This window comes from Bidens hawaiensis, unplaced genomic scaffold (assembly GCF_021521415.1).
Source record: "Bidens hawaiensis isolate Kalapana, Puna unplaced genomic scaffold, B.hawaiensis_p1.1 tig00001758_1, whole genome shotgun sequence".
NCBI lineage: Eukaryota > Viridiplantae > Streptophyta > Magnoliopsida > Asterales > Asteraceae > Bidens > Bidens hawaiensis.
In genome coordinates, this window is record NW_027491099.1 from 71454 (window position 1) to 143542 (window position 72089).

At 36.6% G+C, this 72089-nt stretch overlaps 1 pseudogene across 1 annotated transcript; it reads left to right on the plus strand.

The window, feature by feature from the left end:
- The first annotated feature begins 36302 nt into the window (after positions 1-36302).
- On the plus strand, positions 36303-43197 carry LOC143596799 (calcium-transporting ATPase 2, plasma membrane-type-like; annotated as a pseudogene). The gene is made up of 6 exons (XR_013146781.1): positions 36303-36485; positions 37160-39231; positions 39987-40145; positions 40227-40398; positions 41111-41409; positions 42919-43197. The product of XR_013146781.1 is annotated as a calcium-transporting ATPase 2, plasma membrane-type-like (transcript).
- The last annotated feature ends 28892 nt before the right edge of the window (positions 43198-72089 follow it).

A 72089-nucleotide genomic window follows, 5' to 3' on the forward strand; every position in this document is an offset into this window, starting at 1 on the left:
TGTCCGTCTTAGGAGGTGTGCCCTAAATTATTCCTTTTATAGGCTTGACACCCCCTTTACAGCTTTCATTAATTCTAGAAACCCTAAATAATAAAACATATTCAAAACTATCCTAAGTGTAAAACAAGTCTTCCGGGTAGGCCTTGTAGCAGTATTAACTTTTCCGAGTAGACTGTGTGCTCTGCCTTCCTTTAGTACTTGGTAACCTAGAGGTGTGCCCGGAAACAGTTTCCTGGTAGGCTTTACTTCACCAAGCAAACTTCAATCCTCTTGATTATATTAGACTTTGTCCGACATAATCTTACGAGCAACCTTGTTCTTCAATGGTCCCTTCAACTCATTGCTAGAAAATATCTTATTTAGCAAAGTGTGCTCAGTAGCACTTGTACCCTGCTTGAGTTGGACCCTGCCCGATGTTACTTAGAGATATTTCATTACTCATCAAGCTTACTCGGACCACTAGTTTTATTAATGAATACCTTGCCCGATATTCCAATCACTTGGCTTCATGAGGTTGGTTAGCCAAGAGCCTACTCTTAAGTAAACCTTACTCGGCTATTGTAACACCCCGTAACCGCAGCGGAAACGTAACCGGGGCGCCACAGACACCTCTGATATCAACCACATTGTTTATAAAGAAAACTGAATACATTAATATACTTCAATTTACATTATTTCAGATTTCATTACCGTCTAGGTGATACACACATCATACAATACAATACATAATTCTATCTATTATAATGTATCATAACATTCCGCACGCAAATATTACACACAACAAGCACTTAGCACGTAAGCTATCACTTCATCTTAATCGTACCCGAAAAGCATGTGAGAAAACGGGTCAACTACGAATAGTTGGTGAGTTTCACTAATTTAAACAACTGTGACAAATCATTATAATAATCATAAATTAGCGATGCAATTATGCTGAGCCCACAAGTGAAACCTCTGTTAACCCAGTACTGTACCCGTTCCGGGGGCAATGTTAACCCAGAAACACTTCTAGGGACATCTGGGGACACTGTTAACCCAGTACAGTACCCATTCCGGGGGCAATGTTAACCCAGAAACACTTCTAGGGACATCTGGGGACACTGTTAACCCAGTCCAGTACCCATTCCGGGGACAATGTTAACCCAGAAACACTTCTAAGGACATCTGGGGACACTGTTAACCCAGTACAGTACCCATTCCGGGGGCAATGTTAACCCAGAAACACTTCTAGGGACATCTGGGGACACTGTTAACCCAGTCCAGTACCCATTCCGGGGACAATGTTAACCCAGAAACACTTCTAAGGACATCTGGGGACACTGTTAACCCAGTACAGTACCCATTCCGGGGGCAATGTTAACCCAGAAACACTTCTAGGGACATCTGGGGACACTGTTAACCCAGTACTGTACCCATTCCGTACGATTCCCGTATAATCAAATATTTATAAATACACGCAAATCCATGCGTTCAGTATGTACTTAAACATTTCAATAGTAACATGCTTTCCGCCCCGAGAAAATATTTAAAAACAATTCAGAAAAAGGGGCTCGTGAAACTCACCTTAGCACATGCAAGCAGGTAACAACAATCATTATCAATTAACACGTCCAATCTGTAATATGATCCCTACGATCGTTATTATACAATTATAGTTTATATAATCTTTAACCGTGTTAACCAGTACATCTGGGGACACTGTTAACCCAGTACTGTACCCATTCCGGGGGCAATGTTAACCCAGAAACACTTCTCCGGACTCAGATTGTGATATTGTTTAGAGTTCAATAGTCAAAATTACTACTAGTTTGTTTTCCCCGTTTTGCGTGCCTAGCACAGATATCTGATTTTACGTTTCAAAATGAGTTTGGTCACACACGACCCGAAAATAGTTGTTGACTGATAATTTAATTAAAGTTGTGAAATTAGAACTCGGTTTAGAAGTCCCGATTGGCCGCGGGACCCGTTTCCGTCTTTAGTGCACCGGAAACTGTTTTATCGGATAAAATTACCCAAATCATCCGAATTACTTTCAGATGATTTATTTTTACTTGTTTAACTCAGTTATATGAAAATAGTTCATTTTTAGGGTTTTTATACACCAGTCAGCTCGTTTAGGCGAGCTTTACCGGTTTACGCGTTTTAAGCTTTAAAAGTTTGTTTTTATTTTCTTTTTAGCACAAATAATTATCCATTTAGTCTCGGATCTTGAAATTTTGCACAAATCACTTTTTGACAGTGGGGAATTTTATAAAAATATTTTCAGAATTAATTTTTATATTTAAAATTTATTTATTTATTTTTAAACACCATTTAAACACTAAATATGTCGTAAATACCAAACGACCTTAGAAAAATCCCAAATTTTTCCTGGATGACCCCTGCCATCCACATAGTCCCCTGTAATTTTTCCAGAACCAAAATCTCTTTTTACATGCCTTTTTCACTAAACCGAGCTAGAAAACCCTAGAACTCGTTTAACCGAAAAGCCTACTTAGACTTCTCCAACTGACCTAAAACCTGGATGACCTCATACTTATATAAAAACCGAATATACCTTTCGATCTCCGCCACTACAAGCTACAAACTCGTTTTTCCGCCTTATCTACCACTAAATACAGAACCTACAACCAACATACCACAATACCAAGTAAGTTACACTCACATTCAAGCCTCTTACACTATAGTTTCGGTTATTGTTTCAAAACTAAAGTTTAAACCGTAAAAATTCGTTTTTGGTTCGTTTAACTCCTTTCTTAGACCAAGATCCCTTGTATAACCCGTATACATCACTTGATCATGCAAGAATCGGTTTTCATCTTTGAAACCTCATTTTCTTGCAAATAAACTCAAGAAACGAAGATGAACACGTACATAACTCGATTTTTACCTCGGTTTTCTTGCTAAAAATCTCGGGTTTTAGATCATGAAGTTGAGAGAAGAAGAAGATCTTGAAGGTTTGATGTAAAAAAAAATGAAAGGCAAGGGGGATAACCCCCAAGTCCGATCGGAAATATGAGGGGGTGGGGTGGGACCCACCTTTTCATTCTTAGCCACATGTTTGGATTCTTGAAATCCGGATAATGTTTTGGATAATCTGGTTCAGTTCGTTTTTCGGTTAAATGTTTAATTCGGCTTAAAACGAGGCTAAAACGGTCGTTTTCGGCTTAAAAAATGAAATTTATATAAAACCGACTTAAAAAAACTTTAAAAACTTAAACCATGGCATTTATTATCTTAGAACATCATATTATTAATAGTTGCGCATCTTTTTCGGCTAGATCGATCGTCTCTTGCTCGGTTTGGTATTAAAGGTTTCGTTTAATGTACCGACGTACCATTAAATCGAAATTCTTTTTCTGTGCCGTACTTTACTTATCCCGAAGCATTAATGCTCCGTAAAATCACTAAATATTATAGATATCGTCTATAATTGAACCCTCGATTCGTTCGGGTTTCAATAACTATCGATCGATTAATCGCATATTCAATACGATGAATTATATATTCACGTACAATCAATACAGTGAACCATGTATTCTCGTATAATTACTATGGTAATTCATGTACCCGACATTAAATATAACGTAACTATTGTCCACCGGTTAGGGTATACCGGGTTTCGTCGGAATCGTTACATTCTCCCCCCGTTAAGAAATTTCGTCCTCGAAATTTTACACGCCCACTATCCCCTTCCGAGAGAAAGGTGGGGGTTTTTCCTCTAGAATTCACCCTCGCGTTACCAGGTATAATCTGGTCCTCGCTGTGAATTCCACTTAATCTTAATCAATAAAGCTTGGTGTGTCCAAACTGATTAGTTTTCCCGTCTACTATCTCTACGGAATTATTTATGATATCAAGCATGTCTTCTATGAGTACCTCCATTACTGGTACTTTCGTTGCCTCATCGCCTAGGTACTTTTCAATCCGTATACATGGCAAAACGTCACGTATAGTACTTAGCCCCTTGAGTACTTTAATCGATAAACTAAATGACCAATCATGGAGATAGTCTCATGAGGTCCAATATATTAAGGAGCTATTTTCGGTTTTGCCAAACCTCATATCACCTCTCTAAGGTGATGCCTTAAAAATGCCTTGTCACCTCTTTCCAGTGACAATGGCTTCCTTTGTATGTTGGCATAAATCCTTTGCCAATCTCGCGCTGATTTCAACTTATCTTAAATATTATAAATCCGATTGGTTGTTTCTCGAATCAATTCAAATCTTATGGCTTGATTGACGCCCATTTTCAATTTAACAAATTGGTGATAATTACTTCACCCATAGAGCTCTCGATGCTTACTTCCCCGCCTTCCAGTAATGGAAGTAGGATGACTATTTCGATCTATGTGCTTCGTCCATGATTAAATCACGAAGGTCATGGAGGGTCGGGATCCAAACCCGATTTTTGAAATAGAGAATTTCGTCCACGCGCTGTTCGAAATTCTTCTCATCGCCGTAAAGTCCCTCCTTCTCCAGTTGTTCCTCTTTTAACGCCTCACGTTGAGCGACTCGAATCAGGTCCGAAAGGTTCGACTGGACTATCATCCCCAACGCCCGCACTTGCAATGGCTTAACCCGATCTTTCCTACTCAAGGCATCGGCTACGACGTTAGCCTTGCCGGGGTGATAACGGATGTCACAGTCATAATCGCTTAACAATTCGACCCATCATCGTTGCCACATATTCAGTTCTTTCTGATCGAATATGTGCTGCAAACTTTTATGATCGGTGAAGATGGTGCACTTCGTACCGTAGAGATAATGTCTCTAGATTTTAAGTGCGAAGATAACCGCTCCCAGTTCTAAGTCGTGAGTAGTGTAATTTTTCTCGTGTACTTTTAACTGTCGAGAAGCATAGGCTATAACCTTATTATTCTGCGTCAACACGCATCCTAACCCTCTACGCGATGCGTCACAATACGCAACAAAACCATCGTCTCCATCGGGGAGACTTAAAATCGGCGCTTGGCACAATTTTTGCTTTAACGTTTGAAACGCCGTTTCCTGCTCTTCTCCCCATTCATACTTTCGATCCTTTTGAGTCAGGAGAGTTAAAGGTTGGGCGATGCTGGAAAAGTTCTCTATAAATCGACGATAATATCCAGCTAAGCCTAAGAATTGGCGGATTTCCTTTGGCGATTTAGGCGCTTGCCAATTCTTAATTGCTTCAACCTTACTCGGATCAACGTGTATTCCTTGATGGTTTACAACGTGACCGAGGAATTGCACTTCTTGCAACCAGAAGTTACACTTAGAGAATTTTGCATACTACTTCTCCTGATTCAGAAGCTCTAAAATTATTCTTAAGTGTTGCTCGTGCTCTTCTTTACTTTTCGAGTAAATCAAAATATCGTTAATAAACACGATGACGAATTTGTCGAGGTAGGGTTTACAGACTCAATTCAGGAGGTCCATGAACACTGCCGGCGCATTTGTTAGTCGAAAGGCGTAACTATGAACTCGTAATGGCCGTAACGAGTCCGAAACGCTGTTGTTGCAACGTCCTCCTCTTGGATTTTTCATTTGGTGATAACTATATCTAAGATCAATTTTCTAAAAATAAATCGCCCCTTGCAGTTGGTTAAACAGATCATTTACTTCGAAGAAGTGAATATCTATTCTTGATCGTCACTTTATTCAATTCTCCCTAATCAATACATATCCTAACACTTCCGTCCTTCATTTCCCAAATAACACTGGTGCACCCCATGGTGACTAACTAGGTCGTATAAAACCTTATCCAATAATTCTTGCATTTCAGTTGGTGCAAGTCGGTAAGATGCTTTAGCAACAGGGCCAGCTTGAGGTATTAAATCGATTCTGAATTCGACCTGTCGGGTTGGCGGTAATCCAGGAAGTTCCTCCGGGAAAACTTCTGGATATTTACGTATCACCGAAACATCTTCTATATGTTTTCTTTTAAATACTTTTCTCTGTATCTAATCGCTTCATCGTCCGAAAGAGAGCTTCTAATCATCTTCTTTTCATATTTGATTTCAGCTTCATGTTGAGTTAGCCAACCCATGTTAACTATTACGTCAAAACTTCTTAACTTTACTGGTCGTAGATCAATAAGGAAAGGTTAATCGTTCAGAATAATAGGACAATTCCGAAAAATTTAGTTAACCATTAGGGATTTACCGTTAGCGATTCTACAGTATAGGGTTCTATAGTTTCACTAATCGGTATCTTTCCAAATGGTAGGAGGTTAACAGGAACTAACCCCTATCGGCAACCGTAAAAATATCACTGAAGCCTATTGATTTAAAACTACAACATATTTAATACCACCTTTGGATCATGACGTGCTTTATTCGAACTACTCACAAAAGCACAGCTTCTTGCTTGATCAGAGGTTGATGCTTGTCATGAGGTTCGTCTTCCAACGACAACTTGGTTCAACTTTGGGCAATTTCTCTGGGAACGTTCTGTACTGCCACATTCATAGCAAGTAAAACTGTTTGGCAAAATTTTTTTTTCTTTGGATGGATTGTTATTGAAGCTGTTGGGTTCGGAGTGGTTGTACACGAATGGGTTGAGGTTGCCGGTTCACATGGCTTCAATTGGTTCTACAATTGGGGCATTACGTCCATCTTTACCACACCTGTGGCCTACTATCACTCGACATTCTTCTTCCTGCCGATAACCATATTTTCCACATTTAGGGAAGGACCCTTCATTCGGTTCATGTTTTCACACCAGAACTAGTCTTAGTATAATTCTGGGTTGTAGGACATACCTACTTATTCAAAAGCCTATCTTGCACTTTACCTTTATCATTTCTCTTCTTTAACACTCGACGTCTCACCTAACGTCCTTCCAGTCCGCTTCCCATAGAGTCAAATATATCAATGCTGGCTTGTGACACAACCCTTCCAAAGGTTGTATATTTTACAGGATTGACTATACTCCTTATCGATGGAGTTAGTCCCCAATATAGCGCTCACTTCGCTTAGTTTCAGGAGTAATTAGCCATGTTACCAGACATGACAATTCCTTCAAACGATTAGCGTGTTCTAAGTGATCAGCACACAACATTTCTATCTTCCATAGCTCAGTTTCCAATCTCTGAACTTAATTACTCGAATAAAAGTGCTCTAGCACAAGAATTTTAAATTCTGACCATATCATCTGAGTAATAATTTTCTAACTATAATTTTGTACCATCGTGTTCCATCACGATACAACATAATCTACCAACATATCTGTAGCATATTTCACTACACAAGGTTCTAGGCTCTTACCAATATCCTTAACCATTTCGATCTTTTCTATCCACTCACTAATCTATTCCTCCCTTTACCCTCAGTAAACTATTAATAATTTCCTTAACACAACCAACAAACATATCCTTCATACCGGATCTAATTCATTATGACTACTATTCATGTTTAGTTTATAATTAATACTTGTAGTCATAATAGTATTCGGTGGGACATTATCACTCTTAGTAATACCACTAAGAATTGAAATATTCATATTCATGTGATTGCTCGATCTATAATTCTGCGATCACATTTGCATCAACACTAGCAGTGATTTGTGATACGACATTCGGTATCATCATCTGCTATCTTTGAGCAATCAACTGAATCATATCAATCTCCATCATTGGAGTTACTCTCTTTATGTCATTCTGCCGTACCCATCCCGTACGCAGTAATCAATACTAATCTCACCGTATAACTCGTTACCAGCTCAATCATAACAGCAGGTACACATACACACCAAATATTATCATACATATTACACATACCAGTATCTAGTATATATATCCCATAAATATAATAACGTATGGACTTAACCTGACATCGGTTAGCGTTTAAATATGTTTCATAACCCTTGTCACCAACTGACATATAGATCTTTCTCAACAAAGATTAATGTTTAATATGCTTGATTTCAATATCCTTCTGCATGTCAGCATAACCGAAACATGCTCACCGTGAGCACCAAACGATTACGTACCACGGAGTTATAATATCCGTGTCTATTTGTATATCCGGCATACACGGTATACCACCTACGAACGAACAACCAACTATGCTATAATGATTCCAACACCTCTTTGTGTATGGGTAATCATTCTATTCGAGTATACATGGATATAGGCATCTAACGGGTGTAAGGATAACATAGGGAGTTGCAAGGTTCAAGGTAATCGCGCAACCCATGTTGCCTTCAAATATTGTCAATTACTATTATGGGAAACTCTATCACTTGCTCAGTCAATGACCTCAGGCGTTCTAGGTTCGCTAAAATCGGTAATTCTCGATCTGGAGGTGGTATGTCTCATATGTTTGAGAGTGTGAAATACACATATATATTTCTATATATTATTTTTATCTGCTCATTTATTATCAAATTTATTATTAATATTATTATTATTTTTTTATTTTATTTTATTTATTTATTTATTTATTTTTTTTACATTAATGGAATAGGAATGGGTTCACGTACAGGTCCGTCCGTACGTGAGGGTCGGCGGTTCGGGTGAACATATGGGGTTATTAGGATATACGGTACCGGTGTTGGTAAGGTAAGGGATTTATCAATTTTGGTTGGGAGTGACGGTTACTAGATATTTCTGGTTAATGTCAAACGGAAGATCTAATTTGGTACTATCATAACTACGGCACGATAAGTCAGACTTATCATCAACCGATGCTCTAGAAATTTCAGCATCCTCGGTACTTTTATTATTTCATCCCCCGGTTCCTTATCGGGGTCCTATTTCTCAATACATGTACCCACGAGATATGTACATATATATATATATACACATTAGCACGTATGAATAATATTATATACTTTACACATATGTTGCCATTTTTACCTAGTAATGTACCCAGTGACTTCCCCTGAATTCCCTCGTGCGGACAAGTCTGTTATTATATTCCGGACCATAATAACTCACTTGTCCATCCAAGTTCATCCAGATCCCGTCACTATATATTATTAGTTGATATTCAGATCCTATAATACTTGAGCTACTGGTTATATTTTAGGTATCTTTTAAAGACATCCTAATTCTTTATAACCAATGGCTCTGATACCAACTTCTGTAACACCCCGTAACAGCAGCGGAAACGTAACCGGGGCGCCACAGACACCTCTGATATCAACCACATTGTTTATAAAGAAAACTGAATACATTAATATACTTCAATTTACATTATTTCAGATTTCATTACCGTCTAGGTGATACACACATCATACAATACAATACATAATTCTATCTATTATAATGTATCATAACATTCCGCACGCAAATCTTACACACAACAAGCACTTAGCACGTAAGCTATCACTTCATCTTAATCGTACCTGAAAAGCATGTGAGAAAACGGGTCAACTACGAATAGTTGGTGAGTTTCACTAATTTAAACAACTGTGACAAATCATTATAATAATCATAAATTAGCGATGTAATTATGCTGAGCCCACAAGTGAAACCTCTGTTAACCCAGTACTGTACCCGTTCCGGGGGCAATGTTAACCCAGAAACACTTCTAGGGACATCTGGGGACACTGTTAACCCAGTACAGTACCCATTCCGGGGGCAATGTTAACCCAGAAACACTTCTAGGGACATCTGGGGACACTGTTAACCCAGTCCAGTACCCATTCCGAGGGCAATGTTAACCCAGAAAAACTTCTAAGGACATCTGGGGACACTGTTAACCCAGTACAGTACCCATTCCGGGGGCAATGTTAACCCAGAAACACTTCTAGGGACATCTGGGGACACTGTTAACCCAGTACTGTACCCATTCCGTACGATTCCCGTACAATCAAATATTTATAAATACACGCAAATCCATGCGTTCAGTATGTACTTAAACATTTCAATAGTAACATGCTTTCGGCCCCGGGAAAATATTTAAAAACAATTCAGAAAAAGGGGCTCGTGAAACTCACCTTAGCACATGCAAGCAGGTAACAACAATCATTATCAATTAACACGTCCAATCTGTAATATGATCCCTACGATCGTTATTATACAATTATAGTTTATATAATCTTTAACCGTGTTAACCAGTACTTCTGGGGACACTGTTAACCCAGTACTGTACCCATTCCGGGGGCAATGTTAACCCAGAAACACTTCTCCGGACTCAGATTGTGATATCGTTTAGAGTTCAATAGTCAAAATTACTACTAGTTTGTTTTCCCCGTTTTGCGTGCCTAGCACGGATATCCGATTTTACGTTTCAAAATGAGTTTGGTCACACACGACCCGAAAATAGTTGTTGACTGATTATTTAATTAAAGTTGTGAAATTAGAACTCGGTTTAGACGCCCCGATTGGCCGCGGGACCCGTTTCCGTCTTCAGTGCACCGGAAACTGTTTTATCGGATAAAATTACCCAAATCATCCGAATTATTTTCGGATGATTTATTTTTACTTGTTTAACTCAGTTATATGAAAATAGTTCATTTTTAGGGTTTTTATACACCAGTCAGCTCGTTTAGGCGAGCTTTACCGGTTTACGCGTTTTAAGCTTTAAAAGTTTGTTTTTATTTTCTTTTTAGCACAAATAATTATCCGTTTAGTCTCGAATCTTGAAATTTTGCACAAATCACTTTTTGACAGTGGGGAATTTTATAAAAATATTTTCAGAATTAATTTTTATATTTAATATTTATTTATCTATTTTTAAACACCATTTAAACAGTAAATATGTCGTAAATACCAAACGACCTTAGAAAAATCCCAAATTTTTCCTGGATGACCTCTGCCATCCACATAGTCCCCTGTAATTTTTCCAGAACCAAAATCTCTTTTTACATGCCTTTTTCACTAAAACCGAGCTAGAAAACCCTAGAACTCGTTTAACCGAAAAGCCTACTTAGACTTCTCCAACTGACCTAAAATTTTGTGTGTGACTTACACATGTTACAAAAAGCCTATCTGGAATTTTCCATAATTTTTCATGATATTTAACTATTTCTCACCATTTTTAGCCAAAACCGAGCATTAAATTCACCAAATATTCATCCTTTGTCCAAAAATTACCAAAATTTCACAGAACTCATATTTTCATGTATTTAACATCTCTGTAAAATTTCATGATCTAACTCTAAACCGTTCACAATCTGTCCAAAAACTCATAACCGAACATAAACCGAATATACCTTTTGTTTTTCGCCACTACAAGCTACACACTCGTCTTTCCGCCTTATCTACCACTAAATACAGAACCTACAACCAACATACCACAATACCAAGCAAGTTACACTCACAATCAAGCCTCTTACACTATAGTTTCGGTTATTGTTTCAAAACTAAAGTTTAAACCGTAAAAATTCGTTTTTGGTTCGTTTAACTCCTTTGTTAGACCAAGATCCCTTGTATAACCCGTATACATCACTTGATCATGCAAGAATCGGTTTTCATCCTTGAAACCTCATTTTCTTGCAAATAAACTCAAGAAACGCAGATGAACACGTACATAACTCGATTTTTACCTCGGTTTTCTTGCTAAAAATCTCGGGTTTTAGATCATGAAGTTGAGAGAAGAAGAAGATCTTGAAGGTTTGATGTAAAAAAAAATGAAAGGCAAGGGGGATAACCCCAAGGCCGATCGGAAATATGAGGGGGTGGGGTGGGACCCACCTTTTCATTCTTAGCCACATGTTTGGATTCTCGAAATCCGGATAATGTTTTGGATAATCTGGTTCAGTTCGTTTTTCGGTTAAATGTTTAATTCGGCTTAAAACGAGGCTAAAACGGTCGTTTTCGGTTTAAAAAATGAAATTTATATAAAACCGATTTAAAAAAAAACTTTAAAAACTTAAACCATGGCATTTATTATCTTAGAACATCATATTATTAATAGTTGCGCATCTTTTTCGGCTTGATCGATCGTCTCTTGCTCGGTTTTTTATTAAAGGTTTCGTTTAATGTACCGACGTACCATTAAATCAAAATTCTTTTTCTGTGCCGTACTTTACTTATCCCGAAGCATTAATGCTCCGTAAAATCACTAAATATTATAGATATCGTCTATAATTGAACCCTCGATTCGTTCGGGTTTCAATAACTATCGATCGATTAATCGCATATTCAATACGATGAATTATATATTCACGTACAATCAATACAGTGAACCATGTATTCTCGTATAATTACTATGGTAATTCATGTACCCGACATTAAATATAACGTAACTATTGTCCACCGGTTAGGGTATACCGGGTTTCGTCGGAATCGTTACAGCTATGAAGAACAAACTTGCTAGATAGTGATCCCGGCTTAGGTATGTACTAACTAGTGTACCTTGCTCGGTTATACACTAATTGGCGAACCCTGCCTGGATACCCACTTAAGAGGAATTCTAGAAGATAACCTTGCCCGGTGGACAAAATATCATGCCCGGCTTAGTAAAATCCTGCTCGGAAGTCTCAGGTGTGCCCCATTCCATACTTGGCGAATTCTGAGGAGGCTGAGAAGATTCCAATCTTTCATATACTTCTCTTAGGTCAAATCTTTGACTCAACAACCTTGGAAGTACCAATTGTTCTTCATAATACGCACGAACCAAGTCTTCATCTGGTTGTTCAGTGGATGGAGTAAACAAATTAAATAAAACATTATAATCAAACATCCAATCGGGACCTTTTCCTTGAGGAGGTGTGGTGTACCTTTGATAATCCACATGGTACCGCTCCTCAACACAACCTGAAGTAAAATTAAATACCTTTTCTTTGGAGATGTGTAACCTAAGAAATAACCCTCAATAGTCTTTTCTTCAAATTTACCCACATCTCTTTTCAACATTGTACAGAGACACCCATATGGTTCCAAGTACTTTAAGTTAGGATTTCGATTGTTCAAAAGCTCATCACTCGTCTATTGGAGTCTCTTAACTGTCAAAACCCGATTAAGTGTATAACAAGCAGTATTTATAGCCTCATTTCAGAAATGGATAGGAAGCTTAGAATCTGCGAGCATAGTTCTAGCTGCTTCAATCAAAGTTCTGTTTTTCCTTTCAGCAACACCATTTTGTTGTGGTACATAAGGGGCACTATATTCTCGATGAATTCCTTTTTGAATTCAAAAGAAATCCAATACCGTGTTTTTGAATTCGGTACCATTATCACTTAGAATTCTCCTCACTTTTTGCTTGTATAGTGATTCGATCTTAGTGATTAGATTTTGAACCAGAACAGGTGTTTGATCTTTTGAACTCATAAATAAAACCCATGAATATCTTGAATAGTCATTGGTGACAACTAAACAATACCAGTGTCCAGCAATACTCGCACAATTCATAGGACCAAACAAATCCATATGAAGTCGTTACAAAGGAGTATCAATGGAATTCAATAACTTGGAAGGATGTGACTTTTTCTTCTGTTTGCCTTTCTTGCAAGCAACACAGTGGTTGGTTAACCTAAAGTTCTTCAAAGAAACACCTTCAACCAAGTCATTTGACATTAATTAATTCATCTTTCGAACATGAATATGACCCATCCTACAACGCCATAGAATAGAATCCTTCTCAGTTGCTTTAGAGACGAAACATGTTTCAATAGATGTAGATACCTTAGAACTCATATTTAAGACATAAATATCATTCGATCGAGGTGATCGCATGACAACCATGTCCTCGGGAATGACGTATCCCGGTTTCAGAATCAGACATTCTTTATCGTTAAACACAGTAGTGTACTTCTTGTCACAAATTTGTGATACACTTAACAAATTATGATCAACTTTATCACACTAGTTGACTTTCTCAAACGTGATATGCCCATTTGAAACTTCACCCTCTTGTGTTATCATACCCCCAGAATTCCCAGCAAAAGCAACATACCCTCCTTGAATATTTCTAACATTTGTTAAGAGGTCGAGATTTCCCGTAATATGAAGAGAACATTAACTATCCATTATCCAGTTTTCACCAAACACGGTCTTGGAGGTACCCTACACACAAATTGAAAGTGATTAGTTCACGTTCTTGCATATTGGCTCAGTTGGAACAAATTTTGATTTTACTTGACCAGATGTTTCATGCACATGAATCACCTTAAGTGGATTCACATTAGAAAACACGATGTGAGTATCATCATCACACGACAAAGGTCGTTTCAGAATCTCCTTTATCACAGGAACCGGTTTCGATTCGTCCTTGACAAACGGATGGAGATTTTGAGACTTCTTCTGTCCATAGTTCCTCATCACGTGACCTTGTTGACCACAAAGAAAACAACTTCTCGTGTCCACACGATCATGTTGAGTTTTGGTAAAAAAAGATGCCACGGAAAGTTGATGACTCACATTTTTAGTAAAACTCTTGGCCAAATCATCAGACGACACCAATTTCTTTTTCAAATAGAAATCAAGATTAGAGCAGTTAGAAAAACTTTGTAATGTGTCATTTCCACTTGATTTCACAAAACGTACTTTCTTAGCAGTTTTTAACAATTGCTTAGCTTTAAACAATGGGTCTGATGTGTTTGATGTTTTGGCACAAGCAAACTTAAGTTCAAGAACTTGTATCTTGGAAGTTTCATTGTGAAAGACACTTTCAATCAATTCTGGTTTGATAATACTAATCAGAATGTCTTTCTCAGTGAACATGGTGTCCAAACCTTTTAACTTAAACACACGTCCAGTAGAAACTGAAGGATTTATGAAACGCAACAAATCCTCATCTGAAATCTTTGGTTTGTCAGATTTCATGGATTTAACCTTAACATGTGTTTTATTTTTCTCTTGAACTGTATTTGAAACATATACAGCTTCCTCAAATTCATGAGGTTCACATAGGATATGATTAGAACTTCGAATGTTCTCATTTTTGTGTATAATTTCGGGTTCAAATACATCTTCAATGATAACTTTATCAGCATTTTCTACAAAAACTTTATTTTTTTCAACATGATGTTTTTGAGTTGATGATTGGACTTTAACATTATCAACTTTTACAGGTTTAGGGTTTTCTGAAACAACAGGTTCATTCACAATCATGTCTTCTTCTTTTCTAGCAAAAGGATTTACCGTATAATCGTTGTAAAACGGTGGTGGTATTTCAACAAAACCTATACCCTTTTTAGAATCTTTTTACTTACCAGATACTTTGATTATCTCATTTAGCAAAAATTATGAGTTTCTAAACTTGCCCAACTTATTTTTCAACCCAAGAACTTCATTCTCAAGCTCGGTTATATTAAAACGATGTTTCAAGATTTCTTGAAATTTTTTATCGTTCATAGTCATTTTGACAGATAACTCAGCTTTGAGATCATGATTACTTATCGACAATGCTTCAATTTTCTCCCTATATATCATTTGAGATTCTAAAGATTTTCAATAAGTATCCTTAAGTGAAGCAATTTCTTTCACTAAACAATCATTATGACTTTTCAATGATTCTAACTTAGGCATGTTTTTCTCATAATCAACACAAGACACAGAAGGAGTAACCTCGTTAATTTTGGCCATGCAAGCAAAAGTAGTCGGTTGCTTCTCACATGAATCATCATAATCAGACTCAGTATCATTGTCAGAAGATAGCTCACTCCCACTTGCATCTTGAAAATTTTCATTTGACCCGAACATAGCCAAATTCGCTTGATTGTTGTGCACACAACAATATTTTTCTCCTCTTGAGAATATTGTGAAATAGCATTAGGAGTAAAACCAATAGTCTCATCTCCAATAATCGGTGCAGTATAAACCTCATCAAGACAATAAGAATAGTCAGGATGAACAGAACCAAGACGAGCACGAAAATGAGGTTCCCATTTAGCAAAGTAACTAAATTTCATAAATCGAGGACACTTGGAATGAGATCCAATTTCAGTATCCAACTATAACATTTGTTGCATGAGTGCGTTTTGAGAAGCTAACGCATAAAAAGCAGCCATCTTGATAGCAAGATTAACGAACTGTGAATAGTAAGTATAACGAACTGTGAATAGTAAGTATAACGAACTAAAATAACGAATCAGTTTTACGAATTGAATGTTATCTGAGTAACGAACAAGGAACAGTATCACACGAATTAGCTTATGACGAATTGGTAACGAATCACTAGCGAACTGAGTCAATGAATCAAGTTAAGTTGATGAATCAGTCTAACGAATTAGATTAACGAATCTAAATTCAATGTAACGAACCAAAGTAACGAATCAAAGTAACGAATCACTAATTCAAGGCGACGAATCAAAGAGTACGAAGTAGCTACAGTTGATAACGAATCAACTACAGTTAGCTAACGAATCAGGTTGTTATAACGGTTATAACAAACTCTGACAAACTTTGCCACGTGGCAAAAGTTTGTTAGATACAAGGCTAATGAATCAGACCACGTGTCTGACGAACTAAATAACACGAATTGAACTTGATGACGAACTAAGTAATGAATTAAGTGATGAATTAATGAGTCTTAACGAACTACAATCAAGAATTTCTTGAAGATATAGCAAATCTTCAACAGATGATGAAGATCTTCAAATCTTCATCATCAAAATCCAGATTTATGGAAATCCGATAAACACCAAAAACCAACACAAATCTGTAATTCTCACTCAATACAAAACCAAATTATGCAAATCATATATCAAATTACTCATAACCTCATCGCGAAACCAACTCGTAACATCTCGTAAACCAATTCAATCAATTCCTAACCAAATCGTACCAAAAACACCTCTCTGTTTCGGACAATTTCGGATCCAAACAAAATCAATACCAAACCAATTCAATTCCCAATTCCACTCAACCACACACTTACAATACCTTACTGATCACAAATCCACCATAATTCAGTTCATAACCAACCAAATCAACACCGAATTTAATTAAGTTCAAACCAAAACTAAATAAAACTAAACTTACACGATTAAACCTTCAATTAACGAATTAAAACACTATATCAAGAGCAATCGAACCCCGAAAGCTTTGATACCACTTGAGAACGTCTCAGATCTGAGATCTAGAACGAATTAATCTTAGATCTAATACGTTAATTGATCTAGTTCATCATTACTCTTAATTAGTATTTCTATGTGTTATATTAGGTGTATTATGTGTATATATATATATTAGTAATAGGTTATATGTATGAAGATTTGATTGAGAGAGAGAATGGACAGAGGTTCAATACGTTAATGTCAAAACTTAAATTAATAGAGGCGGTCACGTCAATATATAGAAGATGGATCTAGTTCGTTACACATTCGGTAACGAACTAGCTTCCACTTCGTTACAATACATTACAGATTAATACCCATAAGGAACTAAGCTCCAATTCGTTAAACATCCTTAACGAAATGGAAGAAACATTAATTTAATCGTCTAGTTCGTTAAACATCCATAACGAACTAGTCCATAATAATAATAACTTTTACATTACATTATAATAATCAAACGATAAATACAAATACTCGAGACGCAAAACCGTGCACTAACAGAAATGTTATTTAATTGAAATAAAAATCGTAATTGTTTTGGGCACAGAAGCACAGCCCCGTGATTTTGGAAGCATGGTACCGTGCTGCATGAAGCAGTCAGTTTTTTTATTTGCTGTTTATTTGTCGAGCTGGTTCATTTTTAACTGATTTTCCTTGAGGATTAAAGTTACGATAGAAACCAAAATTCCTAATCTTCATTAAACATAAAACATAGTTAAACATAGTAGAAAGAAAAGTGCAACAACAATCCCGAATTACGAAACATAATACTAGCAAGAGTAACTCCTTGACAAGAAAAAGTCTGAACTTCTAACGACCACCATTCCCAAACAAGTCTTGAATGTGTGATGGGCCCTTTTAGCTTCCAAGAGCTCGGAAAGCTTTTTTTTGAGCTTCGCGATCTCTTGGTTAAGATAATTGAGTTTGAAATCCACATCTTTTTGTGGCTATCCACAATATGGAAATTCACAAACCGGAGTAGTTCGACTTTGTTGGTCAGCTCGATTAGGAATGCCTTGGTTTGGATGTTACTCTCGACTTGGTCTCTCACGATGCATTGGAGCCTCATGATTTCTTCCTCAAGGTTTGAGGAAGAATCACCATGCTTGCCTCTTCTCAGTGGTTTCCATTCCATTTGTCTTACTTTTCGTTTCAGTAAACTTGTTTTTGGTATGAATGGAATAGTGAGTTTTGCATGCATTATATAGAGACTGGATAGTCGACCACGGCCCCGTGCTTTTTGAAGCATGGCCCCGTGCTGCTAAGGGAATAAATGTTTCTGATTTAGAGAATTTTACAGAGTCATCGCGTATCAAGCTAAAGATTCTAACGTGACCACGTTCTCGTGCTTCAAGAAGCACGGCCCCATGCTTTTTGTCACTTTAATTTTCTTTGATTTTTCAGCCAAACGCAAGAGCTGGAATTTTTAAAATGATGTTTAGCTTGCTATTCCAATAGTTTGACTATTCTAAAATTACTTTTCATTAAAATTAAAAGTCCTATAATAATTATGGGATATGCCCGGTTTTCCTAGAAACGTAAAATTACTCGGGTTAAGCCTAAGAGTCCTAACACAATTTGCCTAGCGCACTTGTTTTACACATGAAAACATAAAGATTAAAGTTCCTAAATTTCACCGAAGGGTTCTCCTCCACCGAATTGTCCTGGTGGTGGAAAGTACGTGAAGCCGAGAACTTGAAACTGGAGTTGTTCATTAATGTCTCGAAACTCCATTTTCATATTCTTCAATGATTCAGTGAGTTGAACGAGACGCTATTCTGCGATGAGATTCATTTCCGTGAGTTCTTTGACTAGTTCTTGGAGTTTCAAAAGAAGCTCGGTTTTGGAGACATTTCGGGTTTCGTTCCTCAGTTGGCGAGGGACAGGGATTGCTTCACTCATCTCAGTAGGCATGTTGTAATTTCAGAGGAGAGTGTTTTGGTTTGGGTTGGTGCAAGGAATGCATTGGCAAAGGGTGCCTTTTATAGCCAACCAGTTTCCAGGCACGGCCCCGTGCTTGTAGAAGCACGACCCCATGTTTTTGGTCTGAAAACTATGTTACAAAACAGTCTGACAGAGATTTTTGCAGCGAAGATTCTGGCCCACACATGGTGGCACGGGGCCGTGCTTCTTGGAGCACGCCGCCGTGTTTTTAGTACTTAATTTTTTTTCAAGTAAAACAAAAATATCTAAAAGACCTAGTTTACCGAGGTCTTGGTCAGACCCTGCTCCTTGTATGTTTATTGAGTTGGTTGGAGGATTATTACCTCCGAAACATCTTCAAATGGCCCATCAATGTATAGTTTTAATCGATGTCCATTAACTTTGAACTTATGGCCATCAGAATTTGAAATCTCGACTGTCCCATTGTCAAAAACTGATTCAACCATGTATGGACCTGTCCATTGAGATTTTAATTTTCCTGCTAAAAGACGTAAACTTGTGTTTTATAACAGTACTCGATCGCCGACTTGAAACTTTTTGTTTCCTTTTAAATGGGCATCGTGTAAACGTTTAGTCTTTTCTTTGTAAGACCAGGAGTTTACATAGGCTAATGTTCTTAGTTCTTCGAGTTCGTGAATTTGATCTTCTCGATTTTTACTGGCGGACATTAGATCAAAGTTCATTGCTCAGAGAGTCTAATAGGCTTTGTGCTTTAGTTCTACGGGTAGATGACATGCTTTTTCATAAACGAGTTTGAAAGGTGTTGTTCCTATGGGGGTTTTGTAGGCTGTCCTAAGGGCCCACAAAGCGTCATCTAACTCTTCCACCCAATTTTTGCGATTCATTCCTATTGTCTTTCTAGAATCCTCTTGATTCCTCGATTCGAGACTTCTACTTACCCACTAGTCTGAGGGTAATATGGTGTTGCCAGTCGGTGGTAAACTTAATATCGTGCTAAGACTTTATCCACTAGAGCGTTACAGAAGTGAGTACATCTGTCGCTGATTAAGGCTTTTGGGGTACCGAATCATGAAAATTACTTTTCCAGAAATCGTACAACTACTCGAGCATCATTAGTGGGAAGAGCTTGTGCTTCTACCCATTTGGACACGTAATCGACTTCTACAAGGATGTACTTGTTTCCGAATGAGTTAGGAAATAGGCCCATGAAATCTATTCCCCATACATCAAATTTGAATGCCTTTTTGAGCGATCTTATTTTTGGGTGAGTTGTTCCCAGCTCTTTGGAAAGCATTGCATGCTTGGATCAAAGTATGTGTGTCTTTATATACGGTGTTCTAGAAGAATCCTGTATCAAACACTTTTCTGACCATGGTGGCGGTACTGTGGTGTCCACCAGTTGTTCCTTCATGGCAGTGTTTGAGGATATACAGGGCTTCCTTTCCTAACACACACCTACGAACAACCTGATCTGCACCTATCCTAAACAAGTATGGATCTTCCCAGAAATAAAACTTAAGGTCTGAAAAGAATTTCTTCCGCTGTTAATGAGTTAGCCCTTTTCTTAAGATTCTACAAGCCAAATAGTTTGTGAAATCGGAAAACCAAGGACTTTCATCTTCCTCTTGCATGACTGCTTGGATATTAATGAGAACTTCATGTGGAAAATATTAGTGATAATTTCCTCATGATGTTCTTATGTAGCTGGGCATTCTAAGCGTGAAAGATGGTCTGTGGCTACATTTTCTGTTCCCTTATAGTCCTTGAATTCTATGTCGAATTCCTAGAGTAAGAGAATCCATTGGATGAGTCTTGGTTTTGCATCCTGCTTGTTGAAGATGTATCATATGGCGGCATGATCGTTGTAAAATATGGTTTTGGAAAGAATAAGGTAAGATCTAATTTTTTCAAAGGCGAAAACTACTGCTAATAACTCTTTTTCTGTTGTGCTGTAATTTTCTTGTGCATCATTAAGAGTTTTCCTAGCATAGTAAATCGGGTGAAAGTGTTTCTCTTTGCGTTGTCCGAGTACGGCTCCAACTACAAAGTCACTTGCATCGCACATAATTTCGAATGGAAGGGTCCAATCGGGTGTAGTCATGATTGGTGCATTGACAAGTTTGTCTTTTAATGTGTTGAACGATTCAACACATTCTTCAGAAAAGACGAACGGTGCGACTTTCTCCAGAAGATTGGTCATAGGTCTACAATTTTGGAAAAGTCATTTATGAAACGACGATGGAGTCCTGCATGACCTAGAAAACTTCTAATGGCTTTGACTGAAGTTGGTGGCGGAAGTTTGGAGATGGTTTCTATTTTTGCTCTATCAACTTCTAATCCTTCTTAAGATATCTTATAACCGAGAACAATGCCCTCTTTAACCATAAAGTGGCATTTTTCCATGATAACTACCAGATTTACTTCTTCACACCTAGCTAACATTTTGTCTAGGTTTTTTAGAAAATGATCGAATGAGTCTCCAAAGACTGAGAAGTCGTCCATGAAGACTTCCATAGAGTGTTCGATCATATCATGAATGATAGCCACCATGCAACGTTGGAAGGTGGCCGGAGCATTACATAGTCCAAATGGCATTCTTCGAAAGGCGAAGGTTCCATACGGACATGTAAAGGTGGGTTTCTCCTGAACTTAAAGAGCAATAGGAATTTGAAAGTTTCTGGAGAATCCATCAAGAAAGGAGTAGAACATTTTTCCAGGTAAACGTTCAAGCATTTGATCGATAAAAGGAAGTGGAAGATGATCTTTTGTTGTGGCGTCATTAAGCTTCCGGTAGTCAAGGCAAACTCGCCAGGCTGTGATGGTCCTCATTGGTATTAGCTCGTCCTTCTCGTTCATTACAACTGGCATTCCCCCTTTCTTGGATACTACTTGAACTAGACTAACCCAAGGTGAATATGAGATTCGGTAGATTAAACTGGCATCAAGGAGTTTCATTACTTCCTTCTTCACCATATCTTGCATGTTGGGATTAAGATGTCTTTGATGTTGGACCACGGGTTTGTATTCTTCCTTCATGAGAATTTTATGAGTACAAAAGGAAGGGCCGATTCCTTTGATATCCATGAACTTTCATGCGATAGCCTTGTTATGGTTTTTAAGAACCTTAAGAAGTTCGTCTTTCTCTTTTTTAGAAAGGTGATATGAAATAATTACTGGGAGTTGAGAGTCTTTTTCTAGAAGGGCATATTCGAGATGGTTTGGGACTTCTTTTAATTCTAAGGCTAGTGGATCTTTGATTGATGATTTTGATTTTTCATTGCATTCGGTGATCTCACATACTACTTCTGATGTTTCTTGATTGTTGCTGATAGTATCGAGATTATCGTGCTATAAAGTGAGTTTAGTGTTTACATCAGTCAAGATTTGTATTTCTAATAAGGTGTTGATGAAAGATTTCCGCACATAGCAACTCATGAGAGAATCGATGATGTCGACATAGTATAATGTGTCATCGTATTGTTGCGGATGTTGCATAGATTTTCCAATGTTAAAAGTGATAGCCTCGTCATTAACCCTGAGAGTGAGTTTCCCGGTGCAAACATCAATGATAGCCTTTGCAGTGGCTAAAGGTCTTCCTAAAATCAGAGGTACACTTTTGTCTTCCTTCATATCTAGAATTATAAAATCTACTGGGAAAACAAATTTGTCGATTTTGACAAGCGTGTTTTCAACAATGCCCCGAGGATATCTAACGGATCGGTCAGCTAACTGAATGCTCATGCGGGTGGGCTTTGGTTCTCATATCTCTAGTTTTGCAAAAACCGCATATGGCATTAAGTTAATACTAGCTCCTAGGTCGGCCAGGTCATTGCTAACAGACAAATTTCCTATGAGACAAGGGATAGTAAAGCTCTCTGGATCGGCCATTTTTGTTGGCAGCTTGTTTTGGAGGACTGCTAAACATTCTTCACTCAGGGTGACATATGATAGTTCCTCCAAGTTCCTCTTGTTTGTCAGCATTTCTTTGAGAAACTTGGCATATTTTGGCATTTGAGCAATGGCTTCGATAAAAGGGATAATGATGTGGAGTTGTTTAAAGAGTTCTAAAAACTTCTCGTATTGTGCTTCCAATCTTTCCTGCTTCAATCTTCCCGGGTACGGTATAGAACATAGGTTCTGACTGGTTCCTTAGGTTGTACGGTGCCTGTTGGAATCAGTACCTCATGTGTTTTGCCAGGGGCTTCCTTCTCCATAACTGGATCTGAAGTTGGTGAGGCACCAGTGGTTGTACCGCTTCTGAGTGTAACAACGTTAGCTGTCGCATTCGGATTGGTGAATGTGTTTCTTGGGAGAGTGTCGGGTGGTCTTTTTGATAAATGTCGGGAAATTTGTTCGATTTGGGTTTCTAGATTCTGTAGTGATGCTTGTTGACTTTTTAGGTCAACTTCATGTTTCAACAATACTCCGCTGATATCAATAGCTCTTGAGTCGACCTTCTTTTCTGCTTCATTTGTTTTGGTCATGATTTGGATTAACATTTCTTCAATTTTCGAGTAGCCCGAATTCTGATGGCTACTGGAACATTGGTCTTGGAATTGTGGTTTAGGCTGGAAGGATTGATTCATCAGTCTCTTTTTGAATCCGAGTAGGGTTTGAGTGTTACCTTAGTCCTTTCAACTGAAATTCGGGTGGTTTCTCCATCCTGGAATGTAGTTGTTGCTGAAAGCGTTGTTTTGACGGGCGATGAAGTCGACTTCTTCCATGGCCATAACGACTTGTTTGTTGTCACTTGTCTTATGAGCTCCTCCACAAGTGTCACAGGTGATCTTGGTTTTTAATATTCCGGCTTCAAGTTGTTCGAATTTCTTAGAAAGGGCTTCAAGTTGTGTGGTGACAAGAGTGTTGGTATCGACGTGGTGCAATCCTTTGTGTGTTGGTGTAGATCTTGGTGGGTTGTAAGCGAAAATTGTAGGTTCCCGCGGGGCGTCGCTGATCGATACGAGATCCTCACGAGGTCTAGGAGTACGGAATCCTCCTAGACTCGTTTAATGGTGTAGAAGACGAAGAACACGATTACACACATACAAACACACGAACAAACACACGAATGGGATAAACACATCTGCAGATCTTTTATATAATAACCGAGACACATTACATACCAAACACGAAAACAAATGACGGCCGACCCGAGGTGAGCTCTACCTCGGGCCGTCCCACACGACTCTCCCTCTCGGTTTCTCTCTAGACAATTAAACTAATCACAAAACACTCTGACTTTCTTTATTACCAAACCTAAACAAGACACACATATATATATAAACAACTTCGCATGCTTGGGCCTGTAGGCGAAGTTGTTATAACTTCGCCTAAGGCGAAGTTGTTCTAACTTCTCCTATGGCAGAAGTTGTTACAACTTCGCCTATGGCGAAGTTGCTAACTTCGTACTTCGTTTCCGCTGAACAGAATTGCGTAGCGACGGTCACAAAATGCACCAACAGACTCCCCTTTGACCGTTGCTCTCAATTCTAACAAACACAAAAGATCATCTGTTACAAAACATGCACCAACAGACTCCCTCTTAACTGATGATCTTCTGTTTGCTCTTCAACCAGCCGTGTCAGAAACTGTCTTGTAGCTTCACAAATCTACCAATCACCCAGTGTCTTCCATATCAGATCTCCCCTTCAGTGTAAGCTTCTCCGACTATATAGATTGAGGTCTTTGAAATGCATGCATCCCCGTGCCTAATTGATCATCTCAACCAATCACGTGGGTCCTTCTGACTTCACCAACACGTGAAGTTCTTCTAACTTCACCAACACGTGAAGTTGGGCTCCCTCCACAACTTCACCAACACGTCGGCATACAATAAGGTTTAATCTTCAACTACTCAACATCAAGTGATAAATTTCATCACAAAACCACCTTGACAGAATCTAACACACATGACCATTAATTAATCCGAAGCATCTTCAATCACCAGGGATAACGATCAAGAACATAAACACTTTAATTCCCGATAAATCCAACTTGTTCCATAATTTTCACTTTAATAAATAAGCATCACGTTTCAGGATCCAATTCTCGAACGCCTTGAAAATAACATAAATAATATGCTCTGACCGCAATCCAGTAATGACGAAAACCTTCAGTTCAATTTGACTTTCTTCAGTTGGTCAACCTCGAACAACAACTATTTCATTTCCCACAAACACCCAAATATGTGTCAATATCCAGTTTCAATCAATATCCCATTCACAACCTCAACTCCATATCCAGAGTTGACACGTATTTGTTCACACGTAAGACCAAGAGATAACAAGTTTCACTCGTTGACGGAACAACGTCTTCGGTCTCACAATAATCGTGTACACCTGGCCGTACAGACGAAAACTCCAAACAAATTTTTTTTTTTTTTTAACTTCGCCTAAAGTCAACTTCGCCAAAAAGTCAACTTCGCCTAAAAGTCAACTTCGCCCCTCCTTAACTTCGCCTGTCCATAACTTCGCCTGTCCATAACTTCGCCTAAACCCTAAAATTTAAGCAACAACTTCGCCTGAACCCCATAACTTCGCCTAGGGCGGCTGTTCGGCCAAAAACGCATCAGAAACGTGCCAGAAACACCAAAACGCAGATCTCGAACCATAGCATAAGAGCCTAAGGCTCTGATACCACTTGTAGGTTCCCGCAAGGCGTCGCTAATCGATACGAGATCCGCACGAGGTCTAGGAGTGCGGAATCATCCTAGACTCGTTTAATGGTGTAGAAGACAAAGAACACGATTACACACATACAAACACACGAACAAACACACGAATGGGATAAACACATCTGCAGATCTTTTATATAATAACCGAAACACATTACATACCAAATACGAAAACAAATGACGGCCGACCCGAGGTGAGCTCTACCTCGGGCCGTCCCACACGACTCTCCCTCTCGGTTTCTCTCTAGACAATTAAACTGATCACAAAACACTCTGACTTTCTTGATTACCAAACCTAAACAAGACACACACACATATATATAAACAACTTCGCGGGCTTGGGCTTGGGCCAGTAGGCGAAGTTGTTATAACTTCGCCTAAGGCGAAGTTGTTCTAACTTCGCCTATGGCAGAAGTTGTTACAACTTCGCCTATGGCGAAGTTGCTAACTTCGTACTTCGTTTCCGCTGAACAGAATTGCATAGCGACGGTCACAAAATGCACCAACAAAAATCCTTTGTTTGTTTTGACTGGATTGTGCATCAAAAAAGGTTTGTACTTGTAACCATACCCTAAGTCCATGATGTGGGCATCTTCTCAAAATACTTTTGTATCTCTCCCAGGCTGCGTGTAGCGACTCATCATCATCGGTTCGGAATCCGGTAATGCTGGCTCGGTATTTGGCAGTTTTATCAGGCGGAAAGTATTTGAGGAGAAATTGTTCCACCATCTGGTCCCAAGTGGTGATGGAGCGAGAGGAAAGAGATTCTATCCATTCTAGGGCTTGGCCCCTTAGAGAGAAAGGAAAGAGTTTGAGTTTGATCTGATCTTCTAAACAGTTTTGAATTTTAAAGGTTCCGCATATTTGTAAGAATCGAGATATATGAGAAAGAGTCGTCGAGGAGACCATGAAACTGAACTGAATTTTCCACCATATGAATGACGCTTGATTTGATTTTGAAATTTTCGGTGATTTCGGTTGGAGCCACTCCATTGCTGTAGCCTTCGAGAGTTGGCTTGGCATACTAGCTCATTTTTTGGTTCATTGTTTTAGGCTGCCATCATTTCTTTGGTTTGGTTTTCTCATGGTGTCGTGGCGTCTACAGACTCGTCTTTGATTGTTTCGGTGGTTTCTGCGGTCCGTTTACGTGCTCGTCGACGAAAGAGTCGTTCCGGTACAGAAGTTGGAGAAACAAGCTCAGGCTCGAATGTAGAGGACATACATGGGAGTAAATCAAAATAAAACTGTTTAAATTAAACTAAAGATTAGTTGAAGTTAAACTAAAAGTTAGGCTAAGCTATTTAAAACTAAACTAATATATAAGTTAATTAAGCTAGGCTAGCCATAAAAATATATAATTTAATTGTTAGTAAAAATACAATTAATTAAAAGTTTAAAAATTTTGTACAGTTATAAACAATGATTAAATTTAAACTTGGATCGTTCTAAGAAACATACCGTGTCCCCGACAACGGCACCAAAAACTTAATGTTTGTCGTGTGTGTGCTTAAAATATAAGAGATTGGGGTTTTAGCTTTTGCACAAGATCGTATTTAAAATTTATAAAAGTGATTTCTACTAAGACTAAACACACAAAAAATAGGCAAGTGTACTGATCGTATATGTAGAAGAGTATTGGTAAGAACCAAGTATCGATCCGTGGACACAAATGTTTCCAATAGTGAATGTTTGTCGTACTTTAATCGGATGGTTTAATCATTTTGAGGTTCATTTATAAACTTTTTATAAAATAGGAATATATAATATATAGGTGACAAGAAGAGAAGTTCTAAATGAATAATTCAACTATATGAAGGTTTACTATCTAATATCAAGAATCCACTCCATTATTCCTTGAAAATCATTAAATAAACACGTGATAAACTTGTCATAATAATATATTATAGAATAGTCCCTCATTTCTAAGTGAACATATTCTATGACATAAAAGAAAGTAACATCCGCATTTTAAATTCCATCCTTTCCTAATGTCATGCTACCACGAGAATGTCAATTTATGTAGACAAGTAGTTTGGTATAGTAGAACGATTAGGATTGACTTTGATTTCTCAAATATCAATCCTAAAAACTTCGAGTGGTTGTAGTTAACTCACACAACCTCCCCTTGGTTGATTTAGTTATATTATAATTCACATTCCATTAACATGTGATTTCTTTAACTAGCATGATAACCTAAGCAATCGTGTTAACAATGTTATTTCAGAAATATCAAAACTAGAGAAATAGATCATAGCTTATATCTCATCATTTCTAAGTACAACATAAGGATCCATGTTTTATCTTGAATAAAGTACCAAAGTATTCTTTTTACCATTTATAGTTTCCAAGAATATGAATGATTTTAAATCATCAACCTTAATGTATTGAATTAAAGTAATAAAACATTTCTTCATCAACGGATAACTGCAAAATAACCATGTACTATACCAAACTAAACCACATGTTTCGCATACTCATCAAGTAAAACAAAGCTTCTTCATAGATTATAGGTGGTAAATGGAGTTTAGCTCATAATGAGCATTGTTATGAACATAAAAAGAGATGATTATAACAAACACATGATTAAACAAGAACAATCTAACAAAATGTGGATGAGTCTCCCTTCTTAATGATGATGGATTATGGTGATGTTGATGATAATGGATGATGATGATAACCTCCAAGCCTTCAAACTCCTCACAAGATCTTCAATATGAGTGTAATATGGGTGTTTTTATAAGAGAAACCCGTTTAGAGATCTTCTTCAAGCATACCAAGTGAGTGCAACTTAAGCTTCTATTTATAGGTTATCTCGAGGGAGGGGCACGGCTCCGTGTCCAGGTGTCCCAGCTGCATGTTGTCAGATCGTACATGATGACTCACCACGGGGGCGTGCTTCTGAAGCACGTCCCCGTGATTTTTATTGACATGTGCTGAATTTTTTTTGTCTTCTTTGAGGTGACCACGGCCCCGTGGTTGAGAAGGCACAGCCCGGTGCTTTTGTCTTTTCTTGTAGATTTTTGGCTTTTCTTGTGTTCAGAAGCATGGGGGCGTGTTTCTTGTTTTTCTTGTGTTTTCTTCCGTTTTTCTTTGTCTTTTCTCTTGTTTCTTCGTTTGAGGCTTGGGTTTACCTAAATTTGCATTTTATTATGATAAGTAGCCTTCTGAGCTATGTTAGTTGTTAGAAGTTATAGTTTTTAGAGATTATTTGATGCTAAAAAGATGTATATTTTTGTGTACATCATGATACAATGGGGTCTACTTCTGCGTCATTCGACCTTTTTGGAATTTAGCTCGTTACTTTGAGTCTGAAAACAAAATTATCGCTGAAGTCAACAAGAAACCGGTTTATAACACATGGGGTAATCGGACGGGTGTTGAGGTTTGTAGACAGCATGGATAATCCGTTTGAGTTTGATAGGTCGTTAATTCGAGGGTTATTTTGACCGATATTCTATGCGGGTGACGTTGAACGTTCCCAGTACAACAAGGCTTACTTGTGTGCCCCGTACAAGTATCTACTTCATGTGCTAATACATTGCCTTGTGGGACGCAAGGGTGGATACGACGAATGTCGAATCATGTTGCAATCAGCATTCGTTGCTGTGATTTTGAACAAACCGTTCAACTTTTCTAAGCCGGTCTTCTATCATCTAAAGGAAAACTGCTTGATCAAGAACCGACACAATAAATTCCTAATGTATCCATAGTTTGTCCAGCTGATCATTAAGGATTTAATTCTTGATTAGGGAATTAATCGGAATTTAGAGAATGATGTGTTGAGGCTGGAGCTCATGAATGCGGACACGATGAAGAGGATGAAGTCGTAAAGGGGTAAGGAACCACAGGATATCCCAAGGACCAAACGTTTGATTGGTCATTTTCCGAATCTGACGTATGAATGTCCTTCTAATGATCGTTGGATCCATAACGATTCGGATTCCGAACGAGAAGAGGGACCAGGTGGGAACGAGGGTAGAGATGATGGAGATGATGGTGGTGATGGTGGAAATGATGGTGATCAACTACGTGCTGAAGTTGAGGCAGCAAGCTCTCAGACTGCTCAACGAAAGCATAAGGGCAAGGCGTTAGCTACAGATCAACCGCCCAAACCTCGTATTTCTCATGGTTCTGGTGTGTCATTTGGTCCCCAAGAACCTAGGTCGTCTGCACTTCAAAGACCGGTTGTGCCGCTTACTACTAGCACCCCGACACTCACACTGACGACTTCCATCACATCTGATCCGAGGCTTGGTGAGATTCCTCGTTCTGCTTTATCTTCTATACCAAGGCATGCTACTGCTGCATCGGTGGTTTCTCCAACACCAAACATCCTATGGACGTTTCCTTTATGAGAATCAATCGTCCACAGGGTCTGGTACAACCTGTTCCGGCATCTTTTCATACTTTACCTCCAACCCATCAAATGAACATGCTCTTGAGTTTGATTCACTTATACGAGAATCAAATGGCGGCCGATCGTCAAGCTCAATAGCAGATGATGCTTAACCAACGTCGTCTAATGGGGTACGTTTCCTACTGCCAAAAGGAAATGAAAGAGCTTCGTGAGATTGTCACGGCTCAGGGGGTGAAGATAAAGGAGCAGGAAGATCTCATCCATCAGTTGACATGCAAATAATATGTTCTAAAGAAGCCGAAGAACGATGATGACGATCCTGATGCTCCAGGTACTTGAGGAAGTGAGCCGAAACAAGCTCACGGTTCATCCTCTGGTGCTGGCACTAGTGGTGGTGAAGGCAATGATAAATAGTTGGTGGTCATTACTCGACAAATGCTTAACCTATCGAGTCAATCAAGGCCAACACCATACTATTTATGGATAATGAGGGGGTGGTGAGAAGCACTGCCAACGCAGACTAGATTGAAGAAGGACAATTTGTTGATCGTGCCCTAACTCGCGAATATCTTTCACTATTATTAGGGCTGAACGATGAAGAATTGGACGCGTTGGAAGCTGAGGAGGATGTTAAGGTTGTGAACGATGAGGTAGTATTACTTGATGCGAGTATTCCACATGGGAATACGTCGTGTATGTATGAAGACGAAGAGATTGAGACAGAGGATGTGACAACAGAGGAATACCTCGATCTATATCAACGTTCAAATGTTGATCAGGGTATTCCCACATTTACTGAAGAATATGTTAAAGCTGCTGAAGACCATCTGGAAAAGATGACAAAGAACAAAGCCAAGATGCCTGAACGAGAATCTGATCCATCTATTGATGATATTGTTGGCTGGTTTAAGGCTCGTACCAAGGCTCAAACCACAAAGATCATCGAAGCCTATCGGTACGTGGATGAAGAACAACAAATGGATGTTGTTACACGAGCTAAAGACAATCAGAAAACATGTTTCAAGCCCGTATATCATTTCTTGGTTATACGACTCTGAGTTGAAAGTTTGTATTATCAAGTGGGAGAACGGTGTTCAGTAGCTTCAAAACATCAATGACGTTCTCTCACTGCCGAGGTGGGATGTCTGCACACTCGCCAACCGGTCGTTTATAAGTCGCGGTAAAAAATCGACTAGCAGAATGGTTTCATCAACATTTGCTTTTCGAGGTTAACCGTGGTTTTAAGTTCTATAAGCTACAAGTCCCAACCCGTAAGTACATTGCTGAGACTGATCCTCGTACGGGTTGGAGGAAACTTGTACTTAAGGTTAAACGCCCAAAACAATGAAACGTGTAGCGGTTAAAACGTTTTCGCATAATCTTAATTTATCGTTTAATAGTTGGTATTACGATAATTGTACAGGCGAGGTAGTCATTGTGCTGGGTAAAGGTTTGAAGACCAGTTTTATACGAGTTATCGATCCGATGTGGCTCGTTAATTTAAATGAAACCGACAATGACGTGCTTTTTTGAGAAAAAGAATTTGATCGAGCGTCGTGAAGATTACGATAGAGCTATGCAATTCCAGCGCGTTGTACATGCGCGTCATGCGTTCGGGATTCATAGTTGTCGAGATTGGAAGACGAAGCGTTTCAAGTAAATTAAAGACAAAGAGCTCAAGACGAGGGGGTGTTTGTTAGTGAACGGTTTTGTCGTCTCGAGTCTTTATAACATATAGTTTGTAATTTTGTTATTATTATAATGTTAAGGGGTATTTATGGAAATATATTCCCATTCGTTATGTAAGACTCATTCGTTAAGGATGTTTAATGAATGAGCCAGTTTGTTATCTTGTACAGTCCATTCATTAAGGGTGCTTAATGAAAGGACTTTAGTTCGTCAAGTATGTAACCCATTCGTCATGGAATGTTGACAAATGGGGGTATAGCGAATGAGTCATTCGCTATACCTTTCGTTTAACTTATGTAATGCTAAAGAATGGAGACCATTCGTTACGGGTTGTGTAACAAATGGGATCTGTCGTCTATATGAGGCAGGTTGTTGCCTTCATAATTTATGTATTGTTTAAGCTATATACCGAACCTCTGTCCATTCTCTCTCTCACTAATATTATTAATATTATACAACTACCTAATTAATAGCATATCATATAACTAGATTTACGTTCTAATCAATATATTACGGATATGTGTTGATTGGATCTAATCGGTGTTCAACAATTAGTTAGTAATTCTCGTGTTCTTATTATTTTAGCTTGTGAGATTCGATCGTTCGGTTTCATATAACGCGCTTATCGTATTATTTTCATGTTTTCATCCAACCTCAAAGGTGAGTTTCTCACACCCCCTTTTTAACGTTTTACACATTGGGGGGGGGGGGGTGGTAACACATATATCATATTCAAACCCATTTGCTTATTTATTCTTATTACAAACTACAATTCACATCATGGACTTGTGTATTTACTTGTTACTTCCTCAAAAATTACGCGCATGGATTTCTTCTATAAGTATGTTCATACGCCCCCCTTTGAACTCATGACCGTGTTTCGAGTGAAAAAGGAACCCCGACCTGAGTACGTTGGTGCACAATTCCAACTAGAAAAGACCTCCATTTATTCTTTACACTTGAGACATTTGATTCGAGTGTAAAGAACCCTTATTTGCTTTTCACAAGTTTTCATGAAATTATATGGTTTTTAGGTAGTATTTAAACTGTGTGAACTCACCAACTATTAAGTTAGTTGACATTATTTTATATATATGTTACAGGTACAATTATTAGAGGATGAAACGTATGAAGACACTAGACCTAGGATATTTTAAATAAGAGTTGAATGTTTCATTTTCATTGTAATTTCTTTATTTTCAACAACTTGTGCACTTGATACCATTGAATGAATTAATGATAATATTGTCACTTAATAGTGTCACATGTGTTTTAAACAATTTGTACGTCACACTCGGGCTTATTCCGCTTTAGCCAAGGTGTTACAAATAAGCATAGAGATTCAATCAAACAAAAGCTTAATCAAAACTTAATCCACATATACAAATAGAAGTCATAAAATTATCTTGAAGTGGTCACAAAGGGTTAGTCTTGCCACTACATCTTGAGTATTGTTTATCAGTTTGAAGGATGAAACCATTGATGTTAGTGAATAGAATGCGTTAAGATGGTAAATCCTTGCTCCAAAGTCATCCTTTGTGGTTGAGGTATGAAGACCTCCCAACCTAGGTTTTAAAACAACTTAAACATGGAAGAAAACCACCAAAAGCCGACTTTCCTCGTCAGGTGTACCGTAAGTTACGGTTGTCCACCGTAGCTTACGGTGGACCCAACCTTCTACCGTTTATGAGCTCTAGTCTATGGTGTTAATTACACCCAGACAGCGCCGTAAGTTACGGTGGCTAGTGTAATTTACGGTGGGGTATGCACACGTTTCTTCGTTTTCCATTTTCTTAGTGCACATGAGTCGTTCCGACCCCCCCTCTCGGTTTATTCCTTTCATCAATAGCTTAATTCTTCATCGTGTTAAATGCTCCAAATTATTTCCTTTAATCTTCGAGCACCTACAATCATAAAACCACTCAAAGTAATCATGTTCGATATATATAATTAACTAAAAACACACGATGTTAGACATTAAAAACACATTTTACCCACGCACCAAGCATGAACTTTTCAAATATACCGAAAAATAACTATATTTTCTCTTCTCCACTCACAACACGCTAAATCACTTCATAAATTATAAAAACCTCACTCACATGTTAGATAACAACATTAAATAATATCACAAACCTCACAAGAGAAAGCAACAATTTCTCCTTGAACTTTGTAAACAATTTCTCCTTGAACTTCTTAGTTGATTAGTTAAGTTGTTATTTGACAAATGAAAGTATATATTTTTTTTAAACTATGTGTATTGATTTAACTAAGAAGTGAATAACGTCACACCATGTCACTATTATGTAGGCATGAGACTCTCACACTAACTTTTCCTTCAAAAACGTGCAACAGTTTAACTAAAAAATAATTAGTTTTTAATATTTTCCTTTTTCTTTTTAAATGTGAGTTAGATTATGTTATCGGTTGGAAAATCATGTGAGCCCATAATATGTGCCCCTTATTTAAACATATAGTAGTCCCGAAAGGGCTGGCAATTTGTGTCTTAACGATTTTAACAAGTTAGAAACGACGTGCTTAATAGAAAGTATCAAACATGAATATGACTCCTTTAACTACTTTATATGTCGTGACTATAAGACGGATTTAAGTTTCATGTACGAATAAGGGGAAATGATAGAGTCTAGCTTACTAATTTTAATAATTTAAGAAAAATAAAAATAATTAACATAGTACATCTTTTTAATTAACATATCTTATCATGTCTTAAACAGATATCTAAATATCAGTCCTGCGGAGTTAACACCACTATTGAAAGCTAAGAAAGTGATGCTGAGAGGATACAATGCCAGTTGGTCTTATCAGACATCACCAAAAATTAAAACCAAGGAATTAATAATAATAATAATAATAATAATAATAATAATAATAATAATAAGGAAAATTGGTTTTTATTGGTCCCAACTATTTCATTTTTATCGGCGTTGGTCGTAACTTTCATTTTGGCTAGCAACGGTCCCAACTTTAACGTTCGTTTCTTCCACCAGTCCGCGACTAGCGGAGTACTAACTCCGTTATGACGTGTCCATCCTACATAAGGTGTTTACAATCAAACTCAATCCAAAATTTTCACCAGTCACACCCAAATCAAAACCCCCCAAACTCTCTCAAGAACCCTCATTACATGTCAATCCTATCGATCTGTTCAAAATCAATTCATTCACTCACTCACATGTCTCATCCCACCTCGACACCTCAGTACTTCCTTTACTAATCACTACCACCACCCGCCATATTTGACCACCGCTACTATAATTCATTCACTCACTAACTCACTCACTCACTCACTCACTCACACATCTCATCAAAATCAATTAACAGTTCTACTTTAATATGTCGAATCTTTTCTAAAAAGTTTGGGAATCGGTGTCTAACCGCACAAATTCAACCAAAAACACTCCAAATACATCGTCTAATTCAACCTACGCAAGTTATTCTATTTCTCACGCAGCCTTATCCGATTAGATTATATATGATGTGTTCATCCTCCACCGACGTTCGATCGGATACCTCTCGATGTGTTTATGCCAATCGTGAAACTGCTTCAACCAATCAACGTCGCTAGATTCACCGCGGTTTGCAAGTTGTGGAGGTTAATTGTTGGTAATCATAGAAGCCACAACAATTGATGATTTACAGGAACGTTAATAACAATAGGAATTGAAAAATAATCTATAGTGAATGGAATTCTATTATGAACGAATTAAGTTTTTACAACAATCAGAGGGTCCTATGTATAGTTGCTAATTCCGTTATATCAGACTTTTTTTATCAAACAACCATCATAAACCATAACTACCTAAACAGGCCTGATTATAATATTTACAGTTCATACCCTTCAACTAAATAATATTTACATGATAAACAATATTAACATATATCCTAAGTATTAATGTGATTAATACTTCATTAATGTGTCGGATAATATGGTTCTTGAAAGAATTGGGGGTTTTGATTTGGGTGTGACAGGTGAAAATTGGGGATTGATTGTGAGTGCAAACACCTTATGTATAAGGTAATATACATGTAGGCAGCAATGTCATGTTTTTTTTTGACATGAAGGATGGACATGTTACCAATTACATAACGAAGTTAGTACTCTGTTAGTCGCGGAGTGGTGGAAGAAACAAATGTTAAAGTTAGGACCGGCCAAAAAGAAAGTTGGAACCGGCGCCGACAAAAATGAAATAGTTTGAACCAATAAAAACCAATTTTCCTAATTAATAATAATAATAATAATAATAATAATAATAAAATACTTAACATGAAAAAATCTCTGGTCATTGTTAATTCCACATATTTCGGTACATTGTCATAATAAAGAAAGAAACCGTTACAAACTAACATCACTCCTCCATAGCTCCTCTCTCTCCGTCAAAACCATTAATTTCAAATCTGCATGTTACAATTTTCTCTTCAATCCGTCATTTCACATATTTTTCAATTTCCACGGTGCATGTAGCTTAACGACCACGTTTAAGTTCGAAGAATTTGCAACCCGCATTAGCGTAAAGTTCATCAATCATCTCTCATTTCGCATATTATTCTTTCCTCAGCATCATGTCCAGAATCTGATTCTTTCTTCCTCATTATTTCTCTTTACATTTCTTTTCCACCAACTTTTCTATATATGTTCACGTATTTCGCGTTTAATATAGCGCGGCTTTGTTTGGAAAACAAGTATCAATTTCGAGATCTGACCGGTTAGTTATTTGCGTGATCAAAATGGGGATGGAGAATTATTTGAATCAGAATTTTCACGCGGTGAAGTCGAAACATTCCTCTGATGAGGTGTTACAGAAATGGAGGAGTCTGTGTCATGTTGTTAAGAACCCTAAGAGACGATTTCGTCACACAGCTAACCTACACAAGCGCAATGAGGCTGCTGCTATGCGACGTACCAATCAGGTAGATAGTTTTGTTTTTTATAATTATCGATTTATTTCTGAAATAAGTGCCTATTTTTGTTGGTGAATAGAATAGATTGTATCGATTAATGTATGAGACATAATGATTGAAGTGCAATTAGGTATACCGCGAGTGTAATATAATGTTTATTTTGAGATGTGATTCTGAATTTCATTCACATTGAAATTTGTTCCTTCTCTCTAGTGTTGTAGCCTTGCAAATAAATAGACTGTGTAGAAAATATTTGGTTAAAGTAGCTGGGCTATCTCAAATTCTTAAGGATCAAGCAGCTTCGAAGATTATCTAGACATCAATGACGTGCCATACGCACCCCCCCCCCCCCCCCCGCACAACTGGCAAAAAGTGGTCAGACGGACTGTATAACACGGCGAAGCGTAATACGTCATACGGGTCATATGATACGACGCTTTATATTTTTACTAGACAAAGAATGACTGCTGTGACCACTAACAAAGCCACACTGGTTATCTTGCCCTAGTATACTTATTGCCCATATGATAGGGCTACAAAGGTTATACAAGCTCATATTTTGTGACATGCAAGCTGGGGTACACTTTTGGGTAGTATACTAATAGCAGGACATTTCTATATTTTACAAATGTTGTTTGCAATTTGAGCTATTTTAATTCACCAGTTTAAAATTGAATTATCAGGAGAAGCTGAGGATTGCAGTTTTGGTGTCAAAGGCTGCATTTCAGTTTATACAAGGCAAGTTCGTCATTCTAATCTAACATCCTCAACCTTCTTTTATTTTTCCATTGTATAATGATTTTGTTTATATTCTACTTTAGGAGCACACAATGGTGATTATGAGGTCCCAGATGAAGTAAAAGAGGCAGGTTTTGACATTTGCGCTGATGAAGCGGCCGCTGTAGTCGAAGGCCATGACCTCAAAAAGCTAAAATTTCATGGTGGCGTGGAGGGCCTTGCAGGAAAGCTTAAAACATCAACCACAAACGGGCTCTCTATCGACAATGAAGGGTTAGCCCGCAGACAAAGAGTGTATGGAATCAACAAGTTTGCCGAAAGCCCACAACGAAGCTTTTGGGTGTTTGTTTGGGAAGCACTTCATGACATGACACTTATGATCCTCGCGATGTGCGCCATTGTTTCATTAGTTGTTGGCATTGCAACCGAAGGGTGGCCCAAAGGAGCTCACGATGGTCTCGGGATTGTTGCAAGTATCTTGCTGGTGGTTTTTGTAACTGCAACGAGTGATTACCGCCAATCTTTACAGTTTCGAGATTTAGATAAAGAGAAGAAGAAAATATCTATTCAAGTTACACGGAGCGGGTACAGACAAAAGTTATCAATATACGAACTTCTTGTTGGTGATATTGTGCATCTTTCAATCGGAGATCAAGTCCCTGCAGACGGTCTTTTCATTTCAGGATTTGCAGTTTCGATAGACGAATCTAGTTTGACCGGTGAGAGTGAACCGGTCATGGTTAGTGCCAAGAACCCTTGGTTAATGTCTGGAACTAAGGTTCAAGACGGTTCGTGCAAAATGTTGGTTACAACTGTCGGGATGCGAACGCAATGGGGAAAACTCATGGCAACTTTAAGTGAGGGTGGAGATGATGAAACACCACTTCAAGTTAAACTGAATGGAGTCGCAACAGTTATTGGAAAGATTGGCCTTTTTTTCGCTGTGGTCACTTTTGCTGTTCTGGTGCAACAACTGGTCTCTAGTAAGATATCAACAGGAACACAATGGAGTTGGTCTGCTGACGAGGCGCTGGAGTTGTTAGAATACTTTGCTATCGCTGTCACCATTGTCGTGGTTGCAGTTCCCGAAGGTTTGCCTCTAGCTGTCACATTAAGCCTCGCTTTTGCGATGAAAAAAATGATGAACGATAAGGCTCTTGTACGCCATCTTGCCGCCTGTGAAACCATGGGGTCCGCCACAACCATCTGCAGTGATAAAACAGGCACACTGACCACAAATAAAATGACCGTCGTCAAGTCATGCTTATGTCTAAACATCATGGATGTATCAAAACAAGGAAACCCTGGCGTCAATGGTAGCGCGTTAAGCATTCTTCTACAATCAATATTCACCAACACAGGCGGAGAAGTAGTGAATAACAAAGAAGGGAAGCGTGAGATTCTTGGAACGCCTACTGAGGCTGCGATACTGGAATATGGATTGTCACTTGGCGGTGACTTCCAATCCGAGCGCCAGTCATCGACAATAATAAGAGTCGAGCCGTTTAACTCGTCCAAGAAGCGGATGGGAGTTGTTCTAAAGCTTCCAGATGGTGGTGTAAGAGCACATTGTAAAGGTGCATCAGAAATAATATTAGCTGCATGTAACAAAATTCTCAATGCAGATGGAGAAGTGGTTGATCTTAAAGAAGGGTCACTTAACCATTTGAAAAGTACAATTGAGCTGTTTGCTAGTGAAGCTCTAAGAACATTGTGTCTTGCATATATAGATTTAGACAAGAGTGTGAATGCTGATACTCCAATTCCATCTTCTGGGTATACTTGTATAGGCGTTGTGGGGATAAAAGATCCCGTCCGTCCAGGTGTTAAGGAATCGGTTTCTCTTTGTCGATCTGCTGGTATAACCGTTCGTATGGTCACTGGTGATAATATAAACACAGCAAAAGCCATAGCTAGAGAATGTGGTATACTTAGAGATGGCGGTATAGCTATTGAAGGTCCAGATTTTCGTGAGAAGAGTTTGGAGGAGTTGGATGAAATTGTTCCCAAGATTCAGGTTTGCATAACTTATTATTAGATGACAGTTGACAACCCGTCACCTAATAGAGTTGAACAAAAATAATGAATTTATACCCAAAACATTGGGACTAAGTTTTTTTTTTATTTTTTTTTTATTTTTTTATTTTTTTGTCATTTGTGATCAGTTATCCTAAATTTGGGCTAAAATAATCTGGTCACAATTTTTTCCAAACTCTTTAAATCACATAAATAACAAAACTAAAAATGAAAATTCATAAATTTGTTTCAGTTTTTTTTGGTTTATATCACATGCATAACCGAAACTAAACCGAAAGTTCAATTCTTTAACAAAATATAAAACTAAAGAGTCGGGTTTTGTTTGGGTTTGTTTTCGTTTTACCACTTGGGTTTGAAATTGTTGGGCTTAAAAAGTAATTGGCAAAAATGAATGTATTTGGACCTAAAACTTTGGGACTAAATTTAGGCTAAAATATTTGGATTACACTGTTTATTAAATTCATATAAATTACATAAATTTCAAGATTTGAAAGTTCATAAATATGGTTCAGTTTATTTTTCATGAAAAATCGAATATGAACTGAACGTTCGGTTTTTGTGAGAACATAGAACTATCGGTTTTTGTTTGGGTTCGGTTTTTTCTGTTACGAATTAGTTTTTTTTTGGATTTATACACACCCCTACCACAGTGCCCTGCTTAACAATGGACTAGTTAAAGCACAGCTTGCATCCGACATATTATAAATTTTAGCCAGGTTTTTATGCGTAATGTAGGTGATGGCGCGGTCTTCACCTTTAGATAAACATACACTGGTAAAACACTTGCGGACCACGTTCGTGGAGGTTGTAGCTGTTACAGGTGATGGAACAAACGATGCACCGGCACTTCATGAAGCAGATATCGGGCTAGCAATGGGCATTGCTGGAACTGAGGCAAGATAGCATGGTTTTAGCATAACTTTATCATTCATATAGATGTGAATTTTTCCTTATGTATGTTTTACCATACTTTAGGTAGCAAAAGAGAGCGCGGATGTTATTATCCTAGATGATAATTTTTCAACAATTGTTACGGTCGCAAAGTGGGGTCGGTCGGTATACGTTAACATTCAAAAGTTTGTACAGTTTCAGCTAACTGTCAACATTGTTGCTTTAATGGTGAACTTCACATCAGCTTGTTTGACAGGTACAGTTATTGTAACACGTTAGGCAAATCCTAGCATGTGTTATGTTGGTCCCAAAAATCACGTCTCAGATGTTCCAACTCAAGTAGGCCTGTAAACAAACCTAACACACACGAACGATCATGTTCGTTTGTTTGACTGAAGAAGCACTAACAATTAAACAAATGTGGTTTTCTTGTTCGTGTTTACTCATTAAGAAAATGAGTGTGTCTGTGCTCGTTTATTTTCGTTTGTTAACAGTAGAAACGAACGGTTCATGAGTGTAAAAGAATAAACATAACTGAACATAAATGAACAAAAATAACTGAGCTAAAACCAATTAGAAGTGAATGTGAATCACAATGTTTTGGGCCTAAAAAGTGAATATAAGTAGACTAAATTGTAATTATGCTAAAGAATTTAAATGACCATATCATTTAACATAGTTCACGAACAAGACGTGTGCTCATATTCATTCGTTTAACTAAGTGAACAAAAAATTATGCTCGTGTCTATTCGTTTATTAAACAAAAAAGCATGAACGAACTACCCGTGAACAATTCTCTCAGTTCGTTTACAGGCATACCGAGTCAGGTGACAAAAAACAAACATTTGAGCTCTTCATGGGCAAAGATTTCAATATTGGTTGATATGAGGGGGCAGATACCTTTGCAACATATAACACGAATCATCTGCTCGTTCTTTTTTTCCTTTTCCTTTTTTGTATTATTATAGGGAGCACTCCCCTAACCGCGGTTCAACTATTATGGGTTAACATGATCATGGACACACTGGGAGCACTGGCACTTGCTACTGAGCCACCAAACAATGCACTAATGAAGCGAACCCCTGTCGGTCGACATGGGAATTTCATCAGCAAGGTTATGTGGAGGAACATCTTTGGACAATCATTGTATCAGTTCATAATAATATGGCTACTTCAAACCAAAGGGAAATCATTTTATGGCCTTCATGGAGACAATTCAGATTTGATCCTCAACACACTTATATTCAACTCATTTGTCTTCTGTCAGGTATTATCTTGTTCATTCATTTAACTTTAACCGAATAAACGACCGAACAAGAACAATTTAATAAATGTGGTTTCCTTGTTCGTATTCGTTCATTAAGCCAATGGACATGTTTGTGTTGGTTTATGTCCATTCACATTCATTCGTAAACAGTATAGACGAAAGGCTCATGAACGAACAAAACTAAACAAATGAACACGAGCAGGTCATGTTCGTGTTCGTTCACTTTTCTTTAACCGAAAAAAACTATTGAATACGAATAACTAAACAATGAGGGCTTCTTGTTCGTGCTCATTCATTAAGAAAATGAGCATGTTCATGTTTGTAAATATTCGTTCGCTAATAGTGTAAATGAACGGTTCACGAACGAACATAACTGAACGTAGATGAAGGAAAATAACTAGCTACAACCAGTTAAAAGTAATGTGAAGAAAAATGTGTTAGGTAGGGGTGTTCATGATCTGGTTATGACGGTTTTTAGGTCAAACCGTAGCCAAAATGTTAGTAACGGTTTGTGGTTATCAAAAACCGAAAAAGCATTATAAGATATAACTAATTATGCCGAAAAAGCATTTGTTGTATCAAAAGAATTCAAACAGGGACTTCGAATGACTCATGTTCTCATAATATTTACTCATTGGCTTAAATGAGCATCCTTCTTCGCACTTCAATTAAACCCATTTGCGTTTAGTTAACCAAATATGATTAGTGTAGTTCACATTATTTATCTAATACGAAGTGTATAACATAAATATATATAATATACTTTACGGTCCGGTCTGGTTTTTTAAGGCCGGTTTACGATACAAACCGCAAACCAAACCGCTCTCTACGGTTTGAAACTTTTGAAACCAACCAACCGAAAGTTAACGAAATAAACCAACCGTGAAACCAAACCAGTGACTGGTATGGGCGGTTTCAAACCGAATCGTGAATACCCCTAGTGCTAGGCCTATAAAGTTGTTAAAACTAGACTAACTTGTAACGGGTCAAAATTTTTAAATGAATATATTAACGAACGTAAATGGACGAACTTAAACAAACGTACACTAACTAACATAACTGAACATAAACGAACTGACATAAACAAATTTAAATATACGAACATAAACGAATGCTCACTAATATATATGAGCGAACGAGACATGTGCTCATTTTCGTTCTTTAATTAAATAAACGTAAAATAGCTAACACAATGAACGTAAAAGAACGGACAAAACGAATTTATACGAATGAACGTAAACCTCATTCACGGACATATATGAGCTATCGAGGCATGTGTTCTTGTTCATTTGTTTAACTAAAACAAAATTTGTGTTCATATTCGTTTGTCTATCAAATAAATGAACTTAAATAAATGTAACCTAACTAACACAAATGAACTGGCATAAAAGGTTGAACGTAAACCTCGTTCATGAACGAGTCGTGTTTACAGGCCAAATGTTATTTCAAAATCGAGAACATACATACATGAATGATGCAATTATAACAGTTTGATTATAACTTGTGCAGCTTTTTAACGAGGTTAACTCTAGAGAAATGGAGAAACTAAACGTGTTCAAGGGGATATTGAAGAACAATGTGTTTGTGGGTGTTTTAAGTGCAACTGTGGTTTTCCAAGTGATAATAATCGAGTTTTTGGGTACTTTTGCAAGTACTTCACCGTTGACCATGAGACAATGGTATTATAGTGTGTTGACCGGGTTTATGAGCATGCCGATTGCTGTGATCTTGAAGATGATCCCTGTTTGAGTCTTCATCAAGCAGCTAGATGAATTCCCATCTCTTCATTAAGACTAGAAGATTATTTCTTTTTAATTTTTTTTATAAATGTACTCATACTATGAAAGTTTTCTTGACTCTCAGATCTACTACCTATGTTTGTTTGCAATGCATGTAGGATTGATGAAATTTGTTTTCCAATTCAATTAAAATATGGGCCTTGAATCAGGTTATGTATAGCAATGGCTTGTTGATTCGTCTAAAGTAGGCGGTTCAATCCCCTGGCGGCCCCGATTTGAGCTTCTTTTTTGTTTTCTTTGTTGGATTGTTAAAGATCAAACAGGAGAACCTAACTCAAAATACCAGTCTAATGGGCGAGTAACCCATTTGGCCTATTAACTGCACACTAGTTGTCTATACAACCGATGTGAGACAAGTCTCATACCTTTCATTGATTTCTGACATTATATTATGGGATAACATTCACTTTTAAAACTCTGGAAACTCAAAAAACATAAAAAAATTTGCATGTTCAGGAACTAAAACATCATCATCGTACTCAGTATATCCCACCAATAGCAAAGCTATGGTAAGGTCTGAGGAGAGTAAGATGTAGGCAACCTTACCTCTACCCCATATGGATAGAGGGGCTGCTTCCGGTGGCTCGATAGTAGTTTTGCATCAAGCCTTGGACATAAGGCACATAGCACTCAATCATCGGGACACCGCCTGATTGGTGCATGTACCCTTGTCTTTCAGCTATCAACGCCACCACATGACGCATGATTAACCTTCTGCCACTTTTAACGTTATTTTCACGAGATTAGTAAAATAACGTCAAAATTAGTGCAATTTCACTTTTACCCACCATAGGGTTAACACATATATACGTTATATGCGCGCACCACAAGCAGAGCGTATCATTAACTAAAACATGTGCTCTTAAAAGCTATTTGTATGACTGTATGCAAATAAGTAAATAACTACATCTCTACTTTCTAACCTCATTCAAAGATCCAAGAAATTCCAACACCTTCTTCAACTAGATTTTTTTAAAACTTGCTTATATTCAAGAGCAAAACTAGAAGGGAAATTGAAGCTTATTTTTGTGCATTTGAAACATAATATTTACCTTGGATATGAACTATTACTATGAAATGTCTTATAACTTGTCATAACTGGTAATGGTGCACTGATTGGGACCCTTGCAGAACCCGCAGTTATTCTATCTTGCATTTGCCCAACTTCCTTGCACACATCATCCAGTATATATGCCCACAAAATCATTTATAATTCAAAGGGTACACTCCCTCTTTCACACTATCACTATGAAAGCACTCTGTTACATCTTTAACCGATGTGAACCCACCCTTTCTTTTCATCAACCTTTTTTTTAAATGACAAATTTCTTTTGAACTTTGTCACATGTTGGACTTGAACTTAAGACCTCATTCTCTCATACCCAAGTGTTTAAAGGCTTTACCTATGCCAAATGGTTACTTTTCATCAATTTAATCGTCTTAAAAGGGTGTCAAGTTAGAAAGCCATCGACTTGTGCCAACATTCATACCCTTTGCTGTTTGATTCAAGGAGTTTTAAGGAATAATATGTAAGAATAATATATAATAATATATTTATATATGACCATTACAATCATTTATATTATAATAGATCAAAATATTAAATATACCTTATTATATATTAGTTTCGAAATTGTTGATGGTCCATATTACCTATAATTAACTAATAAAGGGTTTCCCCTTGGGTGTATATATAGAGAGATAAATATTAACATCATAACCTAATCACACATACATAACAATTTTTGTGTGCCTCCTCTATCATAAAACCGGGTTCCTCTCAAGAACCCTAACACCATCCTTAACTATACATCCTAAAGGGGAACTCGAACAAGCTGACAAACATGTCAACTATCTAATACTCTGCTGCGATTACTATTCTCCATGCTGTAATAGGTTCATAGGTTTAATTTTTATCATGTTTTATATTACTTACATAAAGAACTGATCAACATGTTGCATCAGAATGATATTGATTAATCAGTTTTTCATGTTTTCCCTAAATCTGGAATTGAATCAGAAGACATGGACTAAAACTTGATAAACCCTAATTTTTTTGGTTTCTTATTCATATTCTATTACGAAAACAATATATGAAACTCTTTAAAATCGCTAAAATTCATATTTAATAAACCCTAATATTTTCGAAATCTGTAAAAATCATGTTTAAAGATTTTGATTCCAGTTTTTGAATATGTTTAATAATTAAAATTTTAAACGATGTTCTTCGTGTTCATCATAAATTTTTTGAAAATTATAACATATTTTGGTTCAAATCTGGATAAAAATCTGTTAAAGTTAATTTAGAGATATATTTTTTCAAATCTTGAATTAATTAAAAGTTTTGGTATTTTCTTAAAAGATTTGAATTCCATTAAAATAGGAAATATATATAATTGTTAATCCTTAAAAGATTTGAACCAAATCTTATTATTATCCTTTTAGTTTTCGAAATCTGTTTAGGGATCAACTAGTTTACGGAATTATTTGTATTGGTTTTATTATTATTTTAGTTTTGTGTTTTCAGTTTAATCAGGATAATATTAATTTTTGGATTTTAGAGTTCTCGGATTTTAAATTAAATCGCCTAATACGGGTTTTTTTGGAATGGTTTTCCAATCTTCTTCCCGCAAACACACTAATATTCCAAAAACTCATTACTTTACCCAAAAGCCCATATTACTCGAAAACATATTAACCAAGAACCCATGTCATCCAAAAACTATAATTTACCCGAAAACGTTATTTCTCGAAATCCTTATTTTACCCAGAAAGTTTTTACTATTAACTCATTAAAATGTTTTGTAGATAATTAAATGTTATAAAATTTTACAAAACATAAAGGCTTAACTTGAATGAACTTTTGATGTATCACTTCTGCCCAAAGGTGATGAGTTACATTTACCATATCATTCAAGTCTAACTGAAAGTTTTTGTTAGATTTTGCCTAACATAATATAAATGTCTCACTTCTGCCCAAAGGTGATGTGTTACTTTTTTATTCAGCAAAACTAGCATGTGCATAATTAAAATAATTGTCTCACTTCTGCCCAAAGGTGATGTGTTACAATTATTTTGCACACATACTTAAATAAAATTTAATTCTGCGCAAAGGTGATTTATTTTTTGTTTAAGTAGAACATTTAATTATAGTCTATTAGTTTGATGTTAATAATAGACATATCACATTTCAATAAAATATAATGATCCTCACATTAATGATCATAAATTTTAATATGTATTATCTTAATATCCCATAACATTACTCACTATAATTTTCTTCTATAAATAGCTATCTCATCCAAATCATCCACTCTAATCTCAAAACACAATTGAATTTTGTCTCATAAAGAGTTTTAATAACATTTAGCTATTCTCAATTTTAATTATCCATTAAGACATGATATGAATATCCTACTGCTCTTTCTAATAACAATTATTCCATTGAAAACTAGAGCCTAACAAATGGAATGAGTCAATCATAATGTCTATTACGATAATGATAATCAAGAACTTATATAAATATATGCTATCACTAGAGTTATTATAGATTTAGTTTTTCCTAAGACTAATCAAAATAACTCCCAAGATTCATGCACTCCGTAAAAGTTCTAACTATAAGGTTAGATGGTATTATTGAATATATCATAATGTACAATCGTGACCCATAAATTAAGGGCTTACACATGATATTAAGTAGAATATTCTAGTACATTGCATACTCAAATTTTCAATAGTACAATTTGGTGTCTTAAAAATCAACTATAATACTCAGAAGTACCAAAGAAAAATGAGTGTGCTGATCAGCAACATATGTACAAGAAAAGAAGCATCCGGTACTGGAAAATAAGATTTATTTAACTCAATACCACTAAAACCTAAAAGAGGATTATTCTAAGGTTCATAGACAAAAGACAAGTATTACTTCCAGCTTTAAGTTCTCTAAGGAGAAGTCTCATTGCAAAAATATGTCATTAGATTAGGCATAGGCATTACAAGATTAGCCATAATTCAAAAGAACAACTGGCTAAAATTGATAGTTATATTAGTGATATTTAAGTCTGCTAACTTAATATTTGAATTAACACATGATTGGTTGAGCCTAATTCTATATGTTTACCAAAAAATAAACAAATAACTAACATGAGGGTTAGTGACAAATTTAAATGTTAAGGTTATTAGAACCATGATAAACTGTCTTTAAATTATGCTTTATGATACCTTAAATATTCTGGAGATTAATCAGAATTTAGTATCAATGCTTAAGCAACATTATGACAGTTATAAGGTTTGCATAGCCAACATAAAGTCACTATTACCTTAAACTCTCTTATTATTTGTTATCAATATCTGGATTGAAACATTTATAAAATAGAACTAGATGATATTATATACTTTCACAACTTTTGTTATCATGCAAATAAAAATGTAACAAAAGACAAATGAGACATATAAAATTCATCCATTAAAACCAAATTTCATGAGAAATCATTACATGGTTAATGAGAGTGATTTTTCATATAATCTCATTCTCAGTGATTTTAAATCATGTGTTAGATGCCCTAAACATTGTTTGGCTTAAGGATTAAGTATGGGTCCACCAGAATTATATTTCAATTTACATTCGTGGAACTTATTCATATGAAATATTCAGACATAATTCTTTATCATTTAAAAGACTATTTACTTGTATCCAATCTGTCTTCTATGATCCACGGTCTTAACGAGATCCATTCATATATACTTAATATGATTTCTTCTAAATATGTCCCTAAGTTTACTATGACATCTGGACGTTAATGAAATCAAATCAAGTCTAACATATATACAACAGATTCCCATCTCACGTGCATCATTGAAACTTCTTTTGTATTTTTCCTAGAGATATTAAAGATCAGTGGGAGCCTTAAGTGTCTCAATCATAACTTACAAGATTTGCAAGAGGTGGGGGAGTGAAAACTATATATTATCTCAATTACACCTCTTGTATAAGACATTGCTCCATCACAACACTATTCTATCAAAACTTATCTCTTTAGAATTTACAATCTCTTACAAAAGTTTCATTGTTGCTTAAACTGGGAAAATTCGGATTTCTTACTAAACTAATCCTCAACAAGAGAAACTCCAACAACTTACATTATTAACTTGTTTCTTTGTTAGAATTGATTGGTCTATAAATATTGACCCTAAGCATGCTAATTTCCTAAAGGTTTCTAAGGTCAGTGGAAGCAGTAAAAGTCCTTATAATGACTTGGCAAAAGTACAAGAGGCTGGGGGAAATAGAGTCATTAAATTTTACTCCAAATTTAACTCCAATTACACCTCTTGTACACCATTCTATACCAACTCTTACACACTTAGAATCCTGAAAATGATAGTAACCTAACCAAGAGCTAATTCATAAAACTGAAACTTCATATAAACCCAATAATCAACTCAAGAGGTCATCTAGGTTTTTAAACATACTAACTTTGATGATTATGCAAGCTCCCTAACTAAAGTTGAAATGGATGTTGGAAAGTTTAATGATCATACTCCTTCTAATTAAACCATTAAATCAATCAATATTCTAAATGGAATAATGCTATTATTAAGAAATTAAACTAAGATTCATAAGCCAGGATAACGTTTTGAGATTTGGTTGAATTACCTTAGAGTGTTCATAACTAAACCAAATCCCAATGCGAAACGTTAAGACAATAAGAAGCAAGATTGATTGTTAAAGGTTATATTCAAGGATAAACCAATTATCAAAGAATCTTCTTACCTATATTACAAAAGATTTCTTTAAGGATCATTATTGTTCTAGTAGCTTACAATAGTTAAGAGCTACATTAGATGAACATTAAAACAACTTTCCCTAACAATCGGTTTACATATTTATATGTTCATAAAACAACCAAAAAGTTATAAACTGAAGGTCAAAGAACATTTAGTTTATAAGTCAATAAAATCCATATATGGGTTAATGCAAACATCAAAATATGATGAAATATTTATACAAGTATTTTCATCAAAAACAAGTGGATTAATGTACATACCTCAAGATGAGTGGGAGCAACTAAAAACAAACATTTCCTTATATAGATGACATTCTTTTGACAAGTATATGTTACATGAGTCAAAGAATTTTCACACATACTTTGATATTATAGATCTCAGAGATATTCCTTACACATGTAACAAACAGTATTGCTCTACTTTAGAGGATAATAGGAACACATAGATTATTTCCTTATGCTTTATTAAGTAGAAGCCTTATATAAGTTCAAGTCTATACTCGTTTCGATATTACTCAAAATTGAAACACACTAGATATGTCTAGATTAATGTGAAGCATCTAAAAGAGTACTAAGATATCTTTAAAAGAAACGCGAGACTTAATTTAAAAGAAGAAGTGAGAATTCAAACCGGTAGATTACTCTAAACTTTGTCATATTCAAAGACAAGAAAATGTAATTTTCGGGATATATTCTTATGTCAGTTGACAAATCTATCTCATGGAGGAGTCATAATGAACTGATAACAACAACCTAAGTCATAACGACATAATATGTTGATTAATTACAACGTTGTTGTCAATAAATGTTGTTGAACATTTATTAGTGAACTCATAAGTTTTTATTTAACTCCATATAAATTATATATTTAAGACTTATTGTGATAAAGTCAGCTACCATGTTTTCTCAAACAGTAACAGTTTGAGAGGCGCTGCATTAAATTTTGATATGAAATTAATTATTCGTTTATGAACTAATTGAGGAATCTAAATTTTCGTATTGAATACATTCATGATATGATTAAGGATCAGATAAATAAAAGTCTCACCCATAAATATTATAAAAGCGCTTGTAATAATGACGGGTTATTGATGACTATGCGCAGCTGCATATCATAATATGAATGATTAACTATTAAATTTCCTCATCAGTTTTGATTTGTATGTCTCTTAATATGTTCTGCATGCATAATGACATATAGACAAATTATTATACAAATTAAACGTTTGAGGTGCTTACTTGAAAATTTTGATCATAACTACTTAAGTTTTAAATAAGGACTGCAGTATGATTAATGGGGGTCTTGAGTTGATGTTCAATTCAATGACTGTATTTCTCTGCTCCAATTTAAGTTTAAAGCTAAAATGAGTGTTAAGGCTTATCTAATACTCATAATAAATGATTACTCAGCCAAGTGGGAGAATGTAAGAATAATATATATTTATATATGGACATTATAATCATTTATATTATAATAGATCAAAATATTAAATATACATATTACCTATAATTAACTAATAAAGGGTTTCCCCTTGGGTGTATATATAGAGAGATAAATATTAACATCATAACCTAATCACACACACATAACAATTTTGTGTGCCTCTTCTCTCATAAAACCGAGTTCCTCTCAAGAACCCTAACACCATTCTTAACTATACATCCTAAAGGGGAACTCTACCAAGATGACAAACATGTCAACTATCTCATACTCTGCTGCGATTACTATTCTCCATGCTGTAACAGGTTCATAGGTTTAATATTTATCATATTTTATATTACTTACATGAAGAACTTATCAACATAACATAGTGTTCTTTAGTCCTCCACTTGCTTCCAGAAACAAATTTACACAAACATATAATAAGCTAAAACGTTTTTAATAACTATGAGACCTCGTCACCGGAGAACTCACGAGCCCCACCATACCCAGTTAACCAATAAGATCATGTAAAACACGGCTTCTTCACCGGTTGATTTGTGTTTATAAACAAAGTAAACCAGTCCCAATGGCGAACCCAGAAATTTTTTCTAGGGGGAGCGAAACGTTTGGCTATCACTATATAATAATTTTTTCTTGTCGGGTTCGAGTCATATGAATAAAAATGATAATCAAACTAAATTTCTTATAATTAACAAAAATACGTCAAACATCATTACAAATATATAACGCTTTTTTTGACTACACTACCATGCTATGTATCTTTGTGAGTTTGTTCCAATTTACTAAAATGGTAACACTAGTTGAAAAGATAGAAAAGTGATACAGAATATATAATATTCTTAGGGGTTTAAATAGAGAATTATAAAAAGAAATGTCCTTGTATGCTACGTTTTGTCCTTTTTCCTCCTCATCATCTTCATCTTCTGTACTTGGATACACCTGTAACACAAAACACCCTCATCTCACCAAAAAAGAACTCAATAAACACTTTGTTTCTGTTTCTTTTTAGTGGTTTCCAAAGTTTAAGGGAGGCGACTGCAAATTTGTATGAGGGGCGCTCGGGATTTTCAAATATGAATAACACTATCTTTTTAATTTTCATGGGGGCAACTGCCCACCCTCCCCAAGCCATAGCCACAACCCCAACAGAAATCACCACCACCAGTTTCTTCCCCGGTTGGCTGGTGGAGGATTCTTCGGTGGGTGTGATGGATGGGAGTAACGCCGGTAGGGTGAGTATGAAGGTGATTAAGAAAGACTTAATGGTGGTTGTTTCAATGACAAATTTTTTAAATGACAAAGTTTAAATCTGTATTAATGCAGGTTAGATATTTTAAGTGGGAATAAATTGGTTGTTTCATAGAAAGAATACAAAGATGGCTATATTCAACCTTTAATAGGGCTGTAAACGAATCGAACGAACATGCACAGACAAGGTCTTGTTCATGTCCGTTTTGTTAAGGAAATAACGTGTTCATAAATACTTATCGGGCGAGATTATGTGTTTGTGTTTGTGTTTCTTCATTGAGGAATGAGCGTGTTCACAAACAGTCCACGAACACAAATAAATCGGCGAGGTCTAGATATTAATGTCGATGTATTCATCAATGTGAATAATGATGAAAGAAATAGGAGCAATGCCAAAACAATGTAAGAATACGATTTCGTATTTTATGTTAGGGATGATAGATTAAGGAACATAAAATTTTTAGATAAAATAAATAAATTACAAAACACTATCGTGAACAACATGTACAAACGAACGTTCATGAACATATTTCCAAACGTTCACGAACACAATTGAAAAAATGGGGGCTCTGTACATGCTCGTTCATTTGTTAAACGAACGAACCGAAATAAACAAACCTTACGCAGGATGATTCACAAACTATTAGTTAAACATTTGGTTTGTTTACAACCCTAACCTTCACTTTGCATTTGCAATTTATGTTCTTTTTCGTAATATCAATATGTTAAGCTTTATAAATGTAGTAAACAAGGTAGCATATCTGGTGCATTGTACCGGACTGATGTCATTAGTAACCGTATAACTTATCATTTCATGCGGTGCGGCTATGAGTCTAGGCGAATTCGATCGATACTGGGTTACGACAAAAGAAATAATAAAAAAAAGTTTATCTCTCAAATACAACAAATTAATATAACAAGCATTGTGTGTGACGGTGACGAATAGAAATGAATTTGGCTAACATCAGGTTAAATACTTACAACACGAAAGTAAAGAAAAAAAATCATCAAATACCTAAACAAAAATAAGCTACACATCACCAATTGTTCTTCTGTGCTACTGCAGACTGCTAATTTCTAACTGTTCGGTTTTTGTTTGAATGGGATGAAAGCCCAAGCAATTTTTTTGGTTGACTAGTAAAATGTATTTGTAGGCTAGAATTGGCTCTCGTTATATTGGGCATAAAGGCATAACGCCTTTTTTCATTATGTTAATGGGCCGTGTCTCATTGTACACGTTGATACAAAAATTAAATAGTACATGTAGACAGATTATACAATTATTCAATTAACGAGCAAGCAATGCACGAGCATACTTTGACTCGAGCTCGGCTTGGATTTTATTCAGGTGGATTTCAAACACGATGATTCTTTTAAAAACATTTCAAACAATTCGTGGTGCTTAGACTTTTATATAAGATGGCAGAAAGTCACAACCCTGTTTCGGGGTACTCAATACGTATAAATATTTTTGGACGTAAACGCATAAATTTACACTGTTGAGAAGAAAAAAAGGTGAAGCAACCGAGTATTTATTCTGGAAGGGCTTATTTGATTTAATCGTACCACGTAATCCTTTAAAAAACGTTGTTAGTGAGTTATTTCAACTCCACACTTTCTTTCTTTCCCTTGAATCAAAATTAAAACGTTGAGTTCAATTATTTTGAGCAAAGGTGAAGGGGAGGGGGTTCTATGCTTTGTCCTTCCACGTAATATGTTTGATAAAATAATATCTTAGGTTTACATCTAAAAAGTGTTTCTAACTTCCTATGTCAACACTCAGGCTAATTTCTTAGGCTGATGGCTATACAACAATGAGCAACCCCCACTGGTCCTAGGTGGCAGCCACATGTCAGCCCTCACGCTACTGCGAATGATGACTTGGTTTTTGAACGTTCCAATGGTCAAATTTTATTTCTTTTTTAAAAAGAAACCTATTAATATCTATATTAAATACATTAACCAATTTCAAACCCATTTCAATGTATTTCAACCAATTTAAAATCCATTTCAACATATTTCAACCATTTTATTCTTCTACAAATTCTTAACCTATTTCAATCAATTTCAAACCCAGTTCAACATAACCCAAAATAGATCCCAACTTTACCCCGGAGGTAGCGCAAGGTGCGGTTTTAGCTTTTAACGAATGGCTCAAGTATAACGAATATCTCCAACGATAAGCCATTTCAAGTCAAATCTTTCATACGATGACGATGTTCAAGAGGTGGTGTCGGAAACCCAACCCGAACCCGCAAAAAAGAAGAATTCGAAAAAACGGGGCCCTAAAGAAACCAACCCGAAACCGTTGAACCCCTGTTCGAGAAAAAGGTTAACATGTGGAACTCTACAAAGAAATCACCTTGGCAAGAGCTTGGGTTAGCGAAAGCGAGAATGCGTCAAAGAGTATTGTTTACAATTTTATAATTTATTTAAAGATCTCAATTGTTTAAATTTGTTTACGTTTTACTTTTTATATATATGTTATTAGGTAATGCTCAAATGGGATAGAGTTTTTGGAAGGTCGTCACGCTGAAATATCATGAAATTTTACAAGTCCCGATGTATCGGAGACATGGTTCCATAAACGGAAAATGGAGGGAGATGAATTAAAAGTTGGAATGGTTTAACAATCTATACATCAACGCCAAGGATAGTCCAACGAGTGGTATTAATGACGTCGATACAAGTTGGCAAACAATCGATATGTTGCCAAATATAAGCATGTCTTTCTCTACCCCTCAAGTTTGGGAAATTGTTCGACATTGTTCGAAGTGGCATTCGGTGCCAAATGAGGTTGAGTCATTGAAGTGGACAAAAACGTCCAAAAGTGGAGACTTTAGCACGGGTGGTTTGGATGCCCGTTGTAACCAAGATTTTAATATGGATTTTAGCGATGACGTTCAGACTGAACCGGAATGTTTGATTGGGAAGGATAAGGCAAAGTAAAAGGCAAAGGGAAAAAGAATCGGATCGTTTTCAACCGATGACCCGAAGTTGAATTTTATAAAAGATGATGTTTGGATCAATATTCAACAAAGGAAAGATTGGAATCTTCTCAACCTCCTTAGAGAATGGCTAAGTATGGAATACGAGCAAACCAAGCACTTCGAGCAAGCTTATACTTATTCAAGCAAGGTATTTTTCCTTCGAGCAAAGTTATCTTCTAAAATTCTTCTAAGTGTATGTTCGATCAAACTACACTTCAACAAGCAAGGTTATTCTTCAAGTCTAGCAAGGTTTTTTTGGATCAAACTCTTGACTTAACCAAGCTAAAACCATGTATTTTGGTGGATCGAGCAAGGTTGATTAATAAACAGTGGCCCAAGCACACTTGAAGGAAGTTATTGAAGAAATCACTCTAAGGACTTCCAATGAGCAAGGGTCAACCTCAAGCAAGCTACAGTGTCACCAACACACTTAGATTGTTCAAATAAGTTAGAGACAAAAGGTTGAAGGGATCAATGAAGAACAAGTTTGCTCGTAAGATTATATCGAGTAAAGTTTGATATTACCATGAATATTGAAGTTTTCTTGAAGAATAGTTTCTTAGAAAAATATTCTAAGTAAAGCTTACTCGGAGAATTGTTCCAAGCGAACTTATGGTTACAAGGTTTGCTCGACAAGGATAAAAGTTTACAAGCTAACTCAAAGACCTCTTTACACTTGTAATATTTTTGAATACGTTTGAGTATGCAATGTATCAATCATTAGGGTTTCTAGAAGATGTCATGTGTGTCTATTTAAGGAAAATTTAGGGCACACTTATGACAACATGCATAGAGAGAATATTGGATTTGACGGCTGACATTTTCTCATAAAAGAATATCTTTGTACGGAAAGCTGCCTAAATACAAACATTCCACTTAGAAACCCTAATCGATTTTCATTGTATCTTTCACAATATCAGGGGAAAACTTTGAGTTGCATTGTGTGTTTGTTTCATTTCCGTTCGTCTAGCAAGAATTTGAATATTATTGATTCCGCCTTTAATGTTCATTGGATCTTCACAAGACTAGAACTCGTAACCATCTTGTCAACGCACTGTTGCTGGTTACGAGACTGATTGTTGTGGTTGAAAGATCGGTCCTGACAAGTGGTATCAAAGCTTCGTCTTTGCAATTGTGAAGATTCGTTGCTGAATATTATTGATTTTGAAGACGAAGAATGATGGTGTCCGCTGAACACTGTTCCATTGATTTGTGACGTCAGCTGGTCTGTTTTTCATTTTCTCAGATCTACTATTTATTGAGGTTTAAAGTTCTTTATTCTCATATTTACATTGATTATTTTATTTTGAGTCTAGATCTTGATCTTATCCATCTAGTTTTATCAAATATGAGGATTTCATCCACATATCTAGTTGTTTTTCTAAAGTTTGTCAAGTTTTAAGTAAACTTTTTTTTCATTTCTAAATCCTTTTCAAAAATTACAAAAATATGTCTGGAGTAATGGATGATCAAGAAGTATTTACTTACAAAATCCCAAGGTTGTTTGGACAGGAAAATTATATAAAATGGAAGGTACTTTTTGAAGCTCCTGTATGTTACAATGATGTGGATATGTGGAATTCGATCAAAAATGGTCCATATGTCCCTAATGGCATAAACAACAATTAGACCTTGGAAAGACAGATGAAAAAGAAGGATGACAGAGCACTCTCTATGTTGAAACTTGGTCTATCATGGGAGATCTTGACAAGTGTGGCTCATCACACTACTGCAAAGGCCATGTTAGATGCCATTGTTGAAATGTTTGAAGGAAACGAGTTGAAAGATATCAAGAAAGAGAGATTGAAGCAACAACTTGATAGGTTCAAGTTCAAGGAAGGAGAGAGGTTGAAATCTATTTTGCAAAGGTTTGTTGCTATTGTCAATAAAATCAAAACCACTGACCTTGAAATAACATATTTTGACCTAAACAAGAAGTTGTTATCATCTTTGTCTGGAGAGTGGTACACTGCAAGCAAGTTCATCAAGGAAAAGAAAAATTTCCCAATATTCAAGCTTGATGATGTTATCTGCTTTTTGCAAGATGCTGAACATGAAATTATTGAGAATCATATGATCAAGGAAGATAAGCTAAGCTTCCAAGTTGCAAATTCTTTAACTGCGACCATGGGGAATCTGTCAACAAAGAACTAACAAGTCCCTATAATTGAAGAACCTACTGAGTTTAATGCTGAAATGCCAAGAGTTTTTGTTGCTGTTCAGTCTAGCAATCAAAGTGGGCATTCAAGGTTCAATATGCAATTGATGAATGATGGTGATACATCATCAATGGCTAGTGGACATGCCCCCTATGTTTCTGGAAATGTTAATCATGGAAATGATTATCAAACTCTCTTTTCAATGTTCACTGATTCTTGTAATGCATTTGTGGCCAAGAATTTGATTCGCACAAGTGTAGTGCAAGAAGACCTTGAGCAAATTGATGCTAATGACTTGGAGGATATGGACCTCAAATGGCAAGCTGCAATGTTAGATGTGAGAAGTAAAAGGTTATACAACAGAACTGGTAGATCTTTGATTTCTGGTCCTAATGACAGAATTGACTTTGACAAGTCCAAAGCAATTTGCTATAATTGTTAACTACCAGGTCATTTTGCCAAAGAATGCAATCAGCCAAGACAATTTCATAACAATAACCAACATAGAATTCAGTTCCAGTACCAAAATCAGAATCAAGGCCAACAAAGATAGTTTAACTACAACTTTCAACAACAAAGTCATCAACAGATAGTCCCATAACAACAACCATCATCAAAGTATAAATTGGATTATTGTATGGATCAATTTTCATTTACTTGCTAAAAATAGAAACTTTGTAACCTGAATAATGGAATAATCAAAATTTATATAGAACAATAGGTTGCATGAAACCTTGTCAAACTAGTTGAATGAGATAAAAAAGATTCATACTTGATCATAATTGAAAGACTGGAATAAATAGAATTATTAAAAATTAAAAGTTATTGTAATAGGAAACTTTGTTGATTGAATACTTAGGAAATTTATAAGTTGATTAGTCAATAATGAAATCCTTGAATTTGTGCACAGAAGATTTGATGATTTGAATATGGACTTTTAAGGGTTATGATGATGTTTGTTGATATATGAAATGCTAAGTTTGATTATTGTCATTATTAGTAAACTTAAGTTATGAATTAGAACTTAAATTGATTGAAAAGTGTTATATGGAATTATTTAATACAATCTGCAAATAATAGTTAATTTATAGGTTATCAGGTGTATATTTAGTTCATAAGATAATTGGTATGGACTTATTTGGTTTATTTTACTTGTCGGTAACTTTAACGGTCGAAAAATAGACTTTTAAAAGTAAACCGACATGACGGTTAGGAACTGTTTAAAACAGCCCCTAAAGTTGCAAAATAATCATATATAACATAAGTTAATATATGATAAGAGTACAAGATAACAAAAGTTAGTCTTGAACGGTTCGTGTCGCGAAAACCGACACGAAGACGTTAAAAGTTTCTATTTTAAGAAAATATTAACTAAAATGAAAATTAACATAATTTTTGTAAAATAACTCCTAAAACTTAACTAATATATATTTAAAAAGTGTTTTCAAATATTTAAAGTAATAACTTATGCGAAAAGTCGATCGGTTCGTTTTTTGAACGCAAAACCGACAAAACCGACAAGATCCATTAAAAATAATAAATTAATATTTTCTTAAAACATTCCAGTAGCTGAAACTTTAATATTTTATCATATTTATATATTTACCTTATTTATTAATCAATTTAGTTATTATGACAATAGTTAACAAAACCGAACTATGCTTATTTGTTGACTTGACTAGATAAGAAATTACTTGCTTATGTGCTTGTGTGATCATTAGACTAGGATTAATAAATAAAATATTTTTAAAAACTAAAACTCAAACCAAGTTTTATTAACAACACGCGTACTTATATTGGACACACAATTTTTGGAACGAAAAGCTTTAACTGTGATTTCTCTATCGACCCCTCATTTTCGATATTTTATTGTGTTTTGGGGGAAAAGCATATTCTTTATCGATTTTTATTGATGTTTTTATAAAGCATTTTATTTTACAAACCGTGTAAAAAGAGGGATGAGTCAACAATTACTTAAATAACTGTTAACCGAATAAATAAGGGCACAAAAGTATTGGTAGATCTATCGGGGTGACGTCCCCATTTCCAATCGCTTTGGGTTAAATGTGGGAATATTTTGAGTATGGTAGGTATCGAGTTATCAATTTTGATAGTCATACACTTGTTGTATTCCATGCTCATCTACAACAGTACGATTTGTTTAAAAGATAAAATGTTTCGTTTTTATGGTAAACTCGATTATTATGAAGTTTAAAGATATAATTACCATGTTAAAATAATGGTAGGAAAAGATTACCGCCGTTGCTTATGGTAATAGATTATGAAAAGAATGGTCATTGAACCATTGTATGGTGAGAATTTATAAGTACTTGTTTACTATATTTTCTGATAAATTGATATACTCTTGTTTATTATGATTACTTGTATTGAATTTTCATTTGCCATACTTTCATAACATATAAATATATATATATATATATAGGGGTAGGATCAAGAGAGAACTCCTCTTCAGACCGTTGATTTTGATAGATAAAGGGCTAAAAATAGAGAGGAAGAAGACATAAAAAGTGTTGGGTTTTTTTTTTATTGAGGGAGGGTAATATTGGAATTGACCAAAACAGAGTCTTTCTTTTCTCCTAATTCTCTCTAACTCAGTTGAAGCCATCAGTTTTCTAGGGTTTCAATTTATGTAATTCGATCGTCTATTTGTCTGAATCGACTCCAAAATCAAGAACAAATCAGAAGAAAACTAATAGGTATATGATCGTAGTTGTTAATTTCATATATTAGACGCGTTAATTAGGCAATCAAGCACAAACAGAGGCTATCTTGTTCGATATGCTCTGATTTTTGCTTTTTTGTCTAATCAAATAACAATATACCATCCTCAAACATTGAATTGTAGATTGATCATAAACTAAATCTATGAACGATGCACATATTGATCAATTCATGTATTTTACACAATTTTTAGAGTATTACATATGTGTATTCTTACGTACTTTGTGTATATAAAATTGTGATGCATTAAATATATGCAGTGTTATTGTACTACATGTATATGCAGTGTTGATGTGTAACGTATATGCAATTCTTTATGCAGTATATAACTGACGTATTTTACTGCATATTTAGGTTATGTTGCATATATGTAGCGTTGAAAATAGTGATGTTAATGTAATCATATATGTTTAGTTGTATTACATATGTGTAACATGTTTGAACCTAGTAATCTATATATTTTCAGTTAGAGTGCATATACGTGGTGTATTAAAAGTGAAATATGAGAGATTATATTTATCTTTATGGTAATTATGTTTTCATTGTATTGTTTTGCACGTATCTATAGTCTTAAGTGGTTGAATTTACAGATTAATTAATATATTGCTTAATTTATACTTATTGTGGGTTTTTTCTTGCATTTGAATTGATAACTTGTACTCATGTGGGGTAAAATTATATTGACTTAATAATGCCTACATTTATTACTTACACTACATATGGGAACATACATAATCGTATGTTTATTTTAATGACAATGCATATATGGTATAGATACGAAGTCAACAAGGGGTCAAGAAGGAAACAAAAAAATGAAACAAGGGAAGATTATTGGACAACGAGGATGGGGTCGGTTCACGAAACAAAGATGAAAATAACAAATTCGACGGTATAACTTAAATATGTTATTGAAATTTATACATATATTATTGTGATTAGATACATTCGTATCAATGACATTACATGTATGTTGCAGTCAAAAAGACCAAGAGGAGGTAAAAACGACCATTCAAAGTGAAATAGGCAACATAGGTATACGGGGAATACGAGTCCGGCAAGGAAGATGAGGACGAAGATGAAACAACCTTATTATGGTCTTTATAAGTTAGGATCGCTTTAAATGTATATGTAGTTCTGATGCTTACATATATGCAGTGCTTCTATTATATATATATGTATATGTATATATATAAATGCAATGTAGATGCATACATATATGCAACTCTGATGACATATACGTAAGGATGGAAAAAAATCCCGCACCCAATGTGCATACTCGAAACCCGAAGCGTCCGGGCCGAGCATGGGATTCGACGATACCTGACCCGGTTACCCGAAACATATATACCCGATTACCCGAAATATTTACTTTACATATTTTTCGTTTCCTGTTTACGTAAACTTTAATTAATACCTACGTACTTTATGTTTCCCGGCCATATGACTCTTCAGAATATTTATCCCAACTTCAACTTTCCACTTATTGCCCTACCGCCCAACTTTTCGATTACTAAAACTCAAAATCCACTTTCATTTGCATATTTGCTCCTCCGTTGTGTCATCACTTTAAACATTGAGTATCTTTATATTTGATATTTTATGATGTATTGATGTTGCAATTACTCAAAATGTAAAACTAAAATCATGGAAATGTACTTCGAAATGCTCGCGTGTAATTGTAAACAAATTAACGGGTATACTTGATGCCCGTGGATATGCTCGATACCTGATGGGTAACTAATCAAGAAATACCCGACTGGTAATGTGTCGGGTATGTGACACATTTTGTAAATGGGTATGGGACTGGGATTACCAATGAATGGCCCGTTTCAATCACTACATATACGCAACACACGTATGCATTGTTTATGTGTTCCACATATACAATATTTATTATCTACTACATGTATATATGTAGTGATGTATTACATATATGCACTAATTTTGTGTTACTTGTAAAAATTATCCGTTGGCTTTAACTTATAAGCAGCTTTTGAAGATCATAAAGAAATGAAGGTATAAACAAAAAAAATGATGTGCTAGAAAAGAAGTCAGAGTTAAAGTAACCGATGGTGAAAAAAAGAGTACATGGTTTAGAACACGAATGGATTAAGTAAAAATAGTATATTTTGGAAGTTTGGGTATACTAATAAGTTGGAATTGTTTAGATTTTGTTTATATGGGCATGTTTAAAATCTATGAAATTTGAATGGAATTATTCTTTGTGTTTGTATGCGAGTTGTAGAATCGTACGTGTTATACCGGCTTAAATTAATATGAGTATATATTAAATCAATTTTATGTGTTGGTGTTAGTTGTTGTGTGATACACGACGTTATATATATCATAAACTATTTTAATGCATATACGTGGTATAAATATACAACGTTTAGAACATATGTAAACTGTAAATTATGTGGTGCATTCATGAAGTATATTTAAACTAAATAATGTGAATAAAATGCAAAGATACAATGTTAAAATTCATAAAACATACAATAAAGCACATAATACAAGTAATTAAACCATGAATGCATATTTGTAACACAAGCATATAAGGTTAAACGCAGGTTACGAGTCGAGTATGAACCGTCCCCGACTGATTACACCTCTAGCCGATATGCGTTAAACCCATGAACAAACATGAATTGACTTATCACGCACATCAAGTTGACCTACACCCGACGTATAACACACTAAACCATACGTGCATTATCGATGCATTTCATATATACACTATTGATGTATTACCCATGTACATGGTCATGGTGAAGTGCATATATGCATTGTTGTTACACTATATTCGAGTAATACGAGTGTATTATTGATTCCTAACATGTATGCTTTGTTGATGTATGGGACATATATGCAGTTTTGGTGTATTGCATATACTAAATACTGATGTACTGCGTATGTGCAATATTAGTATTGCAGTAACCCTCATCACAATTGTTCATAATTCCCCAAATTGACTCATCAAAACATCACATTGATTAATGAAATTGATACACGCATACTCATAATCATTAACCTTCTCTCAATCAACCTTCAATTTCATTAATATAACTATAACTTTGATGATATCAGTCCATGTTTGACCAGCGACGAACTCAAGTTCTTGGATCTGAAAATCAAATGACTAAATCATGAAATTGAGCATTGAATTTGTCCCATATCATCTCGAAATCATTAGTATATCATAAATCACTCATAAATTCAAACAAATATCTGATCTGGATCATCAATTTATGGTGATATATTGTGAAGACAACTACAGGGGAAGCCGACCGTGTCCTGTTAATTTGATTGGATTGCATTTTTACAAAAATAACCCTCTACTTTTGAGTTCTCTAATTCTCTCCCAAAGAAGGAGTTCTCTCTTGACTCTTTCCCTGTATATATATATATATATATATATATATATAAGTATATAAATATTGATTATTTTCTAATAATATGTGTTGCTGTTTATTTTAATATGTTTTTCAGGTAAATAAGTGAAGTATTGAAGCTTCGTCAAGAACGCAGGAAAATAGTGACGTGTGTTTGAATGAAACCTGTTGACTTTATGTTGAACTTGTGGTTTGAATAATAATCGTGTAATATGACACGTGTAATGACTCTGATGGATAAATAAAATTCAACTTTCATTATAAATGTATACATATATGTGACTGGCTGAAACGACGTCTGTCACCGCCCGAAATACTTGGTCAAAGTCTTCTGTTAGCTAAATTAAGATTTTCGGGGTGTGACAGAAGTTGGTATCAGAACTAATGGTTATAGTGAATTAGAAATTTTGGATAAAAATTTCTAAACTATAACCCGCGTATTCAAACATACGATTTTCCCTTCACGAACAAAAGTATAAACAATTAAATGATTATTATTCAAAAAAATAAAAAAATTAAAATAATAAAATAAAATAATAATAATAAGTAAATAAATAAAATTGCAAAGTTTAAAGTTTATGGTTTTATCTATATGAATATATATATATACACACACACACACTAACGATTACTTAGTCCAGATTATGTTACATGTCACAAAAGCCTAGTTCACACACTATTATCAAGATTAGCAAGATCGACAGTAGGTCGAACGACCGCCCCCAACGATCTCTGTTGTCCCATTAACCGTGCACTGCGTGTCACACCCCGGCCAGAGGCGGAATGCCAAGGGCGTGGACGAAGTCTCAGATTGAATAAGCCATAACACAGGTTAAGAGTCTAAATGAAATGCATACATAGATAATCAAGTTACATTGTTCAAAAGATACAAATAAAACCACAATAGTCCAACAGATACTAAGTCTAGTACTACGCCTTCAGTCATCTCCTAAGGCCATCTAGAAATCCCTGTTCTTCATCTATTAGCATTACCTGAAAAATATGCAAGAAAGCGTCAACTACAAAAATAGTTGAGTGAGAACATAAGTTTGTTGTAAAAGGAAAAGGCTTCATACACAAGCATGTTAGACCAAGTTGTAGGGGTTTATATATAGGGTGTACCAGCGGCTAACCCACCACTCCTACAACTTGTTCTACCATGTTTGGGTATGATCCCGGCTATTAGAAAAATAGTTTGAAAGAGAACAAGCGCACCAAAATAGGTTGTTGGGGTTTATATATAGGGTGTACCAGCGGCTAACCCACCACTCCTACAACATATTTTGCTGTGCTTATTGTTTTATGAGTTTCAAAGTGAGAAGACAGTTCAAGTAAAAGCGTAGTGTATAATACATGGTTCGGTACAGTTCATAATAGTGTGTGAAAAGCGTGTACGTGGATCATTGAGTTACAACGTGTATAAGGCAATACAATAGTTCACAATTCTTGAGATAAATGCACATAACAGATAGACCAAAGAGCAAATAATAACACATAGTACACATAGAGGTCACGCGAGTGTGAGGCGAGACTTACATGGATTCACACAGAATCCAAGGCCGTCGAGTATGCGAGACTTACATGGATGCCGCAGTATCCAAAGCAGTCGAGTGTGCGAGACTTACATGGGTGCCGCAGTACCCAAAGCAGTCGAGATAGTGACCGTGGTTCATAGAGCAACAGTTCATAGAGCATATAGTTCATAGTGCAACGGTTCATAGTACAATGGTTCATAGTGTAACAGTTCATAAAGTGATACAAATTTATAGAGTAAGTAAAGTAATTGTGATGGTGTTTACATTACGTTAAGTTATAAGTGAAAGCGAGTAAAAGCAGAGTAAAACAGTGTATAAAGGTTTGAAGTAAAGTGTTTTGCATATTTCCACCCCGTGGTTTGATAAGGTAAAAACAGTTGAAAAGGGGTTTATGAACTCACCTTGATCTCGGGTTAGGATGGTGCTACAGAAGATCTCCTTAGCCTAGAGTTGGACATACGTATAAGGTTAACAACGTGCTATAAGTCTAAGAAAACGAGTTTACGCGACCTCGAGCAAAAACTGGGTTTTTAAAGATGAAAACAGCTTGGTTCTGGCTTGATTCGATCGAATAAGAATACATTCGATCGAATTAGAATACATTCGATCGAATAGGAACACGTTCGGTCGAATAGGCACACATTCGATCGAATAGACACACATTCGATCGAATCTGAGGCACACTCGATCGAACCAGAAACACATTCGGTCGAACCAGTTTGGGAAAACTCGTTCGGTCGGACATGGAACTTGTTCGATCGAATAGACACTCGTTCGATCGAATACGAAGCTCATTCGATCGAATGAGTTGGAGACCATTCGGTTGCTTTCCTATTCGGTTGACTGGACTGGTTCGATCGACTCCTTCGATCGAATGAACTGGTTCGATCGACTGGTTCGATCGAATGAGTCTGATTCGACTCCTTCAAGCTGGGCGGCGGAGAAACCTACGGGTTTTCCAGATTTTCCAGATTTTTGACCCAAAATCGAAGTTTTTGACATGGAAATGCTCGGGATTGAAAGGGATATCGATTCCTAGTACTTTTAAACACAAAAGCTTGCATTTTGACACCAAAACAAGTCGGTTTTTGACCCGAAAACTCAAGTTACGAAAATGGGAGTTTTTGCTCGATTTGAGGCCGAAAATGGTTATGAAAACGGATGATTTTCGAAAGGGACTTACCAAAAACGATTAGGAACAAGATTCCGGGCTCGGATTTGTGATTTGAGGACTTTCTCTCTCTAGCTTCTCTCTCTAGAAATGAGAGAGTTTGGGTGGGTGCAAGTGAAAGAGTTGGGTGAAAATGGTGGAAGTGTCAAGAACTTTCGTTTATATACTACGGGTTTGGTTAGGCGCGGGTTGGCTACCTACGGGTCGAGATTAGCCGAGTCCATAAATTTTGTAAAACGAAACATTTTTCTATAAACTTTTATGAAATAACTTTGAATAAAATATCTGAAATCTTTTAAAATAATGAAAATATCATTTATTTACAAAAGATAGATTTTTGGTCACCGGGTTAAATTTCGGGATGTTACAGTCTCCCCTACTTTAGGAAATTTCGTCCCGAAATTCAAGCACACGGTCCAACTTATGAAATAGATTCTACCAAATCAATACAGGTTATTCGTTTGATGTGCACTTCCAGGGATTCGCAAATTAACGAGGAGGGGGGCTTATATATAGGGGGTACCATCGGCTAACCCACCACTCCCTCATCGTAATTTGAGAATTTCCCTTTCCATGCATAACGTCCAAATGGCCTATATTAACTTTTAAATATTATGAAATTTTGAGCATGAGATAACTTAGTTCGAGATAGAGTAATCAATCCAAGAGAGAAAACAAATTGCGCATAGTGGTTCTAATAGTGAGTTCATGAGCACAAATAGTTCATTCGCGATTCTAGTGATTAGAGCAACTTAGTTCATTCAAACACAAAGCTATGAGCATTCACCCAAGACTTGCTTCGGGCGCATTCATGTACTGCTGAAGGGGTTTATATATAGGGTGTACCAGCGGCTAACCCACCACCCCTTCAACTTTACCCGAATGCTCCTTTCCGCTGATCTTGGACTAGGGCTCACAGTGACACTCCTATCCCCTCACAAGCCCTAAATTCCAATTTTTCGTATTCGATCATATTCAATTCCAGTTGTAGGAGTTTATATATAGGGTGTACCATCGGCTAACCCACCACTCCTACAACTTTCCTTGAATACTCTCTCAACTGCCATTGGGTTCAAGACTTGCGACACACTTTACTACCACAAGTCCCTACCTCCAATACCCGCTTCAGAACTACACACGCCCTGCCGAAGAGGTTTATATATAGGGTGTACCAGCGGCTAACCCACCACCCCTCCGACATTCTTTGAGTAGCCCTTACTCCACGAATATTGGGCTCAGGACTCATAGTACCATGATGGAACATTTGCATACGTACGCACCTGTGACTTAACAATTATATTCCGGACTATAATTGTTATTTCACCTTGCGTCGTCCTTGCAATTGTCACCCCATCGCGTAAGTGCTTAAGGGAAAACTCTACACATAATCACATAATCAGGCAATCACATAAGTAGCAAATGTATAAATGCGTAAATAGTTCAATCGGTCGTGAAACACATTTGTTCGTTGGTCGTTGCGTAAGGGATACAAGAGCATTGCGTTTGTGCGTGGTTCGTGTAATAGTGCTTAGTGTACAAAGTGTAATAGTGATAATAATAGTGGAAAGTGTGTTGATCATAAGTGGTGTTGTCAAGAATTCGAGTTGAACTAGTCGTGCGGGCGTGTAGAGGTTAAAGGCGAGCAGTTCCGGCGAGGGTTAAAGTCGTAAGAAGAGAGTAAGGAGAAAAGGGTTAGAATCGTGACGAAAGGAAAGGAAAAGAACATACCTGGAGCGGCGTCTTGATCTAGCTGGGCTGCGGCGGCTCCGATCCTGTAAACGCGTCCTGTTGCAGGAGGAATCTCGACGGTGATGCGGGGGCAGCGATTTCTGAGGTGATCGGTGGCTCCACACTCGTAACATGCTCTCGCGTTGGGGGCGGCGTTGTTGGCGACGGCAGGTGCAGATCTGCAGGTATTAGCTAGGTGGCCGAGTCGTCCACAATTGGTGCATCTGTAGCATTGGACTCCCTGGGGGTGATGTCGTTGGCACGTGTGGCATTTGGGATGGGCACCGGCGTATCCCGCTCGGGGTCTGTTGGAGGCATCAGGAGCAACTGCGTTCAAGGGAACAGCTTGAGTGGCAGTAGTGGTGGCGGCAAGGACCTTCTGCTTCTTGCGATTCGGCTCGTCAGATAGTTGACCGGCTTTGATTAGGCTTTGGGCCACAAGAGCGGTGAGGTGAACAGCGGCTTGGACCGTCTGGGGATCAGCTGCGATGAGGATAGCGCGCATGCAATCGGGAAGGCCACGGAGGTAAGCTTCAACAGCACGTTCTGCGGGAGTAACCATATGTGGTACCAAAAGGGCGAGCTCGTGGTAACGCTCAGTGTATTCTTGGTAATCAGCTCCTTCCATCTTATGTTCCCAAAACTCGGCTTCAAGCTTCTGCTGCTCGCTACGGGGTACGAACTCTCGAGTGACGACTTCCCTGAATTCGGTCCAGGACAAAGCGTTGGCAGCTTCACGGCCACGAGTTCTGACTTCGTTGTTCCACCAGTTCAGGGCGCGCTTGAGAAACATACTTGCAGCAAAACGGACTTGCAGATTTTCCGGGCAAGCAACGATATCGAACGTAACTTCCATCTTTTCGAACCATTGAAGAAGACCAGCAGCGCCTTCGAATCCTTCGAAGTTCGTCGGTCGGGCACTTTGGAAGGCCTTGTAGTGTCGATCGGTTGCATTAACGTTCGGGTTCGGGTCTTGGTTTGCAGCGGGTTGAACTCCCTCTCGCATGGTCTGAGCGATTTGAGTCACCATTCCAGGAAGAACAGCAGCTATCTGTTGTGCGATAATGTTGGCTAGCTCGGCAGAGTCAGAGTTATCAGCGCGTCGGGGAGGCATTCTGGGAATAGACAAAATGAGAGACAAGTGCAAAGGAGATACATCGAGGATATAGCAATAGAGTAAGGCGATCACAAGATAAGCGAACAATGTGTAGGTGTGATACAAGAGGCGATATAGTGATATGTGGCATCATGCTCGAACATAGATCAGGGTGGAGAGACAAGCGTTAATTAAACAGATAAACAGGTAAGCAAGTAACACGTAAATATTTGGTAAGTAAGCAAGTAGTACGTAAACAGTTAACAAGTATGCGAGTGTGATATGTGCAAGTGATGCATGATACTATCCAGAGTATGGTCCCTAAGTTATAGTCTAGGTCATACCTAATTCTCTATAACCTTGGGCTCTGATACCAATCTGTCACACCCCATCCAGAGGCGGAATGCCAAGGGCGTGGACGAAGTCTCAGATTGAATAAGCCATAACACAGGTTAAGAGTCTAAATGAAATGCATACATAGATAATCAAGTTACATTGTTCAAAAGATACAAATAAAACCACAATAGTCCAACAGATACTAAGTCTAGTACTACGCCTTCAGTCATCTCCTAAGGCCATCTAGAAATCCCTGTTCTTCATCTATTAGCATTACCTGAAAAATATGCAAGAAAGCGTCAACTACAAAAATAGTTGAGTGAGAACATAAGTTTGTTGTAAAAGGAAAAGGCTTCATACACAAGCATGTTAGACCAAGTTGTAGGGGTTTATATATAGGGTGTACCAGCGGCTAACCCACCACTCCTACAACTTGTTCTACCATGTTTGGGTATGATCCCGGCTATTAGAAAAATAGTTTGAAAGAGAACAAGCGCACCAAAATAGGTTGTTGGGGTTTATATATAGGGTGTACCAGCGGCTAACCCACCACTCCTACAACATATTTTGCTGTGCTTATTGTTTTATGAGTTTCAAAGTGAGAAGACAGTTCAAGTAAAAGCGTAGTGTATAATACATGGTTCGGTACAGTTCATAATAGTGTGTGAAAAGCGTGTACGTGGATCATTGAGTTACAACGTGTATAAGGCAATACAATAGTTCACAATTCTTGAGATAAATGCACATAACAGATAGACCAAAGAGCAAATAATAACACATAGTACACATAGAGGTCACGCGAGTGTGAGGCGAGACTTACATGGATTCACACAGAATCCAAGGCCGTCGAGTATGCGAGACTTACATGGATGCCGCAGTATCCAAAGCAGTCGAGTGTGCGAGACTTACATGGGTGCCGCAGTACCCAAAGCAGTCGAGATAGTGACCGTGGTTCATAGAGCAACAGTTCATAGAGCATATAGTTCATAGTGCAACGGTTCATAGTACAATGGTTCATAGTGTAACAGTTCATAAAGTGATACAAATTTATAGAGTAAGTAAAGTAATTGTGATGGTGTTTACATTACGTTAAGTTATAAGTGAAAGCGAGTAAAAGCAGAGTAAAACAGTGTATAAAGGTTTGAAGTAAAGTGTTTTGCATATTTCCACCCCGTGGTTTGATAAGGTAAAAACAGTTGAAAAGGGGTTTATGAACTCACCTTGATCTCGGGTTAGGATGGTGCTACAGAAGATCTCCTTAGCCTAGAGTTGGACATACGTATAAGGTTAACAACGTGCTATAAGTCTAAGAAAACGAGTTTACGCGACCTCGAGCAAAAACTGGGTTTTTAAAGATGAAAACAACTTGGTTCTGGCTTGATTCGATCGAATAAGAATACATTCGATCGAATTAGAATACATTCGATCGAATAGGAACACGTTCGGTCGAATAGGCACACATTCGATCGAATAGACACACATTCGATCGAATCTGAGGCACACTCGATCGAACCAGAAACACATTCGGTCGAACCAGTTTGGGAAAACTCGTTCGGTCGGACATGGAACTTGTTCGATCGAATAGACACTCGTTCGATCGAATACGAAGCTCATTCGATCGAATGAGTTGGAGACCATTCGGTTGCTTTCCTATTCGGTTGACTGGACTGGTTCGATCGACTCCTTCGATCGAATGAACTGGTTCGATCGACTGGTTCGATCGAATGAGTCTGATTCGACTCCTTCAAGCTGGGCGGCGGAGAAACCTACGGGTTTTCCAGATTTTCCAGATTTTTGACCCAAAATCGAAGTTTTTGACATGGAAATGCTCGGGATTGAAAGGGATATCGATTCCTAGTACTTTTAAACACAAAAGCTTGCATTTTGACACCAAAACAAGTCGGTTTTTGACCCGAAAACTCAAGTTACGAAAATGGGAGTTTTTGCTCGATTTGAGGCCGAAAATGGTTATGAAAACGGATGATTTTCGAAAGGGACTTACCAAAAACGATTAGGAACAAGATTCCGGGCTCGGATTTGTGATTTGAGGACTTTCTCTCTCTAGCTTCTCTCTCTAGAAATGAGAGAGTTTGGGTGGGTGCAAGTGAAAGAGTTGGGTGAAAATGGTGGAAGTGTCAAGAACTTTCGTTTATATACTACGGGTTTGGTTAGGCGCGGGTTGGCTACCTACGGGTCGAGATTAGCCGAGTCCATAAATTTTGTAAAACGAAACATTTTTCTATAAACTTTTATGAAATAACTTTGAATAAAATATCTGAAATCTTTTAAAATAATGAAAATATCATTTATTTACAAAAGATAGATTTTTGGTCACCGGGTTAAATTTCGGGATGTTACACTGCGCCAGTGCCTTTTCAGTGAATCTTAATATTCCTTTTAGAGAAATTATTCACACACACTCGTAGAGCCTAGTTCCCACCAACCTTAGGCCATATTTCATCTTCCTACGCTAGATCCGTTTGAAATCGTTGCAAGTTAGAGTATAATGTGCGAACCTATCTCTCCATATTCTCATGATGCGTAACTCCGTTATTGATATTATTGTTGTCTTAGCTCTTAGAACCTATTTATGAAATACTTGGACTTTTAGTAACTCTCTCTTATTACTCTAGTTAGATATCCTATATTTTAGATATTTGGTATGGAAAATTTGAAAACTTGTGATTGGTGTTGATGCGTATTCACACCTATTTAGTAGTTATTTTAATAACTCTAAACAAGTATAATAATTTTACATTATCACGATGATCTTTTGGGTTGATGTAACATCCTGCTTTTGATAATATTAAATAAAAGAATTACCTCTTACTTACGGGTGTGTTTATATTTAGTCAAGATTTAATAAAATATTAGAGTGTCAGCTTGGACCCTATATAATGGAATAAGAGATGGTGATGGGCCTTAGGTCCATGGCTTAAGGGTATATAAACCCCTTAAACCCCTAAACTCTCATTCTTATCATCTAGCCACCATAACACACTAAAAAACACACACAAACACCCTCCTATATCCCGAACCAAGATCCGAAGGAAAAGACCCGAGATGGTGGGCGTTAGAGAATCGTGATGAGAAAAACCTACATAAAAACAAGATTGTGTTTGTAAACCGATTCATTTAAAGGTACGTTTTATAACAAAACACTTGTACGGCTCGTATAGTATTCGTAGATCTATACAAATTGTAAAGACAAAAACGTGACGATTCTCGTTGAAATTCGTTAACGTTTGATAGGTTAA